Source organism: Lactuca saligna, chromosome 6, assembly GCF_052625555.1.
Source record: "Lactuca saligna cultivar CGN05327 chromosome 6, ASM5262555v1, whole genome shotgun sequence".
Lineage (NCBI taxonomy): Eukaryota > Viridiplantae > Streptophyta > Magnoliopsida > Asterales > Asteraceae > Lactuca > Lactuca saligna.
This window is the reverse complement of record NC_136422.1, coordinates 69,992,501-70,064,589: the sequence shown is the minus strand read 5'-3', so window position 1 is coordinate 70,064,589 and position 72,089 is coordinate 69,992,501. Positions and strand designations below refer to the sequence as shown.

The window sequence follows — 72,089 nt, the reverse complement described above, 5'->3', positions numbered from 1 at the left end:
TACCCTAATAATGCACACAAGCAAACATGCAATCTGCCAGATTACTTTGTTCGACTTTGAACAGTCATAACTCAGTCATTTCTTAACCAAATCATGATATTCTTTTTGTATTGGTTATTTCCACGAGTTAACTTTCAAACCCAACTGGTCTTACTGTAAAATATTAAATATCCGATTTTTGGCAGATTTTACAAAAAGGTTGCGCATACAGCTCTTTTTCTGTGATCACTATTTTTATCTTGCTTAAACAATGGTCTTAAACCCAACCATAAATCTTAGGAAAAATACCTTAGAAACTTAACATATCTAGTGAGTTATGGTTGAAATTTCGTGGCTTAAAACCTCACTGAATGGGCTACAAAAATTCATGAACCTCAGCCACATCTACACTTCATGCATTATTGCATGCAACTTTTCTTAAATTGTTTGGAATCATTACCCTCATTTCTCTTCTGAATACATTCTTAACATTTTTACTTTTGAAAGCCCTTGCATGCATGAGATAATCTGGAAAATTTCAAGAGCTTTTGTTATTTATTTGATTTATTAGAATTATTGCTAAAACCAAGGGCATAAATCATATAAAATACTTCCAGAGGTCAATAAATCCTAAATAAATTCATGGATGATACTTATGGGGAATAATGACCCCTCACCAAATTTCAGCAATTTTTGTTACTGTTTCATATGATTTCTAATTTTCTTTTATTTAGGACATGATAAATTACAAAACCACTTTTTAGGATGTGAAAATTGTATCTAACAATTTTCGCATACCTTACTTGTGATGGGTGATTCAAGAAAATAATTTCAAGATTTTTCATCATGTCTAGCTATTTTTCCCAATTTTTGGTAATTATAATGGCTTAAAAATGGGAAAAATAGTTCTGATTATCCAAAATTCATGAAAATTTGCCAGGATATCATATTATATAGTAGGAGGTTACATAAAAATTTTGAATATTTTTCTCCACTGTAAACTATTTTTCCCTTATTTTCTAAAGTTAATTGCACTAAAATTCACTTAAATATACATAAATACCCAAAACCAGTTTATACATTATGAAAACCACTTTTGATATTTTTCCCAAGATATTTATACTGTAAATGATGTTACAAAAATTTATGGTAATTTATTTTAACTGTTTAATAATATTTCTTTAATTAATGACTATTTAAAGAAATAAAACAAGGAAAAATACAAATAACCACTGAAAAATATATTTTATATTTTTCCCAGCCTATTTATGTATAATAACAATTAAATAAAAAGTTTGGGTAATTTTGGAAACTGTTTACTATTTATTTCAATTTTTATTGAAATAAATGCTCAAAAATTATAAAATATAATTAAACAGCTTGGAAATCCATTTTTATAATTTTCCCAGCTTAGTGTTGTGTATTAACAGTTAAATAAAAAGTTTGAGAATTTTTATCCCTCGAATACTATTTTTCGTGAATTTATGTTGTTATTGAGACTTAAAATTTGGAAAATTAACCTTTCAAGGTTGTAATTAATCGCACGACTTGTAAAATTTCAATACATCAGAAAAAGTGTAACAAAATGATATAAATCCAATACTAAAACATAAATTGGCATTTCCCTATATGTAGAGTTTAGTATATTAGCATTAGATATCGACATGGAAACTCACTAGTGCGTGTGTTTGGTGTCGTAGGATCCCGGTAGTAAGACGTTGGTGCATCCCGAAGTACCGCTTGTGTCTACACAAAACATCGTGAGTATTCACGCACTCCCCTATTTTCGTTTTTTTATGTTTTGGGGTGGAAAAGCATGTCCAGAAAAACTATTGTTTGCATGTTGTACTTAAATTGAATTGTATCAAACATGATTGCTATTGTATTGCTATGTTTCTTTATGTATGTCTATGCAACACGGAACATGAGAACTTATCGTACAAAGGCCCTTCCCTTATCTCTAACCATTAACTCTTTGAGCCAATGGTCGTTATGGATAGCGCTATTAGGAATTGACAACTCCTCACTCGCCCGAATCGCTGGAGTGCATGATACCATATTCATCTATGGAACGATAAGCATAGATCTCGATAGGGCTTCAGTCATAGGTTTGGTTGAGACTCATTGTTTGCTCATACACATACAAACGCGTTTCTCGTTATAGCAATAAACTTGTATTCATTAATAGCAATCAACTTGTTTATCATTGAAGCAATGTACTTGTATTTACGAAAAGCCTTATTGTACGCTCGATTTTATAAACTTGTGATACTCACCAACTATTTTCATAGTTGACGCTCGTTTTACATGCTTTTTCAGGAAATAATTAGTAAGTGGATGTAAAGATTCATCATCATAGAGCATGCTGCATCGTGTTGAAGCTATTATGAAGCTATATTTTGAACAATGTTATTTTGAAAAACTTGTATTTTGTTCTTTTGAAGCTATGGGTTGTAAACTTTTAAATACTGCTATGGTGATGTATCTTTATCTTTTGCAATGAAACCGTTATCGCTGTCATACCTTGCGTTTCCGCTTTAGCGGGGTGTGACAGAAGTGGTATCAGAGCTAAAGTTATAGAGAACATCGGTTTTTCTTTAAGAAAACACAACCTATAACTAAAACTTACAAAGAAATTCCTTTTACATCAAACATATTACAAGTATAATTAGGTTGGGAGTTGTATTATTGGACCTTGATTAAACATAGCCTGATCACCTATGTTTAATTAAGAAAAGATTTATACAAAGCTTGAGCTAATTATAATGGGAATATGTTCAACAAAAATATTTGAGAAAACCTTATTTAAAAATTTCAAAAGGTTAATTTTGGTGTGTGTAAGCATTGCATATTATAGGCATGCATTGTCATTTATTTCATATCTCATTGAAACTATGTCACAGTCCACTATGTCAAGATCGTCATCTTCCCGCGCTACCGCCTCAGCCGATGAATCCGGCTACGTCACTGTTATCCCTCGACGTAATCCCCCCGCCTCGATAGAAGAAGACCCATCAGAGGATACGGAAGATACTGGGAACTCGGTGGAGATCAGCAATGACAACGCCCCGAGTCAACGACGCGAGGCATCACCGACATCGGTGTTGCCACAGCCACCGCTCTATGGACTTCGCATTCGGAGGACAGCGAGGAAGAGTGTCCCCATTCCAGGAAGGATACCCGCCAGCACAGCAGGACATGGCACGGCAGGACCTAGCGGGGTAGGACCCAGCGATGCAGGACCAAGAGCATCCTCACCTCAGCAAGTCATAGGGATACCTGTCCGACAGCCAGGTATGACCCCGGAGGAGTCCCGGAGATTGCAGTCGATAGCAGCAGGCCTACGTCACAGTCTCGCTGCGATAGCTGGGCATCGAGAAGTTTTGGATGAAGTCTTGGCAGGAATGGAAATCCTGTATCAGCATTCGATGGAGACTGCTGACACTGCTAGTGCTGCTAGACGAGAGGCAGGTCATGCGATGACAGCATATTATATGTTTGGTTGGCTATTATTGATTGTGATGTGATAAGGATGGGAGCATCGACAATGGAAAGCTCTAGTAGCAAGAGGAAGCCAGCAGATCAGGGAGAGAAGAAGTATGGAGGCAAGTCAGGGAGGAAGCAGAAAGTCTCAAGAAACTTTATGGTAAGAGCCCAGGAGCAAGAACCAGTGAAAACTCAAGGACAAGAAGTGCAGGAGCGAAAGCAGTACTCAGGGTCGCTTCCGAAGTGCAATAAGTGTAACTTCCATCACAAGGGAGCTTGCCCGGTGTGCCAAAACTGTAAGCAAACAGGCCATTACTCGAAGTATTGTAAGGTGAATAAGGAGGGAAAAAGGACATGTTACGAGTGCGGGAGTAATGATCATCTCCGTAGAGCATGTCCTAAACTGAACAATGGACCTGGTAACAATGGACAAGGCCAAGCCAGGAAAAACTTTCAAGGAAATCAAGTTGGACAGCCAAGAGGTGTAGCCTTTGTGATTGGTGCAGAAGAAGCTCGTCAGAACCCTGAAGTGATAACAGGTACGTTCCTCCTGAACAACCATTTTGCATCAGTAATATTCGATGCGGGAGCAGATAGGAGTTTTGTTTCTTTAGCATTTAGACCGTTAATTGGCTTGAAATCGGTAAAGATGAGGATTGCATATGCTATTGAACTTGCTGATGGGTACGAAATTAGGGCTAGTGATATAATTCCTGGTTGTACTCTGAATTTAGCTGATAAACTCTTTAGCATTGACCTAATTCCTATAGAGCTAGGTAGTTTTGATGTGATAGTAGGGATGGATTGGTTATCCAAAAATAGAGCAGACATTGGTTGTTATGAGAAAGTCATCAGAGTGCCTCTCCCTAATGGAGAAACCCTTATCATACACGGTGAGAAGCCAGGAAGAAGTTTAAACATAGTATCAAGCGTGAAGGTTCACAAGTACCTGAAGAAGAATTGTATTGCATTCATGGCCCACGTGCTAGAAAGAGAACTAGAAGCTAAGCAACTCAAGGAGATTCCAGTGGTTCAAAACTATCCCGAAGTATTTCCGGAGGAATTGCCCGGTCTACCCCCTTATAGACAGGTCGAATTTCGGATAGACTTAGTTCCCGGAGCGGCACCGGTAGCAAAAGCACCATATCGCCTTGCACCATCCGAGATGCAAGAACTATCCGGACAACTTCAAGAACTTCTAGACAAAGGGTTTATTCGACCAAGTTCTTCACCTTGGGGAGCCCCAGTGTTATTCGTCAAAAAGAAAGATGGTTCGTTCCGAATGTGCATTGATTACAGAGAATTGAACAAGATGACAATCAAGAATCGATATCCCCTCCCTAGAATAGATGACTTGTTCGATCAGTTGCAGGGCGCTTCCTACTTCTCAAAAATCGACCTTCGGTCAGGGTATCATCAGCTAAGAATTCACGAAGAGGACATTCACAAGACAGCGTTTAGAACCCGTTATGGACATTATGAATTCTTAGTCATGCCTTTTGGACTAACGAACGCACCCGCTGTATTCATGGATTTGATGAATAGGGTCTGTAGACCATACCTAGACAGGTTTATAATTGTCTTTATCGATGACATACTTGTTTACTCGCGGACCAAAGAAGATCACAATAGACATCTAAAGCTAGTGTTGGAGCTGTTGAAGGAACAAAAATTGTATGCCAAGTTCACTAAGTGTGAATTTTGGATTCGGGAAGTACATTTTCTTGGTCATGTGATCGGTGAAAGAGGAATCCATGTAGATCCAGCTAAGATAGAGGCAATCAAGAAATGGGAGGCCCCCAAAACCCCGACAGAAATACGACAATTCCTAGGATTAGCTGGGTACTACAGACGCTTCATTGAGAATTTCTCTAGGATTGCTCAACCATTAACATCTTTGACCCAAAAGGATAGAAAATTTCTCTGGGAAGAGAAACACGAAGAGGCGTTTCAAATCCTGAAAAACAAGCTGTGCAATGCACCAATTCTGGCTTTACCAGAAGGATCAGAGAACTTTGTGGTGTATTGTGATGCGTCTCATCAAGGATTAGGATGTGTGCTAATGCAAAAAGATAGGGTCATTGCATATGCTTCCAGACAACTCAAACCGCACGAGAAGAATTATACCACCCATGATCTAGAACTAGGAGCAATAGTTTTCGCCCTTAAGATATGGAGGCATTATTTGTACGGAACCAAATGCACCATTTATACCGATCACAAAAGCCTTCAGCATATCCTGGATCAGAAAATGTTAAACATGCGGCAGAGAAGATGGGTAGAGTTGTTTAGTGATTATGATTGTGAGATACGATACCACCCAGGAAAGGCTAACGTAGTAGCCGACGCTCTTAGTAGGAAAGTAAGAGTGAAACCTTCCCGTGTGAGAGCTTTGGGAATGGTAATTCAGACAAGCTTGAAATCTCAAATCATTAATGCCCAGGAGAAAGCGTTATGCAAGGAAAATCTTCCAGGCGAAACTTTACATGGTTTGGAAGAAAGATTTGAAACCAAACCTGATGGAGTTCGTTATTTTAAAGACAGGGTCTGGATTCCAAGGGTTAACAACCTGAGAGACATGGTATTAGAAGAGTCTCATCGATCTAAATACTCCATCCACCCTGGAGCAGATAAGATGTACAAGGATCTTAAAGAGTACTATTGGTGGCCTGGAATGAAAAAGGATATTGCCTTGTACGTCGGGAAGTGTTTGACATGCTCAATAGTCAAAGCTGAACATCAGAAACCTTCCGGGTTGTTGCAACAACCTGAAATTCCCCAATGGAAATGGGAGCAAATATCTATGGATTTCGTTACCAAACTCCCTAGAACTGCTAGAGGTCACGACTCAATTTGGGTCATAGTGGATCGACTGACGAAATCCGCTCACTTTCTCCCTATTCGAGAAGATTTCAAGATGGAAAAATTGGCCCAAATCTACATCGACAAAATTGTTTCTCTGCATGGTGTACCCCTATCTATCATTTCTGATAGAGATAGTCGTTTTACATCTCGATTTTGGTGGATGTTACAGAGGGCACTAGGAACCAAGATAGATTTGAGCACAGCTTACCACCCTCAGACAGATGGGCAAACAGAGAGAACAATACAAACATTGGAAGACATGCTACGAGCGTGTGTCATTGAGTTCAAAGGAAATTGGGATACTCATTTGCCCCTAATTGAGTTTTCCTACAATAACAGTTACCACACGAGTATCCAATGTGCTCCATATGAAGCATTGTATGGACGCAAGTGTCGTTCGCCCTTATGCTGGACAGAAATCGGTGACAGACAGTTGACTAGAGTCGAACTTATCCAGGAAACATCTGACAAGATTACTATCATCAAAGATAAGCTTAAAGCTGCTAGAGATCGTCAGAAAAGTTATGCGGATAATCGTCGAAAACCATTAGAATTCCAAGTAGGAGACAAGGTACTTTTAAAAGTGTCGCCTTGGAAAGGGCTTGTGCGTTTTGGTAAGAAAGGAAAACTAAGCCCGAGATATGTTGGACCCTTTGAAATCCTTGAAAGGATTGGTCCGGTAGCGTATAAACTCCAATTGCCCCAAGAGTTAAGCGCCATTCACGACACATTCCACGTCTCCAACCTTAAGAAATGTCTAGCCGACGAAACATTAATAGTACCCCTGGAGGAAATTAAGATCAATGATAAGCTGAGCTTCGTTGAGGAACCGATAGAAATCCTTGACAGGGAGGTAAAACAACTTAAGCGGAGTAAGATCCCGATTGTGAAAGTTCGATGGAACTCAAAACGCGGGCCGGAGTACACCTGGGAGCGCGAGGATTACATAAAGGAAAAGTATCCGCAACTATTCCCATGCGATGACAAGCGATGATATAGAATGAATTTCGGGACGAAATTCTTTTTAAGTGGGGGATACTGTGACAACTGTCAATTCAGGTCATTCTTGGACTCATGCATATTTATAATAACCATTCATGCACAACATGCCATGACCTAGTAGTATAAATTAGGTCAAAAATCTTGCATAAACTAGGATCCAACTAAGGTCTAGGACTAATATACTTGATACTTACAATTCTAGTAAGTTGCTTAGCTACAATAGGAAATGCCAATACTATAATTAGAATAAGCTTCAAACTTTGTTATAATTGAAATAGGGTATAAAACTCTAAAAATAAATTAAAACACTCTAATTATACTTCAACATGTTGTTGAATATCAATCAATGTTCCAAAAACTCTAAACAGCCAAAAATCCAAATTTATAAATCTTAAAGCTTAAAAACTTTATAAAATTTGGCTATAAACTTTCTAATATCAAATTTTATTAATCAAATTATGGATTATACCAATGAAATAGAAATATAAATTACAAGTATTAATCATAATTTATTAGTTAAAAACAAGATTTTTAAATAAATCAAAAATTGCTTAAAGAATCACTTTTATAAAAATTAGATTTTTATAAAAATTAGATTTTTATAAAAATTAAGGAGGGATTTTTTATAAAAATTTGAATTTAGGAGAGAGGAGGCTTTAATGCCTCAAAAATCTGGCCATCTCCCCTCTCCCCATGCACTCTCTTCCCAAAACTCATGATTAAACTCAAACCCACACTCCACCTCTTCTCTCTTCACTCTTCTCACTTCACTCTCTTCACACACTTCACCCTCTTCCTCTCTCTCTCTAAACTCACGAAATTTCTCTCATTTCTCTGCCAAATTTCAAGACTTTGAAGACCTTGAAGTGTTCTTACTTCTCTCAAGATCATAACCAAGGTAAACAACATCATCTTCTTCCATAGTTTGATGATTCTACTTCTTTTCCTTCTTAGTTTTCTCTTCTTTTAGGATTCTATGCCTTTCCATGGCTAGAAATCTTTATTCTCCCCTTGTGGTTTGTAGATTCTCACCATAACACAATGCATGTGTTTGAAATGGTGAAAATCCGGGATCAAACCCATGCAAGGAGTGAAAAAGATGCACATATGATCATGTGACATCAAAACATAATATTTCATGTTCTTCTCCATTTCTTGTGTGTTCATGCATGAACGAAAGCATTAAACCATTTCTAGTACATCTTGGATGCTCATTCATTCCATGCATGTGTTAGAAATCGGGCCTTACCAAGGACATGCATGATGTTCTTATTGAAATACCCTAATAATGCACACAAGCAAACATGCAATCTGCCAGATTACTTTGTTCGACTTTGAACAGTCATAACTCAGTCATTTCTTAACCAAATCATGATATTCTTTTTGTATTGGTTATTTCCACGAGTTAACTTTCAAACCCAACTGGTCTTACTGTAAAATATTAAATATCCGATTTTTGGCAGATTTTACAAAAAGGTTGCGCATACAGCTCTTTTTCTGTGATCACTATTTTTATCTTGCTTAAACAATGGTCTTAAACCCAACCATAAATCTTAGGAAAAATACCTTAGAAACTTAACATATCTAGTGAGTTATGGTTGAAATTTCGTGGCTTAAAACCTCACTGAATGGGCTACAAAAATTCATGAACCTCAGCCACATCTACACTTCATGCATTATTGCATGCAACTTTTCTTAAATTGTTTGGAATCATTACCCTCATTTCTCTTCTGAATACATTCTTAACATTTTTACTTTTGAAAGCCCTTGCATGCATGAGATAATCTGGAAAATTTCAAGAGCTTTTGTTATTTATTTGATTTATTAGAATTATTGCTAAAACCAAGGGCATAAATCATATAAAATACTTCCAGAGGTCAATAAATCCTAAATAAATTCATGGATGATACTTATGGGGAATAATGACCCCTCACCAAATTTCAGCAATTTTTGTTACTGTTTCATATGATTTCTAATTTTCTTTTATTTAGGACATGATAAATTACAAAACCACTTTTTAGGATGTGAAAATTGTATCTAACAATTTTCGCATACCTTACTTGTGATGGGTGATTCAAGAAAATAATTTCAAGATTTTTCATCATGTCTAGCTATTTTTCCCAATTTTTGGTAATTATAATGGCTTAAAAATGGGAAAAATAGTTCTGATTATCCAAAATTCATGAAAATTTGCCAGGATATCATATTATATAGTAGGAGGTTACATAAAAATTTTGAATATTTTTCTCCACTGTAAACTATTTTTCCCTTATTTTCTAAAGTTAATTGCACTAAAATTCACTTAAATATACATAAATACCCAAAACCAGTTTATACATTATGAAAACCACTTTTGATATTTTTCCCAAGATATTTATACTGTAAATGATGTTACAAAAATTTATGGTAATTTATTTTAACTGTTTAATAATATTTCTTTAATTAATGACTATTTAAAGAAATAAAACAAGGAAAAATACAAATAACCACTGAAAAATATATTTTATATTTTTCCCAGCCTATTTATGTATAATAACAATTAAATAAAAAGTTTGGGTAATTTTGGAAACTGTTTACTATTTATTTCAATTTTTATTGAAATAAATGCTCAAAAATTATAAAATATAATTAAACAGCTTGGAAATCCATTTTTATAATTTTCCCAGCTTAGTGTTGTGTATTAACAGTTAAATAAAAAGTTTGAGAATTTTTATCCCTCGAATACTATTTTTCGTGAATTTATGTTGTTATTGAGACTTAAAATTTGGAAAATTAACCTTTCAAGGTTGTAATTAATCGCACGACTTGTAAAATTTCAATACATCAGAAAAAGTGTAACAAAATGATATAAATCCAATACTAAAACATAAATTGGCATTTCCCTATATGTAGAGTTTAGTATATTAGCATTAGATATCGACATGGAAACTCACTAGTGCGTGTGTTTGGTGTCGTAGGATCCCGGTAGTAAGACGTTGGTGCATCCCGAAGTACCGCTTGTGTCTACACAAAACATCGTGAGTATTCACGCACTCCCCTATTTTCGTTTTTTTATGTTTTGGGGTGGAAAAGCATGTCCAGAAAAACTATTGTTTGCATGTTGTACTTAAATTGAATTGTATCAAACATGATTGCTATTGTATTGCTATGTTTCTTTATGTATGTCTATGCAACACGGAACATGAGAACTTATCGTACAAAGGCCCTTCCCTTATCTCTAACCATTAACTCTTTGAGCCAATGGTCGTTATGGATAGCGCTATTAGGAATTGACAACTCCTCACTCGCCCGAATCGCTGGAGTGCATGATACCATATTCATCTATGGAACGATAAGCATAGATCTCGATAGGGCTTCAGTCATAGGTTTGGTTGAGACTCATTGTTTGCTCATACACATACAAACGCGTTTCTCGTTATAGCAATAAACTTGTATTCATTAATAGCAATCAACTTGTTTATCATTGAAGCAATGTACTTGTATTTACGAAAAGCCTTATTGTACGCTCGATTTTATAAACTTGTGATACTCACCAACTATTTTCATAGTTGACGCTCGTTTTACATGCTTTTTCAGGAAATAATTAGTAAGTGGATGTAAAGATTCATCATCATAGAGCATGCTGCATCGTGTTGAAGCTATTATGAAGCTATATTTTGAACAATGTTATTTTGAAAAACTTGTATTTTGTTCTTTTGAAGCTATGGGTTGTAAACTTTTAAATACTGCTATGGTGATGTATCTTTATCTTTTGCAATGAAACCGTTATCGCTGTCATACCTTGCGTTTCCGCTTTAGCGGGGTGTGACATATGATAAATATGGAATTGTTTCCATACTGGGAGTTGGACCTTAAGAATCTCTATGTAGATTAGAAACTTTTATGCACGAAGGATGTTCAAAGGAATGTACTTTGAATGTGAGACTTCATGTTTATGGAATTGTCTTGCAACAATATCCAATAGATGACTTTGTAATTTCATTGGCAAAGTTTTTGTGACTTTGGCGCTATGACATTACGAAAGAGTCGTTGCATAAAATGTTAAAATCTAACATATTCTATCAATGACAAGAATTTGGTATTCTTACACTTGTGGTAAGGATTGGGAATTGTGAAGTGAGTGTGATTGAAAATGCTATTCAATTATACCATTTCACAAAGTAAGGACCATAAGTAAACATAGTGTGCATACTAAGAGCATGGGACAATTGTTGTTATAGTTCAAGTAATAAGTTGATTACTTGAAACATTATACAATGAATAATGTGTATTAAATATGATGATTAAATAAAAGGAGTTTTATTTATACTCAAAAGTTTGGGGCCATATTGGGTTCGATTATTCTTGTGTTTCACTTTGCATGTTTTGACTTCTTGAATAATAAGATTATTCTAACGCTCTACAGTCGCTCATACTTTGGGACTAGGTATGAAAGAAGATTGTCATGAATTGGTTTGTAGATTGCCTAAAGTGTATTAGACATAGCAAATGTTTGCTGCAATGTTCATGAGTGCTTATGAATATGATTTGAACATTGGATTAAACGTACGCTCACTTGGATCGCTTCATGGATTTTATCATGAGTGATTGGTGAGACGATAATATCTTATATTCTTGAAACCGAGATGTTTGAGTTGTATCTTGTGATTCGGTTACACATTGATAATATGTAAACGCACTAGTAACTTGGTGTTATAAAACGTATTGTTGTGTGTGATTCGGTAGGTGAGTACAAGCGAGCATTGAGTCAAAGTTTATCCACTCCTTTTACCCAAAATGGGATAAAAGCAATATCTATGGGGCCCTCGATGATTTAGTGATGACACCTAAGCGTCTGGCCAAGCCGGGACTAAGTTGATGTGTTTAATTGTAGTTTGTTGTCAGTCTTCATAAATCGAAAATCAGGAAACAACACATGAACATAGAGTATGATTTGAATCCATGTCTCAGTTCATACGATATCTAGAATGGAGGAATATATGATCACTTATCTAAAGGACACACTTATGATAAGATCAGAGTTGACAACGACTTTTGAAAGCTATGATTACTGATCAGGTTTAAAGTCATACACATAATAGTTGTTCGACTTATCCAAGTGGGTGACTGTTGGATTAGTGTCTAAGTCCATAACTATTTCGGTATGTACTTGACCCGATTGTGAGTATGGTCCTTTTGGGTTGCCTTCACAAAAGCAACTTGATAGGATGATTTGTGGAGAAAGTGATTAATTATGATTTATTAATATATTATATGAATAATATATTAAAAAAAGAAATCATATTGTTTAATTAATATTAGTCAAGAATTAATAAGAATTAATTTTATGGCTAAAAGACATTAATCAAATAAAGGGGACTAGAACTGTGAATTGTGTGATAGTTGGATATTGGGCTAATGGACTCCATAGAGGTTGGAATGGACAAAATCTATGGGGAAACCCATGAGAATTCGTCCAAGGCCTCTAAGGAGAGAGTCCATGGGCTACTGAGGGCCTAAGCAGTCAGATTAGGGTTTCCTAGTTCAAAACCCTAATAGCCTTACTATATAAAGACCCTTGGGGCACCCAAAAACGTGGCTAAGCATTACTTGGAGTTTCTTGGACGTTTTTGGTGCCTCCTTCTAATCTCCTAAGTCATCCTCTTTCTCTTGGTGTTTGTAAGCCATTAGAGGTGTGACACTTGTGACACGAAGCTTTCCGAAGCCAAATACAAGAAGGAATAGATTGTTATTGCTACATCAAAATCAAAGGTAAGATCTAAACCCTATATTATGATAATGTTGATTATTGTATGCTATATCTAGGGTTTATGGATTTGGATTATTATTTCATGTTCATTAGACAAACTAGATCCAAAGCTTCATGGTTTACATGTACAACATAGGAATGATGTAGTGCTCAAAACCCATCATTTTGGCCTTGGAATTGTTGGGCCTCAAGCCTACCTGCGGATTAAGGCCTCTGGGCTTAGTCCTAGGATTTATGGTATTGGGCCTTATTGGAACTTAAGGCTTAGTTAGATGAACTTGGACATTTTAACTTGGAAGTTGGGACTTGGGAGGAAGAGGCCCAATAGGGCAAAAATGAGGGAACCTTTTCCTTACGTTATGAGTCAAGGTTTGGCCTTTGGGGGGGGGGGGGGGGGGGGTAGGTTTAGATCCAATGACTAATTAGGAGATTTTTTGTGCTATAAGGATAGGAGTCTCGAATCATCCGAGGAGTACATTTTGACATTCACAGTTGAGGTGAGTCTCCTTTCGCAGAATTCGTGAGTCGAAGGCACCAAGGACGACCCACTAGTTATGATATGGCATGATGATTGTCTTTGTGATAATTATCGTTTGTGCATGTGTTATTGATGATTTTGTGAATTATGTGTGATATCATGTAGTAGTGGTAGGGGTGAAATAGACACGGTATTCGGTCAGAAGAGACGGAAGGGGCAGGTCGAGCACCCATATATGCTCGACATTATTCGGTTGAAATAGACCGAAGGGTCAGGTCGAGCACCCAAATATATATGCTCGGTAGTATCCGGTTGAAATAGACCGAATGGGTAGGCCAACACTCGGATATGCTTGGCAGTATGTTTACATTGTATGTGGTATAGTGGGAAACTCACTAAGCTTTATGCTTACTGTTTTAGTTTGTGTTTCAGGTACTTGTAGCTCGAAGGGGAAGGGGCCGGATTGATCGTGTCGCATCACACTATGATTTTCCGTAGTAGGGATTTTGGGACATACGCTCTGATAGTATTTCCCACGAATTGTCTTAACTAGATACTATAACTATTTTGTGTTTCATGATTTTGAAATCAATGATGTTTTATGGTCGTGATTTTGGTAAACTTAAAAATGAAATTTTCAAGTCGTATTTTTAGGATGTTACAACGTATGTAGGAGTATGCAGAGCATACTCGACCATGGTCTAAACCCTAAATTTATGGTTTTAAGCTTTATTTCAGCATCTTAAACTTCATAAACCCTTATCGTTCTTAGCCTCCTTTTCCCCGTATGACTCCCTTAAAACCTTAACCCCATATTTGAGCATTGTGAGCTTAAGAGTGTATCTTTGGGAGCTCTTGAAAGAAAAAGAAGGTGGTGGTGGTGCTTGGAAAGCTTAAAGCCTTGTGGATATGGGATTTCTATCTCTTAGGCATTCTCCAAGAGGTATAAAGTTCAAAACTTGATGAATATCTTGATATATCTTGTTAGCTTTAGATTTATGTCCCCTTTGTCCCGTACTATTAGCATAGTTGGGTATGAGCTACTCCATACCTTATGAGTGGCCTTTTATTCAGACGTATTTGAGTGAATGGTGTCATAAAAATGCAATCTTGATCCTTTCTTTCCATCCATGTATGATTTATGGAGCCTGGGATCTTATGATAAGTTAGGGTTTTGGATTTGGACACTTTCTAGCCATACAAAGTCATAAAGTTGGAAACTTCATGATTTAGGATATTATTTAGGGTTAAATATGAGTATTGGGTGGAAGATATTAAGGGGATAAGTGCTTAATGAAGAGTTTGATTTTAGCTTGAGTACGCGGGGATAAGTGCTTAATGAAGAGTTTGATTTTAGCTTGAGTACGCAGGGCGTACCTAAGGGTACGCAGCACGTACTCCTGCATTGTCCCATAAAAGCTAAGCCACACTCTGGGTATGCGTAGAATAGGAGTACACAAGGCGTACTTGGTATGTATGGTGAGTTTTGGCTTTTGACTATTGACTGTTGACTTTGACCAACCCTGACTTTAGGTCATTTGGGGTGAATTAAATAATAGATTGAGAATGGGTCCATGCTTATTATATAGGTGACATGTAGAGATAATTTTTTGAGCAATGACAGTTCGACAATCTTTCAGACCGTGAGGTGAGTTTTCCTCACCGTACTTGTGGGTCAAAGGCACCAATGTCAACCCACTAGGTTATGTATCCTGGTATATATAGGATGATGTTATCCTGGATATATGTTAGACTGATAGATCTGTATGATTACATGTACTTGCTGGTTATTGAATGCTACTATATACGTCAACATGTTATTGTTTGGTTGGGTTAAGGTGGTCCTACTTTGTACTGAAGGCCAAGATACCCGGGACGGTTCAGATAGGTTTTGAGAGGCGGTCCAGTCTGGCCAAAGGCCCGGAGAGAGCGATCCGGATAGATTGTAGGCCGTGCGAGGCGGTCCAATAAGGATGAAAGCTCATGTATGCATGTTGTTATTTGTTTGGTTGTGTAATGTACTTTAGGGGAACTCACTAAGCTTTGGCTTACAATTTGATTTTATGGTTTCAGGTACTTTAAAGGATAGGGGCAAGACAAAGGCTTGATTGTGCACATCATCCTGGATTTTTATGTGACTTATGATATTGGGATACTCTGATTCATGATTATGGTTTTTGGGAAACCAAGTTTTTCTATATTTTATGGATTTCATAATGAATTTAAAAATGAAAACTCATTTTGCCTTGATTTTTGGGATGTTACAAATCTTATGTGTTACATTCTTTAATCACTGATTATAATCTTTAGGTATAACTTTACGATCAAAACTAATTTGTTAACTATTTATAATAAAGTCATAAAAGTATTAAAAAATTATTTTTAAAATTGAAAATCCACTTTATTTAAATTTTAATTTATTTTAGCAACATCCAAATGTTAAACAAGAAATAGTCTTCTTCTTTCAGACTGCAAACGTTTAGTTCACATCTTCTACTAAAGAGGTATGCAGATGTGGTCCGCATACTGCAAACATTTTGCCTCTGAAAAACAAACAACACCTTACTGTATTAATGGATAAAGTTTCCAATTTTATCTATTTGCATTCCCTAACATTACCAACTCTAAACCTAGGTCAAAAGAGGACCAAAATACAACCAAATCGTGCCATATAGGGTCCATAATACCTCAAACACAACTTTTGGACCTAGAGTTGTGTAAGCTCCATCAAAACACCATAAAAGGGACCAAAACAAGCATACGGGCTTGGATCTAACATGTCTCAGGCATAAAGGTTCAAACTTGAAAACTTACAGAGCTTTAAAAGAGTCATAAGAAGGTAGAAACTTCAAGGGTTGCTTCATTTGACAATAGAGATGAAATCCATTTCTTCAAATCCACTCAAAGCTCACACACTTAAGTCCAACACACAAATAATAGAGGCTAGGGTTTGAGAGGAACATTTCTAGGGTATGGAGGCTGAGAATAGAATAAACCCTAAACATAATATTCCTTACATAGGTCTCAAGGCCTGGGATATATGGTTTTGGGTTGTGACGGCTTCGTGTCGCGACCAACATAAGGTCGCACTGCTACTTAATGACGTGGCTCACAAAGCGTCCATTAATTAAGTAGTTGCGTTGTGACCCAACCAAAAACCCAAACAAACATAACCTAAGAAGATTAAGAAATAAACCACATACTTGAAAACGAGGCGTAACAAATGTGTTCTTTTACAAATGATTTTTATTATAATTAAAGTTTGATAAAAAAAATGTTTTAAATATTAAAAGTTATGGTTTTATATATATTAAAGAAAATAATAATAAATTTAAGGTGTTATAAAAAGGGTTCGAGGAAACAATCACATATTCTTACTAAACCAAATGTAGATAACTTTTGAACAATCACATATTTTTACCAAATCAAATGTGGATACCTTACCAATGATAGCATTTGATGCAATTTTTGGAAGACATTTTTTCCGGTAACAAAGAGACTATTGTAAATGCTGAATTAAATGTTGTCGATAGATTTATTTCCAAAATTATCGACGTTTCGAATGATCCACCATAATCGAGTTGAAGAGGAGTCCATAAATGTCGACGCTCTAGATGCTCTTTTTGAACTATTTATTAATTATAACAAACTCAATATCTTATATGTTTTTATGTGATTTTATATATATTCTTGATACTCTATCAGCTAATTTACCAAACGTTATTTTTTACCGACATAAAAATAGTGTTTTAACTACTCTTCTAAACATTTTTTTTATTAAGAGCTTTTTCAAACCTAAAGAGTTTATATAAAAAAATAAATACATTGTAGGAACTTAAAAAATTATTTTATGCATTTACAAGTGTATTAGATGTGCTTTATCAAATAAAAAAACATGATAGCTTTTTTTTTTTTTGTGTCTCAAACTTTTTTTTTTTTTTTTTTAAATTAAAATTTGTTTAACCAAGACTTTATTAAAAAAACATGATACCTTTTTTTGTCTCTCAATTTTTTTTTTTTTTAAATTAAAATTTGTTTAACCAAGACTTTATTAGACGTGCTTTGTTAGAAAAAAAAAAAAAAAAAACTCTAGACAATCTTGATAGTCTCATTATATTTTTGTTCATATTCTTTGGAAAAACTTTTGACAACGAAATAACGGTAACAAAGCCGCACAAGTTGCAAACTTCAAAAGCATAAGCCATACACATTTGCGAACGGCGGCTTTTCTTTATATAAATAAGCAGATAAACCCTATTTCATCACTCCAGTGCCATAAACCCTAGCCGCTTTCTCTCTCCTTGAACCCTAATTACTTCCAAGGTACAGCAACTTCCCCTTTCTTCTTGATCTTCTTCGATTTTGCAAGTGATTTATTTCTTGATCATGGACAAATTACCGTCTATATGATCGATCCTTCAAGTTTTGACAAGATCTCTCATCTTCATTAGTTCTCTTTGTTTTTATTTACTTGTTATCTCACATCTTTCTAACATAGCAGTCTTTATAAATTACACTTCTTTTTATCGTAGTCAGCTAATTCATCTATTTAACTAAAACAATTAGATTCTGTGTTTTATGTTGTTCGGTGTTATAGTTGTTCGTTTCTTGAGTCGTATGTGTTGTTCTTCCAAAGGCCGACATGATTTATGTCCATGGCTGCTTGATTTCTCCATGAAACAGAGACACCTGTCTATGGTATAAACAGGGCAAAATTAAACGTACAGATTCATTCCAAATTTTGTTGTTCGAGTTAACAAAAATCTTTACTAAAACCACGTACTTATAGTTTTACAAGTGATTGACACTTATAACTTGCAAAAACTGGAAGGTTTTCACATTGGTTTCGATAATTAGATGGTTTTTGAAAGTCAGGTGATCAAATTAAATTTTTTGATTTTGCTTATAAACGTATAATACCCGTTAATATTATGTAAACTGTATGATGTATGATATATTTTTTTCCCAATATTGTACTCTTTTCTTTATGTTTGAAACCTTTTACTCAATATACAAAATATTCATGTGCAGATTCTTTGAACTTAGAACAGTTGAAAATGGCTTTCTACAATAGAATCGGTAGTCTCATGAAGCAAACAGTTTCACAAAACTCTGTATCAAATGGACAAATAACAGGACCTTCAATGTTCAATGCTATTCGCTGCATGTCTTCAAAGCTTTTTATTGGTGGTATGTAACTCTAATAGTCATCGACTCCCTTCTATTCATGTGATTCCGAAATATAATAATCACTTAAAAATGTTGCACAGGTCTTTCTTATCAGACTGATGATCATTCCTTGAAGGAAGCATTTTCTGGATTTGGTGAAGTTGTTGAAGGTAACAATGATCCAGTAAACTATAAATGGATGTTTCTTAATAGGCTATCTGTATTAAGTCTTAATTTATTTATTTCTATATTTCATAAAATATCTTTTAAATGTCATTTTTCTTAAATATTTTTTCAGCAAGAGTTATTACTGACAGAGAGTCAGGGAGGTCAAGGGGATTTGGTTTTGTTAGCTACAACAGCGAAGATTGTGCCAAGGAGGCTATGACAGCCATGGATGGACAGGTTAGAAAATCAAACTTTGTCTTTCTGTTTCTGTCAGAACAGAACAGGTTGTACTGTGTTCGACAGAAACAGACTGAGAACATGACAAACTTGCGGTTTCTTGCACCACTAAAAAGGTGTGTTCTCATCATCGAAAATAGCCCAATCTAACTTTTAACTTATTTTGGTTGTTTAGGAACTTAATGGGCGAAGTGTTCGTGTTAGTCTTGCAACAGAGCGCGCTCCACGTACAGGTGGATTTGGAGGTGGTGGTGGTTATAACCGTGATGCTGGAAATGATCGCTACTAAAAACCATATGTTTTTAAATAACAAAGTTAAAAGTTATATCTCGTATTATGAAACACTAGATTATTGATTTTCTTCGTTTTTTGCAAGGAGTTATATGAACTGATTAGTATTTTTAGTATGTATCATGTAATCATAATCTTTTGTGTGCAACTTTACATCCGTTCAGATGTGTCTCTTATCTTATTGATAGATTGGTTGAATGCTAGGATTTTTTTTTGGCATTAGGTGTACACTTTGAGCGACAATATTCACTTGTAAGAATTTTCTTAGAAAAAGCTTTGGAAATGTCGACAATTGTTGACAATATTCTTATGAGCTTTTTGAATTGGTTGAAAACTTTACTGAAGTGGTTTAAAGGTATTTTTTAATGGTAGAAACGTTAATTACATTTTGTAATTCAATTGGGTTATCAACCCCTACACCATTTTGATCTAAACTTAAGCCACAAAACACCGTAGTTTTGACATCAAAACCATAAAATTGCCCTTGACTACAATTTAAGTCTTTCCACCAGTCGAGGAGTGAGGCTCCAAGAACAAAACCAAAAAAGGTGATCTTCATTTTCTTGAAATGTGAATATAGGGCAAAAAGCATTTGTGAACAAAACATGAATTTAGACTAACAAACATATTCTAGTGCAAATATCGCGAAGATTAACAAAGCAACATGTAATTAATTAAAGGTAGTCGATTACATGCTTAGATAAGCTTTATATATACAACCGTAAACTTGTTACAAGTATGATCACACTAATCAAGAAAGTAGGTGGGACTAGTACTGATTAAAAAATACAAGTGACTAAATTTGTATAAAATCAAAATTATCTTACCTTTATAAGTCATTATTTCAAATCAAAATTGACGATAATTTTATATGATAATCTTACAAACTAATATGATACTCAAATAACCTTTATAAATATGAAACGTTCCTAAACTCCTTAATATGTGATATTTTCATAATTCACATTAAAAAAATATACAACATCAATAAAAAAAGTTGTATAAAAGGAAAATACTACTCTAAAGGAAAATACTACTCTAATTCTAATGGAGCATAATTAAAGGCAACAATTCTATAAAAGGTTTCTTACACATTACCATGCAAGAAAAGGGTTTCTAAGACATTTTAACAAACTCTATCTCGAGACGAAACAAAAATGTTTAGCAAAATAAATTCAAAACTTCGTATATAGTTGAAATATTTGTAGTACCAAAAGTGACTAAGGACTAAATTCTTTCGAACAACATAAACAGAAAAACATGGTGATAGATTAAATCACTCAAATGCCACTAGATACAAAATTTCAAACTCAACGCAATTACCTCAAATCTACATTTAAAAGATTATAAATGCATCAAAAAAACTATACCGATGCTAAATCGTTTTTGCTAAAATGATTTTCATACCATAGCATGTAACATGCTTACATATGCATTCACAAACTAAATTAACACCTTCCTCAAGTAAGGATCTAACGACAAAAATACCTTACGTATCAACTATGACAAAATACCTTACGATATCATAAACAAGCTGGATGATCTTTACACTCTTTAACTTCAATGGATGAAAGATAGGGTATCAAGATCTCAACACTCCTCAAATCAAAAGACTCTAGAAGTTACAAAATGACAACAATCTGAAACTCTAAAATAGTTTAATCTACAATGAAATCCCATGGATTATGGGTGATTAAAAACATTTATCTCCTCCAAAATAATCGATCTGTCTCTTGGAGAAATCAATTATAACCTTGTAAAAGGTTTTAAACAAAACTAAGATGTTTGTGGGTAAAAAAAGTCGTCTTGGACAACTCCAAGGGTAACATCAATTATAAGGAATGAAATGTAGGACGAGAGAGTAAGAAAAATGAATTTACGTAGAACCCTATGAACCCTACTATGGTTGGAAAAAAATCAACCAAGAAAGAACCGTATGAAGGGTATAAGAAAATCGATTTATAAGGAATGTAATAAGAATTTTTAGAATCTTGAAACCTGATCTCTAATACCACTTGTTATAAAGATGATGATCAAACGAAACAAAATAATAATATAAAAAATATAAATATAGATGGAAACCCTTTTAAGAAAAACCACAAAGCACAACTTAGTATATTAATTAAAATATACATGGGCTAACTTCGGGTCTTCCTACTCATAACTACATGGGCCGTCATTGTGGCCGTAGACCCATTCACACAAAGGGAAACTCACTTGCACTGCTGAACTTGCTGATAACCCTCTTGCTGCTGACCGAAAATTCTTTGAACCGCTGCTCCACTAGCTCCCCGAGCTACCAATATCAATATACATATATCACTTAGTTCCAAACTGAACTCTAGAAGCCAAACTAAGTCAACTCTGGTCAAAGTCAATCTTTTTGGCTGACTCTACTCGTCGATATAGTCCTTTGACTCGTCGAGTACATATACTCAGAACTCTCATAATGCGACCCAACTCGCCGAGTCACCCCAAGACTCTTTGATTTCAACGATCTCTGAGTCCCATCCTGTCTAACTCACTGGGTCACCATTCAACTCACTGATCTGAGCCTTAACCAGAAGGGGTTAGTGTTTCGCGACCTGACAATCTTCAACAGACTCGCCGAGTTGTTCTTCCAACTCGTCGAGTCCATGCCCATCTTTATCCAACTCGCCAAGTCCACCCATGTGACTCGTCGAGTCGCTTAAGTTCTTAATCCATACAGTGGCTTTTCGAGTCATGTAGGGGCTCCAACTCATAGATCCGCCCTTCCCAAGTCTATTCCTCACGTAAAGTTGCAAACTTTACGTGAAACCAAAGAGATATGGGCTTAAAACACTCTAGGGCTAGGGTTTGTGACCAAGGGGCTTCACCAACAACTTATTGGCATAAACTGTATGGCTTTCTGGATCCTTAATAGCCTATATATAAGGTAGCAACCTCAGATCTACTCCAAACTCGGAATAAACCTCCTCCATACTCAAAATGCCCAAATCTCAACCATAAGATAGATCTAAATGCAATAAGGTCAACTTATTACCTTAAGGGATCTGAAAAGTCACACCAACTCTGTATCCAAGGCTTCCTCTTGCACCACTATGAACCTTCTTCTCTTCCAAGCTTCAAATCACTTCACCAAGGCTAGATCTTGCTCAAAATGGATATGGTGGCTAGGGTTTGGTATTCTGGGTGAGAGAGACTGTAAAGGAACCCTAGGGAAGAGAATGAGACGTTTAAATAGGGAACCAAGTCCCGAACTTAGGGTTTCCCAATCCAGACCGGACTCGCCGATTCCACTTTCCGACTCGTCGAGTCAGTCACTTACTCTTCGACCCGGATCCCGCTCGGACTCGTCGAGTTCCACACTGGATTCGACGAGTTGACCCTTTTGACCTAGGGTTTTCCTTTCCTTTCTTGGTCTTTCTGATTATGGGTGTTACATGATTACTCTATGTTTCTTACTCTTATCAAATTGGTATCAGAGTAATCGTTCATGAGCAATGTTGAAACCTGATACAAGATCAAAGACCGTTGCCCGTAATCTCAACAAGGGCCCAATGTTCGAGGAGGGTGGGTATTCATCATGGGACCGAGTTGAGAATATGGAAGAGGAGTTGGAAGGAATCAAGGCCATGGCTAAACGGAAAGCGGTTTTGGCCATAAGAAAGACTTCTTCTGGTGTTGGTATTGCCAATATTAGCCGACGCGTTCAACAGAGGTGGGGTCTCGCCCGTCTGCTGGATTCGATCTCCTCCAATCTGGAGGGGGTTGTGGTGATCCCCGATGATGACATGCAGTAGTCCAATGGGAATGAAGGGGCGTTTAAGCAGCCCGTTGTTCAAGTGAAAAGTTGTTCAAAGCCTACCACAACCTTTCTTATTTGGGCGGTTTTGCAAGGGTTTTGCACCATCAAACTCCTCCACGAGAGGTTTCTTAGGGTCCCATGGGCCCTGGCGCAGGTCTTTTTGTGCCAAAGTCAAATCTTTGAAATGACTCCAAGCTATCTGTTCGAGCTAACGCGGTGGAGTTTTCCCGCCACGCTTTTCCTTCAGATGTTGTTGCCGATATGGATGTCATGGCGAACATTACCCTTTCTCATAACATGCCTTATGTTGCTACCCATATCATGTTTTATCTGGTGGCTAGTTCTTGGTGCATTCAACGACTTGATGAGCTGGACAATGATGATTTTGCTGGATTTGAATCAAAATACTAACTACAAATCGTAGAGCTTGAGAAGAAAATTTGCGGCTTCAAGCAGAGGCATGATCTATTGGCTTGGGCAAAGGCATCTGTGGAAGAGGTTCAAGCGTCGTTAGAAGCTAAAGTGGATTCTTTGGTGCAGGCCAAGGAAGGATTGATGATCCAAAATAGGAACCTTGAATGAGACGTTATTGATCGCGACATGCTAGTTCAAGAGGCTCGGGCTGAGGTAGATCCCCTGCGCTAGGATTGTGATTGGCTTCTGCAAGTGGGGGTTGTGTGCATCATGGACAAGTTGACTAAGCATCCAGAGTTCACTGGTGGGGTTAGCCGAATTCACCATGTTGCTTTCGTTGTCGGGGAAGAGTTTGGCCATACTGGGATAAAGTTGGAAATAGATTCTGGAACCTATGATCCTGAAGCCAACAATTCTCAGTTCAGACATACCACACATACCACGAAATTGGATGATGCACTGCTTAGCATTGCCACACTTGATTAACTCACTAAACATAGGTAATCATGTAGATCGACAACCTAACACATACTCAATATAAAAGTAATCCAATATACCAGGATACACAATCAAGTGGGCCGGACTTGGTGCCTTTGAACCACAAGTACAGTGAGGAAAACTCACCTCACAATCTGAGAAGATAGCTAAACAGATCAAAGCTCCAACTACTGACTCTATGGGTTACCTATACAACAAACAATAACCTAGTCTCAAACTACAACTCGAAATACTTAATACCCCTAGGTCAAATTTGGTCAAAATCCTGGTCAAGGTCAAAGTTAAAAAGTCAAAGGTTCTTTCCAGGCTACATACGCCCAATGTACTCCCCTCTACGCCCAGCATAGAGGGTGACTCACAAGATTACGGGCTCGAAACTTGGTACGTGCAGCATACCTTTAGGTATGCCGAATGTACCAGAACTGAACCCCAACTTTTCCATTAAGCTCTTATTTAATTAAGCCAAGGCACCAAACTTCAGATCCCAGTAAAAAGGGACGTCTTAGTGGATAAAGTCTCTGACTTTATCCATTTACATGCATTCGGGAGGGTAAAAACTCAAACCCTTGTTCCAAAAGTCATCCAAACCTCCCAAACTCGTGCATGGCTTAATGAGAGTGTCCAAGCTTTTATTTTTATGAATCTAGAAGCTCAAAACTACAGGAAACCACATTTCAAGAACATAGAGTAGCTCCTACTCCATTGGACTAAACTATGGGACCAAAATGCATACAACTTATAGACTAACAAGATCTAAGAAAATAAAACATCAAGGTCCAAGCTTTATATCTACAAATGAAGCTTGAGGGCAAGATACTTCTGGAACCAAGATGCCTTGAGATTCCAAGTTGATTCCAGTCCTTTCTTCTTCCTTCAAGATCACCAAAAGCACACTTTCAAGCTCAAAATGAACACACAAAGGATTAGGGTTTGCTAGGGATGATTTGGGAGATGGAGGTTGATAATGATGCTTAAATAGGGACCAAAACCTAAAAATTAGGGTTTGACCCTCAGCCACTTATGCCCAACATAAGTTGAAGTACGCCCAACGTACTAGGCATAAACATATTTTCCACTTAAACAGCCAAGGGACCAATTTTGCAACTAAAATTCATACTAAGGGTATAAATGGAAAATACCCGGATCAAGTTGTTACATGCTAATTTTTGTTATGTGTTATTGAGCTACTGATAGCTCCATGGCGTGATATTAGCTCATTAGGACTGCTGATAGTCCCTAGGGTTACTGATAACCCACATGGCGTGTTGTTAGCTCACATATGTACTGTTAGCCCATTGGGACTCTGATAGTCCCTATGGTTGCTGATAACCCATAACTAGGGATGGCAACGGGGCGGGTTTGGGATGGGTTTTGGTAATCCCGTCCCCGTCCCCGAATATGAAAATCGATCCCATCACCGGCTTGATTCCCAACGGGTATCCGTTTACCAAACACTATCGGGTCTGCGGGTATCCCAACGGGGTAACGGGGATCCCCGTTTAACATTCAAATTAAAAATAATTTTGATGAAATGAGAATACAAACCATTAGACTTAGTGATGCAAACATAAATTCATATCCAAAATAATTTTGATAATTTACAAAACTACTAAGAGAATACATATTTGTTCTGATACATAAGTGGTTACTAGTGGCAATAAAAACAATAAAGACACTAGCATTTATAAACCATAATATCACTATTACTATAAGTAATATGAATAAAAAAATATCAAAACACTAGCATTACAAATAAACACAAAGCTATCTCAAGAAATTATCTTTATATCGTTAACAACAAAGAAGATAACTCAAAGAAATTAATATATATATATATATATATATATATATATATATATATATATATATATATATATATATATATATATATAATCATATTAACGGTTTCAGGTAACGAGTTTCGGTTTTGGTTTTGGTTTCGGGTAATCGGGACGGGTATTTTGTTTACCATCCCCGTAACCAAACCCGCGAAATTTTTCTAAAAGCATACCAAACCCGATCCCGATCCCAATTAACCGACCGCAAACCCGACCCTAATATGTCGGTTTTCGGTTTTCACCATCAGGTTCGGTTTCTTTTGCCATCCCTACCCATAACTATCTATTTATGTTGTGTTGTAAGTGATATTTTAAGGGACTCACTAAGCTTTGTGTTTATAATTGTGGATTCAAATGTATTTCAGATACTTCAGATGATTGAGGGAAGGCGAATGCTTGACTCCACACTCTCATCGACAGTTTTCATGATTCCGCATTTTGTGATACGTTGATTTCGGGATGATTGTATTTTTATACTTATGATTTTCTTGACTTGGCTTTCCTTGAAACCATTATATTATATAATTTAAAAATGCAAATTTTGGTTGTGATTTTCTGGATGTTACGTACCGCTACACGTACGGCTGGCAAAATCCTAGCTTTGATAAATTGGTACATGTAATTCCCATATTTACCTATGTTTTGATCCATTTGATTCTATAATAAATAATGTACCATTTGACGAATTTTCCGAAGTCGGTTGAGAAGTCGTTGGTCGATTTGTAGCCAAAAGTCTCTAAATGTCATGCTCCCCCGACATCTAAAGGTCGTTGACTGAAGTAACATTATTGTAAATGGTCCATAGTTTCTCCTAGTTTACCAACATTTGCTTTGACATTCAACTACCCATTAAATAGTACGTATGTATGCCACATTAACAAATAAAATAATATGTTAAAAATAAATAACAACAACGAAAACCTTCAAATTTTATATTGAAATACATGCGAAAACAACATTTTTGCATGAACGTATGAGATTTTTGTTGATAACATATGTTGAAATGTCCAATTTATTTGCAGAAATGTTGTTTTCGTACGTATAATACATCCAAAACTAATATAAACTACAAAATGCATATAAAACACGGATAAATAATGTTTTCACACGTGAAATCTCAAAATACATTTCTGAAAACAAGATTTCCGTCTACCTACGAAAATCTTGTTTTGGAAGGTATAATGGAACAAAAAACGTGAAGAAAAAACAACATAAAACGTATAAACGACGAAAAAACATATTTTATATGGTAGATTGTTATCGTATTGTTTCATTGCCTTTATAATGAAACCTCTAGCGTAAAAAAATATAATAATTAAGAAAATGAAAGTATAAGAGAAATTAAATATCCTTATTTTTTTTTTCATATATATTTAAGATTATGATATTTATTATATTTAATAAAATTAATAAAATTTTATTATATTTGTTATTGGATGAATAAGAAAAAAAAACATAAATATATTTAATTTCTCTCTCTCTCTCTTTTTTTTTTTTTTTTTTTTTTTTTTTTTTTTTTTTTTTTTTTTTTTTTTTAAACGTTATACAAGGACATAGATAGACCCATTTCACAACCCACTATATTTCTTGATGGTATTGATGATTTCACGGCCAATATAAAAACATTGGGATAATGATTTGAAAGGGTAACGAACTTTCGATTTTTTTCACATTTAGTCACTAAATTTTTTTTTCGTTATCTATTTGCCATTGAACTATTAAAACTGTTCACATTTTCCCCTTATGACCGGCTTTTACCGGTCATAAGGGTAAAATGTGAACAGTTTCAATAGTTTAGTGGCAAATAGATAACTAAAAAAAGTTTAGTGACTAAATATGAACAAAATCGAAAGTTCGTTTCCCTCTAAAAAGTTTAATGACTAAATGCGAACAAACTTCCTCTTGTATTATGTTTTAGTAAATTATTTATTTTTGTTAAATTGTAGCAACATTTATTGATGAAGAAATCTATGAAATTAAAAAAAAAAAACAAAAACAAAAACAAAACCCTGAAAATATATTTAAAAAAAAAAACACAAAAAACCGAACCCGAAATAAAAAGCCAATGGTTTGACATTTTCCAAAATAAAAAATCAAATTTTCCAATCTGATTTTGGTTTTACAAAAAAATGAACCATTCTCACTGATGTGAATTATGACCATTGGTTCGACATGCGAAATTTGTGACATCCCATGAATACGTAGTTACAACATCGTCTGAACTCGTAATTCATAGTAACGGGTTAGAGTATCATTGCATGAATATGTAGTTACAACATCGCCTGAACTCGTAATTCATCACCTACATATTATGAGCCTGCTGGTGTTTCCACTGGGTTGTCTAGAATAATCCGTAGTCGCCATCTATACTCTGGTAGATGACTACATCGCCACGTTGTCGGTTAAGGTTATGGTATCTCCTTTCATCCTACATCACCTATTCATCATCATCTATTTACCTAATTATCATCACCTATCTCTCATCATTTTATTTCATCACAAACCAACTATTTCATCTACCCATCTTTCACCCGCAACATATTTGTAGATATAAAATAAATATACCGTTTAAATCTTTTAAAACATGTATAAAATCGTTCATCCAGCATAGATAACAAGTATTCAAATAATATGCACACATAGCACGTAATTTATATAAAATACTTCATATCTATATGTAAGATGAAAGTAAATATATATATACCATAAAAATCCAATAAATGCTTCCTAACTTCAAACCCCAAGGTTTACTCTACTAAAGCTTCATATTCTTGGCTCTTTGGACTTAGAAGGGTCCAAATTCCTAACTTCAAACCCCAAGGTTTACTCTACTAAAGCTTCAAATTCTCGGCTCTTTGGACCTAGAAGGATCCAGATCTATAACACAAACTTGCAAGAGGGGTTTGAGGCATTCAAAACCCCAAAGATGAAGTGATTCAAGCCCTAACCCCAAAATGGAATCTACACAATAGGGAAGGAAAGGGCTTCATTTTTGTACCTCAGAATGAAGCTCCTTGCTTGAATAACTCAGAACAATAACCTTCCTTGGTCCCTCTTGCTGGAACTCTTGTCCTTTCTTGCAAAATTACACCAAAAAGCTCAAGATAGCTCTTCCTCTCACTCTACACACTCAAGCTCGCTAGGGTTCTCACTTATGGGAAAGGTAGTCGCAATTGAAGGCCATAAGTGCCTTTAAATATGGCTCGGGCCCAAAGATTTAGGGTTTCTGCCAACAGTGCGGACTCGTCGAGTAGCCTCACCGACTCGTCGAGTCCAATCATTAATCCGAGTCATCAGTCGCGACCTTACTCGACGAGTTGAGGCGTCAACTCGTCGAATTTCTCTTCTTAACTCAAAAGAAAAATACTTAAATTATGATACCTGGAAATCTGGATGTTACGTTTTATTTTTTTTATTTCATAGATTTGTTCATCAACAAATGTTGCTACAGTTAAACAAAAATAAATAATTTGCTAAAACATAATACAATAGGAAGTTTGTTCATATTTAGCCATTGAACTTTTTAGAGGGAAACGAACTTTCGATTTTGTTCACACTTAGTCACTAAACTTTATTTCGTTATCTATTTGCCACTAAACTATTGAAACCGTTCACATTTTACCCTTATGACCGGTTACAACCGATCATAAGGGTAAAATGTGAACAATTTCAATAGTTCAATGGCAAATAGATAACGAAAAAAAATTTAGTGACTAAATGTGAACAAAATCGAAAGTTCGTTACCCTTTCAAGTTATTATCCCAAAAACATTGTGTTGATAATATTTGTGAAATAGTGACTATTTTTTATATTTCACTAACCTTTTACTTTTCTTTATCAAATAATAAATAGGATTGATCTGATATTTTCTTTTTTCAAATATCAATACGTCATTAGATATTATGAGACGGAAATGAGATAAGTTTGCACGATAAGAGAAATCTATTTAATCGGGTGAATTAACTTGAGCAATATTATACAAATTAATAGTATACTTTTTTCTTGATTAATATTTCATTATGAATATAACAATAGTTAGCAGGGTTTCTTTCAAGTCTTCTAAAGAATTAAATAAAAATAAATAAAATATACAAATCCAATGTTTACCCCAAATAATGAATCTTGATGCAATGCCGTAGTCATAATTTTCTTGAAATTTTTAAATGCACACTTGAAATTTACCCTTGCTTTTGGGCACAAAATCAATTTATCTTCAAATTTACATTTAGCACAACATTATTACAAATCTAATCCCTCCATTCTTGAGATCTACACTTCTTCCTCTTTCTTATCCTTATGATCTTTTTCATGTATACATACATTATATGAAATACTATATACCAATATCGAAAAATCCTTATTATTATTTTCGAATGTTGATCCTTCGTTAATATAAACTTGTAATTATCACTTGGAGAGCTGCTTTCCAGTTGATTCTTCAACGATGTAAACTTCGTAGTCATAGTCCATAGAGCCGACCTCAATATTGCTTCTTAAGTCTCCCCTCAATGTCGAAACATTAACGGATTGGATTTGAATGGAAAACTATAAATTAAGGGTAATTTTGAAAAAAAGAAGAACTTTGGAAGGGAAAATGAAAGTTTAATAATATGATCAATTGGCACTTGTAATTCCCATTTTTACCCTTGGTGTGATCCCGTAATAACCAACGTACCATTTGACGAATTTTCTCAAGCCAGTCGACAAGTCGGTGGTCGGCTTGTAACCGAAGTCTCTGAACGCCAGGCTCACGTTAGCATGAGTATACGGAACGTCACCGTTTCGAGGCATCTTGATCACGTGCTTCTTAGCCTTCACGTTCAATAAACTCTCTAATATCGACACCAGTTTTCCCACCGACACTGGCGACGTATTCCCCAGGTTATATATCCTTAACTGCGCCGGCCCTCTCTTCTTCCCACCTTTTCCGGTACTCTTCTCCGCCGTGTCCAACGCTCCCAAGCACCCTTTCACGATGTCATCAATATACGTGAAGTCACGCGCCACCTCCTTCTCGTCGTGCGTCTGGTAAACGTTGATCGGTTTCCCTTGAAGGATGTCTTTCGTGAAGAAGAAATAAGCCATATCCGGCCGCCCCCACGGGCCGTAGACGGTGAAGAAACGGAGTCCGGTGATGGAAAGCCCGTAGATATGGTTGTAAGTATGTGCAATCTCCTCGCCGGCTTTTTTCGTGGCGGCGTAAAGACTCGCCGGTTGGTCAGTCCGGTGAGATTCCGAGAATGGGTTTTCGGTGTTGAGTCCGTACACCGAGCTCGACGACGCCCAAACGATCGACGGCTGTGGATCGGCGTTTTTCGCGATTTCGAGGAGATTCACGAATCCAGCAATGTTGGATTTAACGTATGACTGAGGATTTTGCATAGCGTAACGAACACCCGCCTGCGCCGCCAGATGAAGAATATGACTAAACGGCGCAATGTCGAAAAGCTTCGCTAACAACTCGCCGTCGTTCAAATCACCTTCGACGATAAAAATATCATGTTGCTTCAAAACCTCCTGTCTTGCTCGTTTCAACGACGGATCATAATAAGAATTAAAGTTATCAAGACCCACAACACCGTCTCCACGTTTCTTCAACGCCAGGGAGCAGTGAGTTCCGACGAATCCTCCGGCGCCGGTGACGAGCACAGAGAATCCATTTGGCCTACGTGAGGTGGATGAGCGGCGAACTTGCTTTTCCCAGGACGCACCGCTACCGTAGAAAGCCGAGGAGAGGAGGTGGGAGGTGGTGAGTACGCGGTGGTTGGAGGCGGCGGCGGTGGTGGAATCGGAGAGTGGAGGGTAGTTGAGGGTGAAGAAGAAGATGAGAACGAGAGCGACTAAAAGTGTGAGACGAAAGAGAAGCTTAGAGGAGGCAGCTAAGAGCTTGGAGGTGTTGACTTTGCGTATGTAGGTGTTGTATCGCTCGAGCTTGGTGGTTTTGCTGGTGTCCGGCGGGGACGCCATCAATGATGAAGCAATCAATGGAAGAAAGTAAGAGTCTTTTTGCAGCTTTTGGAAGAAGATGATGGATGATAAATTGAATGGATTGGAGGGTCGTTTGTTTCTGCTTGGCCTTGAGAGTGATCAAGGGTTCTCGTTGAAAGATTTAAAGAAAAGAAGGAAATACCCTTTTAAAAACTATACATTCAAAAGAAACAAATACAAACATTTTTATTATTATAAAATATCTCAAAGATAATTGTTTCTTTTGCGTCGACATCTTTTATTCTATTATTTAATTTTATTTTATTTAATTATAGATAATTATGCATTTTTTCTATTAAAGTATATGAGAAATCAAATTTGGTATTTTATTAAATGATATCAATGAATATTACTTGTGCGTGATGTTACACGTTATTGGGAACTATATATTATTTCCACCTAAAACAATGTATTATTATTAAAGTTAACTCCAATGGAACATCAAATTTTATAATAAATTTGGTATTGATTAATAAACATAATGTTATACCGTTTATTAATATTATATATGTTAATGTTTTAATAATACAAATTACTTTTTGAACTTTAAACTTAATCTTTACTTTATTATTAAATAATAGGAATAATTTATATTTAATATTGCTACATGTGATATTTTTGAAAAAATAAATAGATAACCAAAAAAACAAAGGAACCAAAATTTATAATCTTTTGTTCTTAATAAACAGACACTTATAATGATATATGGAAAATATTTTTTTTAAAATTTTTTTTAATTTTTTTTTAGTTTCATTTAAGATTCCCATGTAAATATAAATTATATTAATTTTTTGTTGAAGAAATTTAGAAAATAACATTGTAACACAATTAACTATATGATTTGTTCTGATTTAAGAGAAATTTACAAAAATAGCCATTTACACTAATGACATTACAAAAATAGCCAAAAAAAATCGAAATTACAAAAATAGCCTACGATTTCGCAGATGAGAAGGCCCCATCTGCGAAATGGGCTTCTCATCTGCGAAGGTACAAGTGCCTAAAGCACAGCTGTGCTTTAGGTGCTTGTACTTTCGCAGGTGGTTTATTTTTATTTTTATTTTTTTTTAATTTTTTTTGCTGTATATATAGGGGTAATTTCGCAGATGGAATAGGTCCATCTGCGAAATCCTCTGACTGTATCTGCGAAATCGTTGTTATTTTTGTATTTTTTTTTTTAGGTTGACTATGAAATGGTTTGTTTTGACTACGAAATCAGGTTGTTATATAAATAGTTTTGTAGAAAAAATATCATTTTTGTTGTTATTTGTTTAGGAACTCTCTCTACAATTTGCTCAAAAAATGATTGAATATATGGTTTGTCTTGTAACCGGTAGGAGATGACAAGTTAATGGAACTAATCTGGAATACATATGTCCACAGGGAGGTATTTCTGAACTTGCTTTGATATTTTCTGAGTATATTAGTTATAGTGATTTTGTATCTTTGGTAAGAAGCAAAATTGGTTTGTTAGACAAATATAGAATTAGTTTTCGTTTCCACCATCCTGAATTAAATTATTATATAGCTATAGTTGAAGACATGGATGTTAGAATGTTGATAAACATAATCAAATGTAGTGGAGGAAGGGCTGTGAAAGTGTTTGTGGTGGTTGATGAAGTTGAGGAGGTTAATGGGGGTGGTGAAATTGGAAACCAGGTTGTTGGTAATTTATGCAGTTATAAAGGGAGCAACGATCCGATAGGTACTTTCAATACTCCTAGTGTACCTCAGTTTCACAGTGTTGCTGAAAATGTTAATGTTAGTTATTCACCTATTCACTATGTGGAACCTGAGAATTACAAGTCTGTTGGTGATGATGATGTTGGTGCATATCTTAATCATGTGGGTGGTCGTTGTGATGATGTTGTCGAACAAGAAGTTAAACTTATGAATAGGCGTGTGGTAGATAAAACTAAAAAGAAAAAAAATTCAAGTCAAAAAAATGAAAAAAATCATGTTTACGGGCATTATGTTGATGTTGGTGATGTATGTTTAGATATAAGCGAGCTACAAAGCAATTCCGATAGAGATGAGTTGGGTGATGAAGTTAAAGTTAAGTTTCCCGATAACCTTTTTCACGGTATGCCCCCTGTACCAGCATGGCCAGTTGATATTAATGAAGATATCCCAACACAGATGGTGGACATGAATCTTCAAAAGATTCAATGTGAGAGTATATTTAAGAACAAAGAACTTTTAAAGCGGTGTATTGGTAAAAAATGTCTTCGAGAAGGTTTCCAGACGAGGACAAGTAGATCCACCAAATCAAGGTATGAAGCTGTGTGTGTTTCGAAAAATTGTTCTTGGTTACTAAGAGCAAAAGCAATTAAAAATTTTGATGGTCTTTTCCAAGTGAATAAATTTGTTGATGTACACACATGTTCTTCAACATTGTTGCAACCTAATCATCGACAAGCGAACAAATATGTTTTGGGTGAATATGTTGCTGATGTTTTGGCTGAAGACTATAGTAGAGTTTATCGGGGAAAAGAAATTGTTAATGATATGAATGCTCAATTGAATATCAATATCTCATACCATCAGGCATGGCGTGCGAAGCAATATGCATTGTTGTCGTTAAGGGGTTCGAAAGAGGATTCTTTTACCAAACTTCCGGCGTATTGTCACAACTTGGCCAAACATAATCCGGGTACTGTCACACATATTAAAACAAATGTTGATGATCGCTTTGAGTTTTTGTACGTCGCACTCGGTTGCTCAGTTAGTATTATCATATTATATTAATTTTTTAATTTTTATTTTGGTGTATTTGAATAGATATACAATGTATTGTAGGTACGCGCTTTTGTCAATTTTTGTAAACCGACCCTAGTAGTAGATGGAGCTCACCTAAAGGGCGAGTTCAAAGGTACCATGTTACTTGCAGTTACTAAGGATGGACAAAACCAAATATTACCGGTTGCATATGGTATATGCAAAAATGAGTGTACCGATTCTTGGACATGGTTTTTTCAAAAACTACGTGATTGCATAGGAAATATGCAGGAGCTTACAATTATATCTGATAGGTCTCCATCTATAGCAACATCCGTTGCCAACATTTTTCCTCACGCTCATCATGGAATATGCGGTGTCCATTTGTATTTCAACATAGTCTCTAGATTCGGCAAGAGTAAGACGGTTAAAGGAATTTTTTGGGAGGCGTGTAGGGCGTACACAGTTGATGCTTTTGATGCCGCCATGGATGTTATGAAAAAGACAAAAGAACCAGTATGGGAGTATTTGAAAAGTATAAATCCAGAAACTTGGTCCAGAGCACATTTTAAAGGGAACCGATACAATCTTATGTCGTCCAACAGTGCGGAGTCTATAAATGCATTATCTAGACACGCACGTAAGGTGCCAATACTTATGTTGATCGATTTTTTTCGTGCTACAATGCAACAATGGTGGTTTCAAAGACGTAACTTTGCAGGTATTAAGTAAATTTTTAATATTAATGTTTTATTAATTTTGATGTTATTGATCTTAACTTCTTCATTTTGGCTCTTTTTTTAGCGGAAGCAACAACAATTCTTACCCCTTGGGCGGATGAAATTGTAAAAGAGAACAAGAAAAGTTTTAGCAAATGGGATGTTCGCATGATCTCAAATACGATATGCGAGGTAAAAAAGGGGGCACAAAATGTGATTGTTGATTTCAAACATATGACATGTACATGTAGGCATTGGCAACTTGATGGGATACCTTGTGGTCATGTCATAAGATGTTTAACAGTGAACAATTACGAAGACTGCTCGAGGTATGCATTAAATGCTTACTTTACCGAAACACTGAGGAAAACATATGAGGAATCAATAAACCCTCTGCCAAAGCCATCCGAATGGGAGATCCCCGATGATTTGATGATTGTTAAGCCACCAATAATGGATAAACGTTAGCCAGGCAGGCCAAGAAACACAGACCGCATTCCATCCCAAGGCGAGGGTCCAATTATAAAAGAGTGTTCTACATGTGGTCAAATTGGACACACGAGAAATAATTGTACTGGAAGGGTGTCCGGTAGCGGAGCACGTCACATAATTTCTACTGCAGAAATGGCATTTAATATTGGTGGTTCAGCGAGTTGCTCACAAACCTATAACGCTGATTTTGATATAAAACATCCTTGAAATGAAGAGTAATGACGAGTTGTTAACTTATTATGTATTGTAATATTTTTATTAAATCTTACAAGACGTTGCTATGCTTTCATATTTTTGTTTAGTTTGTTGATTATATCAATTAGTGAAGACTTTATATTAAAAAATATAGTTTGCGGATTTTTTTTAACAGTTACAACATGTTATTTAAAAAAACAACAAACGATCCTTTTGCAACCTAATTTGTAAGTAATTTTTAAACTCAGGGAACTGCAACGGGTACTTATCTTTCTCCATTGTTATATAGTCATCCCTAATTCTCATTTTGTCTTTGAAACGATCCTTTTTTACCATAATGTGTATCAACTGTTCATCCTTCTCAGCAAGCCGTTTTTCAGTGGTGTAAAAAAAGGGTCTACTGAATCACAATAATAACAATCTACTTCGTTGCATGAGCAAATTTCGATTTTGTGTGAGGAAGTCATAATAAAGTCGATATTGTATTAAACTAGACAGTAATGACAAGTCCAACTTTGAAAGGACTAGACAGTAATGACAAGTCACTGTAGTAACCTGCACATAACAGTGGGACCCTTAAGGGACAAGAGATAAATTACAGTTTGACATGACAAAACACTGCATAAAGCTGAAAATCATAGTCCAAATATAACCATTTCGTAGTCATAGTATTAATTCATAGTCTATTTACTTATATAAATAGATGTTTAAGATCTAAAAACCAAACACCCGAATCACCTAAACGAAACGAATTCCCATTATTAGAAATGTCGTCGAATGCAGCAAGTTCTTCGAATGAAGTACCTGGTTCCAATTCTGAAAGGCCATGGACGACAAACGAGGTGTTAGTTCTAACACGATGCTGGCTAAGTGTTAAGGATGGTGTATCGTTACTTGCTCCCCCGCATTGCCTAATTGGTGATGAATGGAGTCGCATCACATCTTTGTTTAACCATGAGATGGGAGAAGGGCAAAAAAGAGAAAAATCAGATGTTGTTACTAAGTGGACGGATGTAAAGGAAGAAGTGACATGGTTCAATCGAGCATGTGGTTATGCGAAACGTAACAATGTTCGTTATCGTGACGAAGAAGAGTTCTTGGAAGTTGTTACAGAGTTTTACATCTGTCAGCATGACGGCAGAGACTTCGAATATGAGGAAGTTTGGAAGGTTGTTAGAGATAAACAATATTTCAAGTAGACGGCTCTATTTTGTGTTAAGAATAACCCATGGACTTGTGTTTTACGTTAATGCTTTGTTCGTATTATGTCGTTGTTTTTCATGTAATTGTTGTGATGTTTTTAATGGTTCATGGAATCCTTGTTACTAATGTATTCTAATATATTGTGATAACTAATGCAATGACCATTTATTAACTCAAGTTAATCGTACGAGTTGCTCACATAATAAACTAAAATACATTTTAAACAAACGAAATACATACGAAATACATAAAAAATACATGAAAATAACCTAGTACATGAAAACAACCTAGTACTCAAATAATAAACTAAAATAGATTTTAAACAAACGGGATATATTTCAAAATATTCCAAGGGGCTTCAAACTGGAATTCCAACCCGTTACTTAATGACTTGTATTCCTCCTTAGCAGCTTCCAAGATAACCTCCTCAGTAGCATTTAAACGGGTGTCGTCAATTTTGGTATAAAGATCGTTGAATAATAGAACTTCGGTTTTTCATTTCATACCATCTTTCTAAGATGTCTAGTTCGTCACAATCGTTTCTTGTAGCCCTTTGGTTTTCAGCATTGAAAATATTGGTTAAACGGGTCCAAAACATTGGATCGTTAAACTTGCTTGTCTCGTACACATGAATATAAGCATGTGTAAGAACCAAGAACTCTTCATTGCTCCATGATATAGAACTCATTTTGATTGAAACTAAGAGAGTGGAATATAAAAAACAATATTTGAACAGCTGTATTGGTTTATTTAATAAAGTATTTATGTAACATAAGGTCAATTTATAGTAGTTTCTACACAAAATCGCAGTCCAATCTTCTAATATGTCTGCATTTCATAGTCAAAATTAACTGACGAATGCAATGTACTATACTAATAACATAACAGAGCACTGTTCGAGTTGACAAGTCATCCCCGGTCGAATGACAACACAATATATTGCTGCTTGAATTGACAAGCCATTGCAGCAGGAAATGAAAGAGTCGTTATAAATAGATTTTAATATGCGTTCTAGTTGTTTCGTATTACTTCCCTCCCTGCAATTATGGACTCACCACATACATGGAGGAACGCAGAGGAGGTCGCTTTGGTTCAAGCTTGGATTATAACTGTAGAGGAGGATTTTCCACCGGGTCCCCCACAAGTTCGTGCTGGATCATTTTGGTTTCGTGTCTGTCATTTGTTTCACCATTTAATGGGGCGTAGTCAATATCGAAGAAGAAAAGATGTCAAAGCCAAGTTTCTGGATTTGAAAATGAAGGTGAAAGAATTTCAACGTATTTACAACGAGTTGGATAATGAACATGCAAATACGGATGAAGACATTCTACGATAGGTGGCTTTGGAACTATACCGTTTTGAATATGATGGTAGCGAGTTTACCCACTTAGATGCATGGAATGTTTTAAAGAATGTCCCTTATTTTTAATATGCATGTTGGTTATGGTAATGGATTTTCGTTATTTAAGTTGCTTGTTGTTGTATGCCTGTAGGCATCACTATTTAATAAAAGTCCATTTCTTTTAATGTGTGTTGTTTCCCCAATAGCCAATACATAATACGACATAAATTAAATAACTAATACATAATAAGTCATAAAATATGAATGAGGTACATAAATAACTAATACATAATACGACATAAAATGTAAACAGGTTTCACGGATAACTAATACATAACACGACACTAATACATAATACTACATAAAATATAAAGGTGCTACATGAATAACTACTGCATTGAGGGAGGTAATAGGACCACCGTTTCATTTGGTATTTCCCAATGCACATGTGATGGTATAGTATTCACCAACTCAGATCCATATGCAAGTCGATACACATAACTAGTGAACTTATAATCAACCAATCTGTTTATGGATTCAGATGTACGGGTTCTTAGACATGCTATAGCGTGGGCACATGGTATACCGCTTTTTTGTCATTTACCACAACTACATACCCTTCGTTCAAGTTGTACGTTGGTGGTGGCAAAATTGTCATCGACTTGATATGTATCCCCATACAAACGTCTTGCATTCCAATTGTAAGACTTGTTGACACATTTTTGAACTTTACTCTCAACGTAAGGGGTCAACCCACCAGAAAACCTCCCTGTAAAATTTGATATTTTAATAAAAATAATAACACTTTAAAAAAAGTAAATAAAACAATCTCCCTTACCCGCCACGTCGGCCCGTTCAGCATACTTTGATTGTATCGACGTGGTGATTAACTCAATTATCGTTGTTATAGGAAACTCACGTCTGGATATAATTTGCAAAATTTCAGGGACGTCAATCGATTTAACATTGTAGCGTATTTTTGGGAAAAATGCTCGTGTCCATTTTGAAATCGGAATATCATCAAGCCAGTAAATTGGACTCCTAAGCAAGGAAAACAAAGGTGATTTCCTACATGCAGTTTGCAACCTTTCCAAACACAAGTAAAAATCATCAACGCTATATGCATTGCATGACTTCCAAAACAACAATTCAACTTCCGTACTGTTATGTCCCACACAGTCACGTATCTTTCGAGCTATATCTTTAGGACAATATCCATGATAGGAATCCGGGTAGGCACTATAAACACCAAATTCTATTTTATCACACAGGTTGCTTATGAAACCAACCTCTATGTCGTCACCTAAACAATCTTTTAACCTCATCATGAACCATCTCCATGATTCTTCACACTCTAAGGCTCCCAAACCAATTGCTAAGAGTAGTGGTTCATGATTTCCATCTAAAGCCACTGCGAAGTACATTGTTGTCAGATAGCTCCCAATAAGGGGTAAATAACCCACATATATCAGCGGTATCATGCACCTAAGGAAGGTATGAATCTACATAAAAACAAACACATATTAGTGATGAGTAAAAACTAATTGAGATACATTACCATGAAATATTATATAACTCAATAAAATTAGTATGTTATACCACGCAACCTAAAGCCACAAAACAGAATTGAAAGCCGTTGGTATCGGTTTTCTTGATGGCTGTGAAGGTATTAGGATTTGTTCGTTGAAGGTTATGCAAGAAAATTGGTAGTTGAGAAAAGCTTCTTCCGATGTTAGTACTCATTTTCAAGACCGATGAAAGTGCTCTACAATCATCACACAAATGCAATATCAATAAAATGAGATTATAAATAGAAAATATTGTATCTCTAATGTTCACAATTCATAGTTTAACCTTTTAAATTCGTAGTCAAACCAGTTCATTTCATAGTCAAATTTCACTGACCGACATGACAATACTACAGAACGTACTTGTCTGGATTTCGTAGTTCAACTTTTTGAATTCATACTCAAACCAGTTCATTTCATAGTAAAATTTCACTGACCGACAAGACAATACTACAGAATGTACTTGTCTGGATTTCGTAGTTCAACTTTTTGAATTCATAGTCAAACCAGTTTATTTCATAGTCAAATTTCACTGACCGACAAGACAATACTACAGAATGTACTTGTTTGGATTTCGTAGTTCAACTTTTTGAATTCATAATCAAACCAGTTCATTTCATAGTTAAAAAGATTTGTCTGTAACATGATTTCTTCTATAAAAGGGTGTCACTCAGTATGAAAACTGTATCAGTCAAAACAACTCCTATTTATAAGAAAAACAAGGCTAATGGCATACTGCAATTGCGGAGGAGAACGTATCGTTAGGATTTCGGGAACATCTAAAAACCCAGGAAGATTGTTTTACGCTTGCCCATATTTGGTATCATGTTGTTAACGTCATTCAAATTTAAACCCTCGTGTTTACATCACAAAAATTTATTTTCTTACTGTGAATATTAAATTTAACAGGGACCAAAATGCGGGTTTATCAGTTGGGTTGATGAAGAGAAGGACCAATCTTCTATGGTAATAGCTAAAGTAGCTAACTCTAATAAGCTCTTTCAATCAGAAAATAAGAAGTTAAAGATAACGTTGGTTTGTAGTTGGGTGTTGTTCTTGGCAGTTCTTGTTTACAAGTTGTAAGCTTTTCAATATTGTTTTTATGGTTTTGAAGTTGTTAGGTCAATAAATTGTTGTATATGTAACGTTAAAACAAATGTTGTAGTCGTTCTTATGTTGTATGTAATGTTAAGTAATTAGTAGGTCATTAATTTGTTGTAATCGTCGTAACGTTATATTTTTTGCTGTCCGTTGAGTAAACTGTAAAAATAAACTAATAATGAAATCCAACATTAATTTGTATATACATTTATATAATCCAACTACATAGGACCAAGACAAGACCCCCAAATAATTTTTGCCATCCGGAGATGGAACTCTAAAGCTGCGTTCTTTGGGTCAATAAGAACACGTATAGGTTGATCTGAAACCAATTGCTCCATAAACATACAAAGAAAAACACCGCAATCTCCCAAATGACTACTTTGTTGGGGAACGTTTTCTTCATAAATGAATTGCATATTCAATGGAATCCTTGGGATGTTCCTCCGGGCCCAATACTTAATCTTGTCCAAATAATTTGCCACCCGACGTTCAAATTTGGAAAAAATTCCTTCAGATTGGAATTTTTCATAAGCACCTCTACCAAGACTGTTATAAATATGCACTTCCATTGACGACAATCGTAGTTCCCCAAATAGCCAATGATTAGGGGATGAATGAATCGGCAATAAGACCTGTATAAGGATCAGAAAATAAAATTATGTTTATTTACATCACAATACAAAAACATCACAATACAAAAACATAACAAAAAAACGATATTATTTTCAATATAAACTATTAAGTTTACCGTATCAACATCCCACCAAGCAACCATGAAGTTGGGGTACGTAGCAATACCAGCCATAAACGCCCTCCAGTCCTGTCCTTCTTCCAAAGCATGAGAAAAAAAAATTTGGAGGCATTATTGTATGTCGGTCGCTCTCAAACCGTCTCTCCATCAAAAGTCGGTACCAAATGGTTATATGCTGCACACATGATACTTTTGTTATTGACTAAAAAACAATTAACTTTTAAAAGAATTAATTAACAATTAATTTACCGCTGACTCCAACCATCCGTCGTGTGTATGCCCAAACAATGAGCTCCAAAAATCTCTATCTAACACGAAATTAAACAAACGATGCTGGACATCATATGAATGCAATACATAATTTTGGATGACATCCTCACCGCCTGCTACGTAAGGTTGCAAGCGCAACATGGAGAAGTCATGAGCAACACCAAAAACTGGAGGAGGAACGTGGCTTGTTGATTTCATATCAACCTTCTTTTTTGTTCTTCTTTTTTGCTTCGGTGTCGTGTGCAACTAAAAACAATGTTGAAATGTTTAAATCTATATCTTTCATATAATTCACATAAACATAAAATCATCGGTTTATAAATAAAACAAATACCTCGGTGTAAGGAGGGCACAAATATTGTGATGGTTTTCGACTCCTCGGTTTATCGGGTGTAACTTCTTTGTCATCATCATCATCATGAAAATAATCTACATTTCCCGTTATTATTAGTTCGTCTTCGTCCAGCACATCATCATCAAATTTGTTCCCCGCATTGTCATTCCTCTCCTCCCACTCCTACATTAAAAATAATACTTTATACTTAATAACGAAATACACATAATTTAATAAGTAATAATATCTAAATAAACAAAATATTTATATTAATGTAACTATAATAACTTCTTTAACTCCACTATAATCATTTACATCAAACACATCATCATCAAATTTGTTTCCCGCATACTCATTCCTCTCCTCCAACACCTACATTAAAAATATAACTTTTTACTCAATAAAAAAAAACAGTTTATTAAAAAGTAATTATTAAAATCGTAAAGGTAACATCTATAACAACCTTGTCGTCTTGAGTATCACCAAAAACATTTTCAGTTGTATTGTTTTTATTCATCACTTCATCTTGTACAACCTATATTTTCAAATATAAAATATGAACACAGGTATTCATATATGTTAATAAAATTTAATAAATAGTGTAGCATGTAACTAACCTGTTCATCATAAAAAATGTCGCTCCAAAATTGGTCATTATTCACTTCTTTAACAAAAACCTCTGAAGGTTGTCGGTTCATAAACACATGCTGCTCCAGTGCATGTAGCCGTTTCAACATCTCGTCTAGCTTGTGTTTCCCACTGCCCCGACCTCTACCATGAGAGCGACCACTGGACGACATACTAGACGAAGATTCGTCTTGTCTCCTAAAATGGTCCCGTACTGGGGATGGAACTACTTTCCCTTCACCATATACATACTCTTGAAATGACATATAATAAAAAGATGTCATCTCACCATCACCCGGTAACATGTTTTGTCTTGGTGGTAGCCCCGCCTAAAAAATTAAACATATTAAAAATGCATATAAAAGTATAATAATCAACTTTATTAATAAAAAACGAATTATTTTTAAACCTGCATCTTTGACCAAATCTTGTTCACGTCAACCCATTTCAATTTTTTTGTTCCGCTCCATCGTTTCATCCTAGGCAAGTCTTTATTTTTTTCTCGATGCAAATCCACATGCACGAACAGCCGGAATCATCTCATATATCCATATCTACAATTTTTTACAATTACAGTAATAAAAGTTCAAATTAAAATAAAAAACATAACAATAAAACAATTTAAATATAAGAAAATTTTTATACCCTTATTGGAGCCGTAAATCCTAAGACGGAGTACTTTAAAGTTTTACCACCCTCAGAAACTGATAAATTATTATGTATTTTATTCCATGTATCCTCAAGGTCAACATAGGTAAAATCCCAGAGATAGCTACCCCAAGCGAAGCTAACAAAACAAAAAAACAAAATTGATTATTATATAAATTATAACTTTAATAAAATAGAATTTTTAACGTAAACAAAATATACCTATTCCAGAGATCCAAATTCTCAACCAAATAAAACCAATCTTGTGGCACCCGATCGTTAACTTCTTTACCCAAAAAACCTTCACACAAAATGTATATCAAACATACTCTAACTGCATCAACGTCGTCAAGTGCTAGGAATGTTCGATTTAAAATTAAACTTTTCAGGTCGCCGATTTTCACCGAACTATTAGTATGATCCGGAAATAGCCGTTCACGCAGTAAACATCTTTTTTTACTGCTTATTAATTTTTCTGACCCTTTTCTCCCAATGTTTTTTGGATACTCCCCAAAATTGAAGCCGGTAATCAAACAAAACTCTTCCGGCCCATAAACCATTTTCGTATTGCTTACTCGAAAATATAAACGTTTTATTCCATCTGGATATAAAACAGGGTCCGGCCGGATCTGATGAATGAACATTTTATGAAACAATAATGCGTCCCCTTGTAAACGAGGGACATCAATAAAATAACCAAAGACGGTATCTCTGAAAATAGCACGTCGGGCATCATCTAAAACTTCAAATACTTCTCATATGTTACCGCCACAGCCTTTTAAGTTCGCAAAGGCTTTCGTATTCATTAAACTAAAATCATGCTGCAGAAAAAACACAAAAACAAATTAGATAACTAAAAAATATTTTTTTTTTAAATATATGATTACGAACTGCAAATACAATTTCTTAATTACTAATATATATATATATTTCCGATAAAAAACAATAACATACACATATATAAACAATTTTCCAAGTTATACAACTAATATATTAACGATAGAAAACAATATCATACATAATTATATAAACATTTTATTAAACATATTTTCAACTTAAACGACAAATATATCAACGACAAATATTCAACTTAAACAAATTTTCAACTTAAACAACAAATATATAAACAATTTTTATCTTTCTAATTAAAACTAACATTTTATAACCATATAAACAAAAAAAAAATTTAAAAATAAAACGACAAACAAACTAACAGTTTTGCAAGTTATACGACAACTTTATACAAATTTTCAACTTATACGACAAATACAAACAATTTCTAACAATATATATACAACAAATTTTCAACTTATACAAATGTTTTACTTATACGACAAACACAAACAATTTCTAACAATATATATACAACAAATTTTCAACTTATACAAATGTTTTACTTATACGACAAACACAAACAATTTCTAACAATATATATACAACAAATTTTCAACTTATACAAATGTTTTACTTATACGACAAACACAAACAATTTCTAACAATATATATACAACAAATTTTCAACTTATACAAATGTTTTACTTATACGACAAACACAAACAATTTCTAACAATATATATACCACAAATTTTCAACTTATACAAATGTTATACTTATACGACAAATAGATATACAAACGACTATTTTGCACTTTATATAAACAACTATACGATTAGAATATACAAGATTTCAGGTTATACAACAACTAAAAAAACAACAAAAATAACAAATTGTAAACATTATCTACGCAGTCTCTGCTTGTCTCTACTTGCATTTAAACTTCAAGTATACTAAAAAAATATTAAAACTATCAAACACAACAAAATTACCCTTTTTTAACACTAAATAATACAACAAATGATAAAATAAAGAGATTGTTGACATTAAAAGAGTTAAAATCTAACCATATTTGCGGGATTGTTGACATAATCCTCAATTTTCTTCAAAAACTAGCCAAAATTCCGAGATAAGCCCAAAGTTAGAGAGAGTTTTTGTTTAGAGAAGGGTGAAAAATGAAGGAAAAAAAACGTTTTTATAGTCAAATAAGAGGGTATTTCGCAGATGAGAGCCCATTTCGCAGATGGGCCTTCTCATCTGCGAAAGTACAAGTACCTAAAGCACAGTTGTGCTTTAGGCACTTGTACTTTCGCAGATGAGAAGCCCATTTCGCAGATGGGACCTTCTCATCTGCGAAATGGGTGGCTATTTTTGTAATTTCGATTTTTTTTGGTTATTTTTGTAATATCATTAGTGTAAATGGCTATTTTTGTAAATTTCTCCTGATTTAATCATTAATTATTAGTATTATTTTTTTGCACAATAGATCTTTAAAGATGTATTCTACATGTTAATTAGATGATCCACACAAAAATCGGTTGGTTTCCATGTTAACCATGCTTAGTTGGCACGGTGATGTGGCGACAAATGAGCCATGTCATACGCACATAGATATTATGATTATTTTTAATTAAAAAAAAGAAGATGAATTAACCCTATTTAGTCGGTGCACATACCCTCGTCTCTTTTTCTTCAAACCTCCACATTTTTTTCTGAAACCTTGAAAACCATGTCTTCCATCGAAGGTCATGATATGATTTGTTTCATCGATGATACACTCGTACCACCACCTAAGGTTCTCATCTTGTAAAATTGAAAGTAACCCAATGATTGAATGTATCAACTTTCTTAAACAAGTGTTCATGAATAATTGAAACAAACTTCTAGTTTGGCTTGATTTCATGGCAGTATGTGTAACATCCCAAAATTCAAGCCCGAAAATTTTATTTTTGAATTAATAATTTTTAAAACATTTTACCATAACATTGTCAATAAAGCAACACATTACAAAATCATAATATTTTGTCACAAACCACGACATCAAAAATAATCAAAATCATAGTGCAATCCCAGAAAGTCCGATACGGAATCATGTGTGTGTGTGTGATGCGATGCTACACCGCCGACTCCTTCCCCTTAGACGAAGAGGTACATGAAACCAAAATAGAAACTGTAAGCACAAAGCTTAGTGAGTTCCCCCATCATACCACATACCATACAATATCATTGGTATCTTTCAATCGGTAATCATCATCGGTATCTTTCAACCGGTAATCATCGTCGGTAACTTTCAACCGGTAATTTCCATCGGTATCATTCAACCGGTAATCATCATCGGTATCTTTCAACCGATAACCATCATCAATATCTTTCAACCGGTAACTGGGGACTATTCCATCCTCTACCACTAGCATACAACATCAAGATATAAACATACAATCAGGCATATCCGGGTACTAACCTACCCTTCGGTCCTAAGGACCACTGTCAGGGAAACTCATCCCTATTATACACATAACATATCATACAGATAAATCTCATAACCAAGGCACATAACCAGACCAAGATAATTATCACAAAGACAATCATCTCCTAAATACTCCTCTTTGGTGGGTCGGCATTGTGGCCTTAGACCCACCCCTCCTGGAAGGTAACTCACCTCATACGAGTAGCTGCTAATAATCTGCGTGGGGAAACCTCTGTCTACTGTTGCTCCGGAAATCCTCTGGCTATAATCCCCACAAAACACTCAGTCAGAATCTGATATCTACTCTTAGGGTAAAATGACTATTTTACCCCCTACCAAGTCCAAGTCAAAGTCAACTTCCAGTTGATCCGACTCGTCGAGTTTGGCTGTCAACTCGTCGAGTCCCTACCCTTTACTCGTCTTTGTACATGACTCGACTCGTCGAGTTTGGCAACGACTCGACGAGTTCTCCTTCTTTACGAACATCAATGAACCTTCACCGACTCGCCGAGTTGTATGAACAACTCGTCGAGTTCATCTTCATCTGATGAACAAGTTCTGACCTTGACCCGCCGAGTTGTATGAACAACTCGTCGAGTTCATCTTCAAACATAAGAAGATTGTCTTGGACTCACCGAGTCTGTTCTAGCACTCGTCAAGTCCCATGAACTCCTGGTCTAAAACTAAGTCCAATGCGTTGGGTCACTACTTTTGACCTGCTACAACCCTTCTAACACCCAACTGAGTTCTTTTGATCCTCAATAGATATGGGACTCAAAGCCTTGGACTCGTCGGGTCCTAAGAAAGGACTCGCTGAGTCGATAACGTCCACACCCTAAATCCTCGATTTCTGATGTACAACACTTGTCCAAATGATAGATCCAAGCCCCTAAGCTCGATATAGCACATAAAGTTACGAACTTTACGTACATGCATGGGACTTTTGAGCCAAAAAGGCTCTAAAATGGCTCTTTTGTTGCATGGGGCCTTCCTTGGGTGCAAAATCAACCTAAATCTACCTTGTGACTCTTCCCAAGTGCTAGATCCGAAGTCTTGACCCCCAACCATGTTTGCAAATCATGGTTGGTCACCTCATATGGCTTAAAAGCCCTAAATCTTCCCCAAAAGGGATCTAACAAACAAGCAAGTAAGGTAGACACTTTATACCTTTCAAAGGCTGCAAATGATGAACCAAACTCGAATCCTTCAGTCTCTTCTTGATCCTTCTATGCTCTTCCTTCTTCCTTGAGGTCAAAACCCTCAAAAATCACTCAAAAGCCTTAGTTCTTGCACCAAAACACTTAGGGTTTGCTATGGAGGGTCTTTGGGAGCAATAGGGACGAGTGGTGGCTGAAAGAGATGATTAAATAGGGTGCAAATCCTCAAATTAGGGTTTTGTCCAGTCAAAGCCTACTCGTCGAGTCTGGCCGCCGACTCGCCGAGTCCGCACTTAAGTCTCGTGTCCAAACCCACTCCTACTCGACAAGTTGGGCCTTCAACTTGCTGAGTCCCAGGCCAAAAATGCAAAATACAACAAAAATTAATTACATACCAGGAAGTAGGTGCTACAATATGTTTAGATTGTAGTGAAGTTTGATTATGAACGACTAATTTGTAACGTTTTAAATTTTCAACAAAATTTTCATTTTTTTAAAATATAATCAAAAATCCCCAAAACAATATTTTAAAAAGTACAAAAAAAATATATAATTTGTTAAAACGTCGTAAAAAACAAGTATCAAATCAAAGTCATATCAGAATATCAACAGAAGTCTCAAAAGAAACTCAAACATCGATGTGAGTACAGTCACACTATGCCCTAACCTTTCTCACCATAACAACTTTAAAAAAATTTAAATATATCGAGCGATATCATATATATTTCATCACACATACAATGCATACCACCTTGCGAGCTCACGACCTAACCCTAATTCGCCAAACACCTCAAGACTCACAACCTCACACTGTTCCACCATAACACCTATAAGATCTCAAACTCACACTCTTCCTTCTTACCAACTATTAGGCTTGAGGGGTCACAGACTCACACTATTTCACCAACGTCCTATAAAAACTTCTGATCAACACACAAAAGACTATTATCGTCTAATCACATATTCGTATATTAATAACCCACAAACATTTTACAATACAAAGGACATGTAATGTCACACATAGTATAGTGAGAAAAGCCACATGAAGCTAGCAACCCAAGTCTAAAGTCTCAACAAATGAAGTAACTAGCACAAACCACCTAACACATATTAGAAACCAATCTCCAATCCAATACTCATATCCACCAAACTTTGAACAAAAGTAAAACTCTTCAAAACTCAATGGTCAATGGTCAACACCAAATGCTCAGTGACCAATAAATGGTCGCATCGCGAAAACTACAGTCTAAAACAATTGTGATATTCCTCTATGTACTGCCTCTATTTGCAAACCAACCTCTTTTAATAAGTCATTAATACTTTAATCCAGAGGCAATAACTTTTCAGAAACCTTCTAGTGAGGTTCTTAACGAATAAAGTTTCCAACTTTATCCACATGTAGGCCTCTATATTACAAACACTAACCCTAGATCCAAAATGAATCTAAAAAAATAAAACTTCATGCATGATTCAAAGAGAGCCCATACATGCTCTCTTTTCACATCAAAGTTTCCAGAAATGATCTTCAAACAAGTTCATTAAGTTGGACTCAAACTCAAAGAAAATATTTGTAGCATCAGGTTCTGAGGTACGTATTAATTTGATTTGACTTTAGGGAGTCACCACGGTGTGGGAAGGATGGCCACGACATGGAAAAACATTTTTAGTCGCGAGTCTTTTTGACTCGCCATGACGTGGCAAGGAAGGCCACGACATGGCCGCCATTGATGTCTTAAACCCTAAATTTTTGGGTTTGCATCCTATTTAAAGGAATGAGGAGGCTAGGGTTTGCTCACCCTTTGCCTCCACCACCCTCTTTTATCAAGAAGAAAACCCTAAATCTTTTCCTCCATTGTTGAAGCTTTCTTGAGTGCTTTTGAGAGGTATTGAAGGAAGAAGCAAGAAAGAGTAATCCAAGGATCAGTAAGAGAGTCCTCATCTCCCTTCCTAGCTGAATTTCGGACCCTTATAAGTGTTCAAGGTTCCACCTTTTTTGTTATATAGTGTTAGATCTTGTATTTTGTCTCATATTCTTCTTGATCTTGTTAGGTGGGATGGTGAGATTTCATAAAGGTTGTAACTTTATGAATCTCTAGATCATTTGGAGTAGTTCATGATTTGGATATGAAGTTTGGTGGATTGTTTGAGCCATGCATGAGATTTTGGCAATAAACCCCCATTTTGACCTAAGTAGAGTCCAAGACATGCATTGGACATGCATGTATAAAAAGCACCAATCTTTAGGATGGTTTTAATGGCATAAGATCTTTTGGAGAAAATGGGCTTCAGACTTAAGGGCTTAAGTGCTTCTTGATTAAGTCTATGCCATAGTTCTGCTTTATAGGCTATAGACTTGAGATCTAGACCTCATGGTGGGTCTTAAGGGATAAAGTTGGAAACTTTATCCATTTCGACCATAATAATGATCAGATTTGGACCTTAGAACCTATTGGATTAAAGGATCCGGCTTAACCGATTAAGACACTTTGAATCCAGTTCCCACGGTGTGGCCTAGGTTGCCACGACGTGGTGACTGGGGAAAACGCGTCTATTTTGTCATTTGAAGGCCAGAACATGGCCAAGGATGGACACAACGTGGAGGGTCAACCTTGACCGTTGACTTTGACTTTTGACTTGCATTGACTTTAGTCAAACCCTTAGTTATGGAAGGGAAGCTAAGGTTGTACTTTTTATCACATCCTTTTTCAGGCTCATCCTTTTTCATGATAGGGTTGTTATGGATCATGAACTTGGTTGGTAAATCGACTACAAAAATCATGTGGTCCCCAAACCAAATTACACATGAGTTATCATGAGTATCACATCACCTCAACTATAATCCAATATACTTGTTGGCTACAAGCACTTCCCCATGCCAATAGATTATAAAGAAGTGTGTGTTTTTCATGGGTAACATGATATTTATATTTTATAAAATAGGTTTTTGTTTTCATTTGTTTAGTAAAAAGAATTTTAATATTTCCTTTTTGGTAAGATGATCCTTTTAACCTTTTAAGATTTCCTTTTTGGTAAGATGATCCTTTTAACCCTTTTCTTTATTAACTTGTAATAGTTTTTTATTCCAATTATATACTATCAATCATGAAAAATAGAACAATCACAACAATCACATAAACACTGTAACATCCCCCTCTGGCACGTATCACAATATTGTCCGCTTTGGGCTACTCGGCACGAGGACTTCCCAAGGGGTCACCCATCCTGGTACTACTCCCGCCCGAGCACGCTTAACTGCAGAGTTCTTATGGGATTTGCTGCCCTCACGGCTTTAAAACACGTTGTAATAGGGAAGGTATCCACACCCCTTATAAGGAATGCTTAGTTCTCCTTCCCAGCCGATGTGGGATCAGATCTAACCCACTTTCACCCCCTATTATAGGGTTCGACGTCCCTGTCGAGCACATCGACCCGTGCCCTAGCTTTGATACCATTTGTAACATCCCCCTCTGGCACGTATCACAATATTGTCCGCTTTGGGCTACTCGGCACGAGGACTTCCCAGGGGGTCACCCATCCTGGTACTACTCCCGCCCGAGCACGCTTAACTGCAGAGTTCTTATGGGATCTGCTGCCCTCACGGCTTTAAAACGCGTTGTGATAGGGAAGGTATCCCCAGGTATCTTCATTTCATATATTTTTGACATTCGCGAGTTGGAGGTCGAACTCGCCGAGTCGGGTCGCGGTTTTGGGCTGGGGTTCGCGTCCGGACTCGGCGAGTCCAAGGGATGGACTCGGCGAGTCCGCGCTGTTTAATGAAACCCTAATTTCCCGGCCCTAAGCCCTATTTAAAGGACCTTATGGCCCTCATATGCGGCCACCTTGAACCCTAAGAGCCCCCATACGTCTGTGAGCCCTTGTGAGATTGTTTGGAGGCTTTTTGTTCATTATTTGTGGGATATTGCAAGGAAAGGAGGGAGAGGATCAAGCTTGAAGAGTTGGGGAGCTTGGATCTGTTGCTACTTCACCAAGGGAGTCTTCTTGAGGTAATTTTCAGAGCCAAACTTCGTGTTTTGTGTTGATGTGCCAAATCTAGGGTTTCTTCTTGCATTTCTTGGCTTGAATTAGAAGTATGAGAGGTCCCATGGAGATATGGAACCTAGATCTGGACTTTAGCAGGTCCAGGAGACCCCTTATGACAAGCTTTATGTCCATTCTTTTGAGTTAGAAGCTAAACTTGCCATATTAGAGGTTGTTTCTTCAAAATAAGCCTTGTATGCATTGCATGGCAACCAAGACCGAGACTTTACGTGACAAATAAGCTTGGAAAGGCCAGATCTATGTATGTATGGAACGGATCTGACCGCAAAAGCCAGTTTTAGCTGGTGCATGGCATGGACTCGCCGAGTCTGAAGAACAGACTCGACGAGTCGCTTGAAGATTGTCCTTGAGACCATCCTGTGTGTAGTCCGGACCGAGTTGAGGGCGGCTCAGTGAGTCGCAGAGAGTTGGAAAGGTTTTGACAGGTGGACCGAGTCAGGTTGGGACTCGCCGAGTTGACCTTCGACTCGGCGAGTTGAGTCGCGGTGGCCCTGTGATTCAGGCCCAGGGGGAACTCGTCGAGTCGGGGGAGTACTCGACGAGTCAAAAGGGAAAAACCTTGATAGTTAATTAAAATGCGTAGACTCGCCGAGTCACTAGTGTGCACTCGCCGAGTCTGGTCCAAATTGATTAAAGACGATTGACCTAGTCAACATGTGTTGACTTGATAAGGATGGCTCACCTTTGTGGTACAAGTAATAATTATAGATTTATAATATCATAGGAGGATTGCAGCTCGAGGGTTCGAGCTCGAGTGATTTCAGGATTCACGATTAGCGACTTAGCGAGGCATACGAGGTGAGTCTTCTCACTATACTGTACCCGGAAGGGTTTTGACTGTGTGACCGGAAGGTCGAATATGATATGAGATATATGCCTTATGTGTGTTAAGTTATTTGTTATATGTGCCATGTATGATATGTTTGATTTGGGCCGGAAGGCAACATGATGTGGGCCGGAAGGCGTAGTCATATGGACTGTAAGGTTGACGTGGGTAGGACCGGAAGGTTTACCCAGTCGGGACGGAAGTCCCCTGAGACACAAGAACTGGAAGGTCAAGGCCTGGAAAGGCGTATGTGCGTATGTTGTATTTTGGGGAACTCACTAAGCTTTATGCTTACAGTTGTGTATTATGTGTTTCAGGTACTAGTGAGGACCGTGGGAAGGCGCCAACGTGACCGTACACACACTCGGGGAAACTATTTTGTTATCTTTTGTTATGTAATCGGTTGTGACTACATTGTTACTTTGGAATCTAAACTTATTACTCATGTTTTGATGGTTGTAAAAATGAAAATTTTTGGTTGGAAATTTTATGACGTTACAAACACATATACAAACAATAATGGTAACACATGCCCATTCATATGCATCTTACCATGAGCCAACATAGGAAACACTAGGTCAAATAAGGATAAAATGGGACACTTAAAGTGCCCACTTGATCTACTACCAATTCTTGATGTTGAGTCCAAGTCCAACTCCATGGGACATCTTTAACCCTACATTATCCTTAGCTTGAAATCTTCGGTCTTCAAATTATAACAAAGTTTTGATGATCTAATACATTTTTCCTAACTAAACTATTATATGTATTCAAAGAAAAAATATATTACATGATCCTAAAATTTAAAGTGACATGCAGATCATGAAAATTACAAACTTAAAACCCAAACACAATCAACATAACATATGCCTAGGAAAAGCAAGGTGTACTGTACCCATACGATTCAAAATAACAATTAAATTGAACTTGAATTACAATCTTTAGATCATTGACCAAGTCCAACAACCATAAGATGAAGGGTCTAATTAATGGTTTGGTCTAGACTTTCGTTGTAATAGGTTCTTTTTGGTATAAATGCAATTTTGGTAGCTTGTTTAGTAGTTTACAGCCAGAGCATGAGTTTACGGTCGTAAACCCAAGTCGGCCCAGGCCACTATATATAGAGGTCTTGTAAGTCTTTTAATGATTGTTGATGCCATAGAGTTCACGGTTGTTGTAGACGAGTTGTACCAGACGTTTTTCATTAATAGAAGCGTATGCAAGCTTGTTCTTATTTCTGTTTCTACTTCATTTTCATTATTATTGATTGTTTTGTTTGTTTGATCACTGGTAAGATCCGTTTCAGGACTTTACAATTGGTATCAAACCAAAACCAGTTTCAAGGCATCTTACAATCGAGTTTTTGGCGATATTCCTCACTGTTTGAGATTGGAGTTGGTGTTTACTGCGAAAGGGAATTAAAGTTTAATCCAAAAATCGTAGTTTCTTGAATTTCTCGGACGGCCAAGAGATTACAGCCGTAAAAATAGCTTACGACCGCAAAGTCAAGATCTTTCTTGAACCGTAAACTGTGCTCGTAGACCGTACATCAAGAATCTTCAATAACCACAAACCTACATTCAAAGACCGTAATTCAACTCGACCGTAAACAGAGTTTATGACCGCAAACTAACTTTAATCGTAAACCTGTGTGTTGACCGGAAACTCAAAATTTTTTTTTTTAAAAAAAATTAATACTAATAAATAAATCTATGTTTTTTTTAATTAATAATCAATGGATTCACAAAGTCAAACACATCACCATGAGCTAGAATCTGTCATGAGCACAACCACTCGCATTCCAAGACTGCTATCTGCTGAAGGTTTTTCAGAATGGAAGTACAAGATAGAGAAGTACATTAAAATGAAGGACTTCAAGATTTCGAGAAGCATAATTAAGAATCCTGTTAGAATAACCACCACTGTTGCTGGACAAGTCACCGACAAAGCTATTGAGAACTACACTGATGAGGATTTTGAGAAGGTTGAGGAGCAAGAACGAGCTTTGGCCACTATCATCATGGCCCTATCTCCAGATATTGCTCAAGGTTTTAGGGAGTACACTTCAGCAAAGGCTTTGTGGGAAGCCCTAATTGAGGTATATGAAGGTAACGAAGACATGAAGGAGAGTCGGCAGGATATGGTGCGACAAAGGTTTAACTTGTTCAACTACATTCCTGGAGAAACCCTGGAGGCACAGCTGCAACGATTCACAACTCTTACCACTGAGATGACTGTAGCCGGGATCTTTTTCACAAAGTCTGAAATAAATAAAAATCTACTGAATGCTCTCACAAAGTCATGGGACATGAATGTGACTGTTATCAAGAAGACCAAGGATCTAAGTCGCCTTACTCTTGCTGAAATGATGGCAGTCATCAAGGCCTATGACATTTATGACAAACAACAGGAGATAAATCATGTGAATTCATACTCACCTGCAAACCTTGGGATCTCATCTAGCAATGGTCTTTCATCTCTCACCTTTTCCTTTACAGGTCACCCCTTTACTGCTCAACAAGCTCAGATTCAATCCTTTTTCCACTCCGTTAGTTACTTCACTTCCCGCTGCATCAGTCATGCCTTTCTCTCAGAACCAATCATTTGTTGCTACTCAAGCTTCTTTTCCTTCTAATGTGGCTTCTTCCTCAAACGCCAAGGAGTGCGATGAAAATCTTGCTCTTGCTACAGGACTTGTTAACTGCTACAATGCTCTTGTAGCTGGAGATCTTCCGCTGTAACAACCGTCAAATTATAGTCAAGTCAAAGTCAAACAAAGTCAATAAGTCAAACCGTTCAACTCATTTAACCCTTGTATACTAGGGTCTACGTTACGTAACTACTGTACAGCTCGTTATTCTAATGAGAAATCATCAATTGAAAAGTTAGTGTATCTAGACTTCCTTAACCTAAGACTATGGCAAGTAATGAACCAAACCGATAAAACAATGTTGCATACTCATCGGGAGTGTCTAAGATCCTTAAACATGGCTTAACGGGGTTTATGGACCTTGCATTGCGAAGCCGGACACTCAAAACTGTCACAAACGAAACCTCTCCCAATCTCTTTCACTCTATCTCTCCCTATTATAAATCTCTCCCAAATCTCTCTCAAAAGTTCCTATAACTTTTTGGAATCATTCGGGTCATCCCGACCCTTAACCGGGTCAAAAACAGCTTGAAACAGGGTAAAAATGGGTAAAACATTCCTAAGGAGCCGAACCCCATTAAGGAACCGAGACCTCCTGAGAGCCGAGACCTCCTGAGAGCCGAAACCTCCTGAGAGCCGAAACCTCCTGAGAGCCGAGACCTCCTGAGAACCGAGACCGCCTGAACCGAACCTCGCCTGAAGACCGAGCCTCGCCTTCACTCCCTTTCTCGCCTGCGAAAGCCTCCCAGCCAAGCCCCTCTCTCGGTTCCCCTCCTCCGACCAAGCCCTCCATTCGGCTCCTTCCTACTTTCGGTTCCAATCATAAAGGACCGAACCTCCGACCCTGATCTTGGATTTTCGCATATTTTCCCGGTTTTTGACCATTTTCACGTTTTGTGCCCGTTTTTTGTTTGATTTTAACGCATGATTTTCACCCAAACTCGTAGTTTAACATAATAAACCCTAAATATTCATATTTTAATTATTTTTGGGGGAAAATCCTCGCCTAAGAATAAAATCTATTAAGTTAGATTTTGGGGTAGAGTGTTGACTTTGCCTTAGTGTAAGACACAAGCAACCCTCCCATACCCACTTTATGTCACTATTCACCATCAGCTCTCAACTATTCATTGTACTTTTATACTTCCTCAACAAGATTTCTTACTTACACACACAAAGGATCATTACCATTCACATCCAAGGCCACATTCACTTTTCACCAAAAAGCAAAAACTCATTCTCTCTCACTTCCTCCCTTCGAGAACTCGAAATTCCCTGGATGTTTTGAGCTTCCCACACATCTTTGGTAAGTAAACTTCATCCTAAACTTGGTTATTTTACACTTCTACACCCAAATCAAGGGTTCCTTACACAAATATCATCATATTTGTTGTTAGATCTTCGAATCTTCAAGCATCATCTAAGTGTTCTTGAGTTGAACACTTCTTTTATCCATCATCCATCTACTGAAATAACTCAAGGTGAGTTCATACCCCTATCTTTTCATGTTTTTCTTAAGTTTTAAGGGGGGGGGGGGGGGGGGGGAATACAAGTCAAAACACCAAGAACATAACTAAACTCATCCAACAACTTTCATCAAAAAAGTTTAACTCCATTCACGGACTGTTTTGGTCAACTTAATCATTTTAGTTTTCAAAACTGCATAAGGTGAAAGTAGTTCAAGTTCTTATCTTTAAAATGGCTACTTTCACATCTCCATACGATTTTTCTACAATTTATGGTGGTTTTTACAAAACTGCCTATCATTTCAAGAACCAATCCGGACCAGTCTGTGATTATGGACGTTTTCACCTAAGTTGGAGGTCACTAAAAAGCATGAGAAAAATTATGAACAAACTAGACTCATTTTCCAAACTCTCGGAATTTATGGATTCTGATTTAGACCTTTGATGATTTTTCTATAAATTTTCTAAGAACAGTAATAGAAATGTTAACATTAGAAAAATATTATCAACTTCATTTGCACCTTGTAACTTGTTGATCAAGGTGTGTATCATTATGTGAATATATGTTTTTACAATTACATGTCATTTCGTCTTGGTGTATTGGCATACATCAGAAAACAAATGGATTTTTACCTTCATAAGTATGAAAATTAATTAGTTGCTATATTACATGTTATTTCACCTTAGTAAAAGGTGTATATGTATATCGGTAAACAAAAGGGTTTTTTACCTTCACAAATATAGCAGTTAACCATAATAAACAAAGTTATAACTATTACATTTAAACATTTCGATAAACTATAATAGGTATAGTTTATGTTACATTACATTTTGAGCTCATTACAAGAGGTTTTCATTATATATAAATGGGCTACGAACATAAAGTACCAGGTTATACATTAAGCGAGGTATGGCCATACAGTACTAGGTTATACATTAAGCGAGGTACGGCCATACAGTACCAGGTTTTCATAAAATGGTTTTTATGATATTAAAACTACGTTATTAGGTTGCAAATTTACTTTTCAAACTCATTACAAAAAGGTCTATTCCTTAAGTGGGGCACAACTATAAAGTGTCAGTTTACTCATATAAAGGGGTACGAATACAAAGTACCGGGTTTATACAAAAAGGGTACATTACAAAGTACCGGGTTTTTCTTCCAACTAAACGAGTTTATGTCATTTTGAACTTGCATAATTTATTTTAAGCATGAAAAATACATTTTATAAGGAAAATATTGGATTTTTCTTGGTAACACACAACTCATTATAAAGATTGGTCTTCAAACTCTTCGTCTAAAAAGCTTATGAACTCATAAACTTAATTGTTGACACTCTTTTCAAAACTACTTGTATTCTCAGGGAATCAATGAAATCAAGAAATCACAAGCTTTTTAGGATGGTACGCTACGGCGTTGAACAACTATTTTCATATCATGTTGTAATCAATCATTGAAATATGTAGTAATTGAAACCATGTAATTCTTTTCTGATTATATTTATGATTGGTTATATTTACTTTGAGCACTATTATACTCATTGTTGTGATACTATACATGAAGTCTGCCACCCCCAGACGTTTCCACCATCCTTGGTTTCGGGGTGTGAAAACCACCACAATTGTCATTTGCTGATCTTGATCAGATTCATCCTGAAGACGTAGAAGAAATGGATATTACATGGAAAATTGCCATGACAGTTTTCAGGGCAAAGTAGTTTGCAAAGAAGACAGGGAAGAATAAATGGGGGATGAGTGCTGATAAAAAGGTAGGGTTCAGCAAGGGAAATTTGCGTTGTTTCAACTGCCACGAGCCAGGTCATTTTGCTTGTGAGTGCCCGAAGCCGGATAGAAGATTAAACACTGACCGAAAAATGGTTGTAGTAGGAAACAGTCGGGGTGGTGCTCAGGTCAACAGTGAGAAGGCTATGGTTGCTTAGTCATTTGACTGGGAGGATCAGATGCAGGCCCTGAATATATCAAGACCTAAAAATGCTCATTTGGCTCAAGTTGGTGGTGAAGCTTCCGCAGAGAGTGTTGCAACTGAAGATCAAATGATGGAGTTGTAGTTTGCGTTGATGGTCTCTTCTACTTCTGAACCAAAGAAAAATGAGGTAAGTCTGCCTTCCTGCTCTCAAGCTTGTATTGATTATGTTAAAATTCTTCATGAAGAAATAGAAACTCTACGTAGAGAAGTAATTACTGAACTTGAAACATTAAAGGTCAAATTTGAAACTGCTGATTTTGATTTTAGAAAATTTGATGTATCAAGTGTGGTAGTTGCCAACATGATAGACCACTGCATGCAATTTATACATAATTAGTTAAAGGGTCTAGGGTATGATAAAGTGCCTCCACCTTTCAACCATTCATATCAGTTTCAATCTTTCTCTAAGGAGGAGATTGCTAATGAACTATCCATGGTTTATGGCAAGCCATCTGGTTTTGTTTCGGGAGGATTTATTAATGTTGAAAGTACTAACATTTCTACTTTTCCTGCAGATCAATCCTTAAATCAGTCAAAGCACGAAGTTGGAGGATCTATTTCTGAAAATAAAACTGAGTCTGAACCTGAAGTTTTAGTTTTAAATAGAGACTTTAATTTTTCTGATGTTGAAAGTGACAATGTTTTTTGTGATTTTTCTACACCTTCTGATACTTGTTTGAATGTTTTTAAAGTGTTTGATGAGATGGTTGGTAATTCTAATGCTTGTAATGCTACTAATGAAAATACACCATTTCCACAAGTTTCTCCATCCAGTACACCTTCACTTATCTCACAACCTACTTCTTGTTCTTGTTCAAGTGAGAAAAGCAAGGGTGTCGGTATGGAAAGCAAATCTGAAAAGAGTAGTACAGGTTTTAACAATAACAAACATATTTGTTTCAATTGTGGTATTGGTGGTCATATAGCTAGGAATTGTCCTAATAGAATGTTGTTGGGTTTTGAGCAATCTAACACTTCCTAAGTGTGCATGCAACCCTAATAAACCTTGGATCTATGTTTGTCTAAATACATGCAAAATAATAGTTTTTCCAAGGTTTATAACCTATCTAACATGGCATGGGGAACATTTCAACATAAAGAGTTAGAAGAGATTACATACCTTTTTTATGAGTTTGGTTCTTGAGGAGTTTGAGGGCCAAGCACCAATAGTGTGAATGCCTCAAATGGAATCACAAAACACCACAAACTCTTGGAAAAATTTGAGAGAGTATATACACTTGTATATTTCGGCCACACACAAGCTCACACACACTAGTTCACTAGTTACACTAGGCACATTTTTTAGGCACCATTTCATGCTCCATAAGCATGCTTATATAGTGTGCATGGTTAGGGTGAAACCCTAATAACCCATGACCCTTCCTTTCCAAGGATCCATGGGTTAAAAGCTCCATGGATCATCCATGGACTTCCATACAAGCCTAGCCCATTAACAAATTAGTGCTAGCCCACACTATATAAAACCAATAGCCCACAATCTAATTAGTCTTCTTTTTAATCTCTAAATTAATTCATAATTAATTTAAGACTAAAATTAATTAAATAACATAACCTCATATTAATATATTATAACTTATAATATATTAATAAACATATGTGTATAACTCTCATAAAATTATCCATAAATAGTTTGGATGAGATGCAACCCAAATGGACCATGCCGGGTCGGGTCAAGTATATACCAAATAAGTTATGGACTTAGACACCTTATCCAACAGACTCCCACTTGGATAAGTCTAATAACTATATTTGCGTATGTTACTTCAGGAACCAACCAGCAATCGTAGCTCTCGAAAACGCCGTTGAACTATGAAGACTCTGTTGAACTATGAAGCGCCATTTTAGATAAGTGATCATATAATCCTCTGTTCTCATGATATCAGCTGGACAAATACATGGAACAACGTCGTACTTATTGTCCAGCAGTTTGTTTCCCGATTTCCGATTTGTTTGACAAAGAACTTAATCGAACACATCAATTTAGTTCTGACCGGCCGGTACATAGGTCACAACAAAATCATCAAGGGGCCCAGATATCGCTTCTATTTCTAGAAGGAACAGATAAACTTCGACTCATATGCTTGTTCTACTACTTGTTGAATTGTACACAAAGGCACGTTTTATAACATCAAGTTACTGATGCGTTTACGTGCAATCAATGCACAACCAACTCATAGGTAACAACTCATATCTCTAGGTTTGAAGATTTATATGATATTACCGTCTCACGATCACTCGAGATAAATTCCATGAAGTGATACAAGTGAGTGTGGGTTTATTCCAATACTCATAACTTATGAGTACTCATGAATGTTGTAGCAACCATTGCTATGACTAAACCCATTTAGCCATCTACAAACCCGATTCATGACAGTCTTGATTCATACCTACTTCCAACATATGAACGACTGTGGAGTGTTTAAATAACTTAGTCATTCGAAAAGAATAACCTAGCTATTTTGGAAGTCAAAACATGCAAAGTGAAACACAATAATAATCGAATCCAATATGGTCTTAGAACCCTTTTGAATATATATAAAACCACTTTTTATTCATCACCATATTGATTACACATTATTCAATGTTTCAAATAATCAACTTAAGACTTGAATAAAAACAACAGTCGTCCCATGCTCCTAGCATGTACACTTCGTTTTTCTAAACAATAGTTATGCCATACTCCAAGTATGCACACTATGTTTGTCTATGAACCTTACACTGTGATGTAGATCAATTGAACATGATTCCAATGATGCTCATTTCACAATCCCAAATCCTTATTGTAAATGTGAGAATCCCCGATTCCTATCATTTACCAAAATCTGTTAGATTTTAACTTTTATGCAATGTTCCTCTTGTAATGATTATTCACAAAGTCACCAAAACCTTGTCACCAGTCATTACAGAGTATTCCAAAGAAGGTCAACTTCTATGGAACGGAAGTCTCATATTCAAAGTACATTGCTTTGAACATCCTTCTTGCATTAAGGTTTTCTAATCTTACATAGATTGAATAACTTCCACCTATGGAGACATTTCCATAGTCCCATTTTGACTATCACTTCCGAGTAAGAGTTACATGTCAATATGGTCCTTTCCGACAATTTACATCATACTTCCAACTTTCCCTGAGCAACCAATCTTTGGCGAACCTCAGATTGTCCTCGAAAATTGCTTAATCACTTTAGTCATATCCAGTTCTAGACTTTTCCCTTCTAAATGCCCTGAGCATTTGGAAAATTTAGATAGGATGAATATTATAGCACATGCAATCGATCCTATATCCGAAGCATATGGGACATGATTCATGATGTCTCACATAAAGAGATGATACTAGACCAGTCTTTTGCTACAATATTTTTTTATTTGCCATGTTTTCAAAATTTAACTATGAAGAGGGATGCCGTAGTCATAATTGAATTTTGAGAACGCAATATATATAGAATTTCCTTAAGTCGAACCATTCAGACATAAAATTCATACATATATCCTTGACTAAAGATGATTAAAATCTTAATCTAAGCTTCTAGAATTGAAATGAAGTATTTTCTTTCCCTTAATTATAGCAAAACAACTTTTCAACCCCTGCACCTTCACGAATTGAAACTTTGTTTTCTATAACTAACATTGCTAACTTGCAACACTAATCATAATTATCATGCTCCCACTAACATGATGATTATTAGCATAACGCTTATGCTCCCACTAGCTCTGACATATGTCCAGAAATCTGCTGGACTTCTGAAATTTAGATTCATACACCTTTCCGTAGATAGCTCACCTGTGTGTCTAAACAATTTCCAGAACTATGAAAATGGATGTCGTAATCATAGTCTCAATCACTTAGGCATTTGCCAGTTCTCACAAGTCCATGTTAGTGTGCCGGTTAACCACACGCGCTCCACTAACGACTTTTGAAAATGCAAATAACACAATTGATATCTACGTAAAATCTACTTAGTGAAAGCGTTTCCTCCCCATCATTTTCATGAATCGGAGAGAAACCTTATGACACTTAGATTTTATAGTGTATGAGTTCCTATCCATGTGAATTTGTCAAAACCATAATCACAAGATAAGGTTAGTGACAAATTCAGCCTTACATGGATTAAACTTGTTCAATCTTAGTTTCTTGTCACCTTGGTAGCACAAGGCCCACCAATGCTTCCAAGTTGAACTCTGATAACTCACATGCAAATTCAACTTATTTGAAGTAGGTACAGAAATAAGAATTATGTCAACACGATAGGTTGCAAACCTTAAGTCGTGTGCTAGTGATAAATTACAGGTTTTACTCTTGATTAAATCTTGAAACTCTTTTAGGATCTTTAAGGCTCCCACTGTCCCTTTGACATATAAGTTTCCCCAGTCAAGAACCATTCCTTGACAAAACAAATATTCAAGGGATAGTGCGGATTCTTATCAAGACTAATGCTTCACACAATTGGTCTTAGTTGGTCTTTGTCTCATCCAAGACATCACAACTTACCAATCTCATATGTACAAGAGTAGAAAACATTTTACTCTTACATTTGACTAGTGTTAATAAATCTTCCTTTATGTCACTCAAGGTTACAATCTTGGAGTATGACTCTAAGAATTGTTTTGGAACGAAGTATGACTCATCTTAATGATTTTAACCAATCCAACAATTCATGACCTCACTTCTTAGCCATAACAATGCACTAAGACGTCCTTAGAGTATGAATTTGTGATATGGTTTCATAATCATTAAGATGATCATGAAATATGATACTAAAGTACTCTCCCATCCTTTCAGATTTGAGAAACTTTTATCTTTCTGGCTAATTTGATTCTTCTCATTTGTTTTGTCATACATTGTAACCTTTCCAATGTTACAGAATTATACTTCACCTTATAAGTATAATCATATTTACTAATCTTTAGTAAATCATGACAAATCAATCTCTGTGGTGGACCTTGACCAGCGCACACCCAGTATACCTAATTCCTTAGTCCTTCAATTGACTCACATATACATGTGATCAAAGAATTAGTCTTAATTTTCAAAGATGAAAATTATCATTCATCATACCATAGAACTTGTATGATTCCAAGTTTTTTTCCAAATGAAACTTGGGTGATGAAAAACTTTCTTCATTTGGTAAATTCAGACACTACCACAAATGAAAGAATCAAATCCACTTTCCAATATTGCTCTTACTGGAAACATATAAGCAACAATTTTCCACAGATGCCATTGTAAGGATATTTCTAAAATAAATAAAATTAAAACCCTTTTTTTTATTTTAAAACTTTGCGGAAAAACTTATCCTTACAATCCACATGAAAACCTTGTTGTTATCTATTCCTAAGCAATATATTATAACTCTTAAGCAACAGCTCAAAATTCTGATTACCGAACCATGTGATCGAAACCCACCTTCGCAATCAGAATCAACATATACTTACTTTAAGCTTCCTATCTTTTCTTTGATTCTTAAAAAACATCAACATGTGACCCATTCACATTATGTAATAAGAATCTCCAAATAGGAACTTAATAGAGTTAGACAGTGGACTTTACCCGAAGTAGAGTCAAACCTCTTGACTTGATCAACCTTATGACCTTTCAGGTGAATATGGAAGCTTCGCAACCAATGCCCCTTCCTTTGGCAACAAAACACATGGACCCTTTGGTAATGGCACATGAGACTATCTCAGACTTAGCCTTTCTCTTTACCATTTGGTCAACCGAGTTGACCATGGCCGATCCCCTTCCATTGGGAAGAGAAATGCTTTTCTAGATATCCAATGATACCATTGCCAATTTCCATTTAAGGTTTGGGAAGTTGTTCTTTTAATCAAATTTGCTTTACTGGTGTTCCAAATCACTGCTGATTCCACCACGCCAAGCAAATTGATAAGACCATTAAGGGTCATGTCATAGTCTGTCTCATAGTAGTCCCAAAGAGACTCACTATGTTACTAAGAAAGTGATTGAACATCCAACTTTCACGAGACTTTGACACCCAACTCTCCCGGCTTGTCAATATGTGACTTTATCTCCAAGATGTGAGCACACATAGACTATGCTTGCCAATAGGGATTGAGTGACTTTAAACTTTTCAAGAACTTGTGGGTGAGGGAGAATAATTGGAGGAGGTGGAGGAAGTGAAGCATGATGTTGAGTGACACCATCTTCAAGAGATTTGGGAAGATCATAGTTGTCTGAACCAGACATCTATAATGGGAGAAAATCAAGTTAGTTGATTCAAAGTCCTTAATATAACACCCAATATGAAATATTAAGGCTAGGACCCAACACAACATTTTATAATTTGGAAGAGGGATGCCGTAATCCAAGCTATAAAATATTTGAAGGTAGGCGAATGACGATTCACCAATTTCCACCATGAAAAACGAAATAATTTATTAGGTTTTAATTGGATTTGAAATTCCTAGATCTTTTGAGATTCATTGAACTTTTCAATGGCATGTGTCAATCTCGAGGGTGCCCTCTCAAATTTTGTGACTGGGATGCCGAGGATCACAAAACAAGGTGTGAATAACCATACCAATTCACTTGGTACCATTAATATTATCACCTAATCAATGTGCCGATTAACCACACATGCTCCATTGATCTATGACAAACATTAAGTCACCCTTCGTGGTCCTTACTAGTCCAAGTTAGTGTGCCGGTTACCCACACATGCTCCACCAACGACTTGGTAAGGTACAAAGTGTGAATTCCATGGGCTAGTACCTAATTCACATTTTTCCTAAAGTAACTAAGATTGGGAATTAAATAAAAAATATTTAGTTACTTTATAATATTCATTATACTTTTAATGAGAATTTAAAGTCATTGTCCTACCCGTTCGGCTAACGACCCTCCACCGATCAAGCAAGCGGTGGGTGAGAGTGGACACCCATTAAGTCGCCATTTTATAGGCAACAACCTTATACCCACCTTATAGACCGGCTTCATGAATGAGGCCTACTAACGGTAAAACGACTTGGTCTTATACATATATATATATATATATATATATATATATATATATATATATATATAATTAACCATTAATGTTATAAATAGTATAAGTGTTGAATTTTAACTTTTAAAATTCTAAGTGTTGGAATTAAAGTTTATTAAAGTGTGTGAAACTTTTCCAAATTCCAAAACTTGAGGGCAAGTTTTGAACAATTCATAAACTTTTGGATGTTCATAACTTATGAGTTTTAATTAAGTGTTTAAAGCTTTTAATGAAGAGTCTCTTGGAAATCCATAACTTGAGGACAAGTTATGGAGTCCATAAAACATTTATGGGAAAAACTCTTCAAGAAAATGTAACCTACAACTTCTTAAAAAAAACATTTAAAAGAAAACCTCTTGGAATTCCATAACTTGAGGACAAATTAAGAATTCCATTAAAACACATTAAGATCAAGAATTAACTAACAAACAATTTGCAAATAATTCCTATGATCTAACAAAACACATATGAACATGAACATCCACATCAACAATTTCAAGAATCATATGAACACGTATAAAATTGAAATTTTGATTATAACTTTGAAATTGGTCCACCATCATCATTACCACATCAAAAACAGGTTTTATGAGTCCAAAACAGTTTAAGGTAATTATTCTAGACCAATTCCAGCACCAAAACTCGAAGATATGCTGTTTGGGGGTCCAACTCGTCGAGTGCATGAACCAACTGGCCGAGTTGGATGAGTTTTGCCTTGGACTCGTCGAGTCCCTTCATGGACTCGGCGAGTCAGCTGTGCAGACAGCATAAAATCTTCGATTTTCAACAATTTGCATCAAGTATTCAAACAAGCAAGCCTAGGCTCTGATACCACTGTTGGGTTTTGAGCAATCTAACACTTCCTAAGTGTGCATGCAACCCTAATAAACCTTGGATCTACGTTTGTCTAAATACATGCAAAATAATAGTTTTTCCAAGGTTTATAACCTATCTAACATGGCATGGGGAACATTTCAACATAAAGAGTTAGAAGAGATTACATACCTTTTTTATGAGTTTGGTTCTTGAGGAGTTTGAGGGCCAAGCACAAATAGTGTGAATGCCTCAAATGGAATCAAAAAACACCACAAACTCTTGGAAAACTTTGAGAGAGTATATACACTTGTATATTTCGGCCACACACAAGCTCACACACACTAGTTCACTAGTTACACTAGGCACATTTTTAGGCACCATTTCATGCTCCATAAGCATGCTTATATAGTGTGCATGGTTAGGGTGAAACCCTAATAACCCATGACCTTTCCTTTCCAAGGATCCATGGGTTAAAAGCTCCATGGATCATCCATGGACTTCCATACAAGCCTATCCCATTAACAAATGAGTGTTAGCCCACACTATATAAAACCAATAGCCCACAATCTAATTAGTCTTCTTTTTAATCTCTAAATTAATTCATAATTAATTTAAGACTAAAACTAATTAAATAACATAACCTCATATTAATATATTATAACTTATAATATATTAATAAACATATGTGTATAACTCTCATAAAATTATCCATAAATAGTTTGGATGATATGCAACCCAAATGGACCATGCCGGGTCGAGTCAAGTATATACCAAATAAGTTATGGACTTAGACACCTTATCCAAAAAATGTTTGTACATTATATGTCACCAAGAGGAGAGAACGAATTTAGAGGAAGGTCTTTAACTAGAAAGTCCTCTAGAACTCGTTCTTGAAATGATGATTGGAAGGACGATCATAGTAGAAAACGGGCAGTTTTTCAAAAGCATAAAAAGGTCTTTCATAACAAAGTCCCAAACAGTTTGCCAAAACCGAACATGGCTAAGCCAAGGTCGGTTTCGTCAAGGATCAGCTATGGGTCTTCAACCAATTCTGGTAGAAAGCCCAATTGCTCAAGGAAAACTGATAAAAATCATATTTCAAAACCATCGGGGACTGTTAGAAAACCTAATTACCAATGGTTGCCCAAAATAACCTCCAATTCATCATCAATATCCTCTGGAAAATTAGTTAATAATGATAAATTTGAAAAGGTAATGGGTCCACCTAGGAAAGTGATGACCTGGGTCCCCAAATCTGAATGATCCCACACATTTTGCAGGGACAGTTACGGGGGAATGTCGTCAGACCATGGTTCGTCGACAGCAGCTTCTCCCAGCATATGAGAGGAGATATCTCCCAACTGAACAACATTCAATCTTTTAATGGGGGATATGTTTCCTTTACGGGTGTAAAAGGTGGCAAGATCACTCAGAGAGGAACCATCACAAATGGAGTGTTAAGTTTCGATAATGTCAACTTTGCTTCCGAATTAAAGCATAGTTTGTTGAGTGTCTCAAATATGTGACAAAGGCTATTCTACACATTTCACTTACAAGGAATGTATGATTCTCAAGTCAGGCATTGTCATCCCAGAAGAATAGATTCTTGTCAAATCTAAGAGGGATGGAAATGCTTACATCATTGATATGAATAGCAACCTTCCAGAAAAAGTTACGTGCCTCTTTTCAAAGGTCTCAGAACAAAATGCAATGTTGTGGCACCGAAGACTCGGTCATGCTAACGCCAAAAACTTGAATCATCTTGCGAAGAATGAGATGGTGCATGGTTTGCCTGTCAAAGACTTTATAACATTTAAAAAGTGTGTGTCATGTGCACAAGGAAAACATCATTGAAAACCACACCTGCCGAAGCAGGTTAGCTCAATCAGTCAGGTGCTTCAATTGTTGCATATGGATCTCTTTAGACCAGTCAACATTCTCAGCATTAAAAAAAATCCATACTGTTTGGTTGTGATTAATGACTTCTCTCGTTTTACGTGGGTTTTCTTTCTATCCAACAAAGATGGAGTTGTTGATCTAATTAAGAAATTCATTGTGTTGATTAAGAACCAAACTAATAAGCGAGTGAAGGCGCTTCATACCGACAACGGAACAAAGTTCAAGAATTCTATTCTAGATCATTTTTGCGCAGAAAAGGGTATTATGCGTCAATACAGCTCCGTCCACACCCCTCAACAAAATGGTGTTGCTGAAAGGAGAAATAGAACTTTAAAAGGCGCTACAAGGACGATGTTGTGTGACTCCACGTTACCAATTTTCTTTTGGGCTGAGTCGATTAATACTGCTTGCTACGTTCAGAATCGTGTGTCTATCAACAAAGCTCGGATGAAGACCCCGTATGAGATTCTATATGGTCACAAGTCTTCAGTCAGTCATTTCTGTGTATTTCGTTGCCCTTGCACCCTTATTCACCTAGAGACCAACCCGAAGTTTAATGCCAAAGCTGATGATTATTACTTCGTAGGGTGTGACATCCCCAAAATCTCGGCCAGAAAAGACCGATTTCATTTATGCTTCTTAAAATAATTTCAGAGTAAATCCTTTTGATTTAAAAGAGTTGCGGAATTTGTTTCCAAAAACTAAATACGATAAGATAATATTTATCAAAGCATTTCATCAAGAGATGCATTTTCATTATATAATCAAAACTTGGGATGTCATGTTCCGATACAGACCATAAAGCATAAACGATAACATTACAAGTCATTCAACAAATATATACATATGCAAACTTGTAAATAAAACAACTTGATGATTCATCCATCTTATGCCCTTGCGTCACTTCCTGTAATACAAATAAACTGAGTGGGTCAGGCTTGGGAGCCTGGTGAGCATATAGGGTTTTCAACCCACAAGAAATAATTATATTTAATTGCACCAACCAACAATAACCCGATTACCCATTTCTGTTATCCTCACTTTATGTCCCTAAAACAACATCTATCTCAAGGGACCAAATCTAGGATTTTCATCGGGACGGACATTATTGCTAAGGGGTTTCCTCAACAATAGATATCTTAAAGGCAACCATGAGGGGGATAGAGTACATTGGTGAACACATCGTTCACAACACCTACAGGTTATGAACCTGCTAGCGTTCCACAAGACTGTCTAGAAAGAGTCTGTGGTCGTCATCCATACTCCGCTAGATGACTAGGTCAACAACAACAACATCGAGGCCTCTCATCTGTTTATCACACATCAACTATCTACCCATGTTCTACCCAACATATTAGTAGATAAAAATATATATTTTTATACATAGTTTAAAACTTGTATAACATGTTCAATCAATACATATTCCACATAACAGATGAGGCACACACACATAACACATATTTCATAGAGAATAAATCGAATCTATGAGATAGAAAAAAGTGAATATACATTCAAGCATTTAACAACCAAATATACACATAACACGTATTTCGTATAAAATACTTCGTAATTATGCGTTAGAAGAAGGTAACTACACACTCACTTGATCAGAAGATAATTGGACAACATTACGACTTGTAGAAGTAGTATTCTTCGGTAGATCTAGAAGATCTTCACAAAAACCGGGCTCCTTGCGGGCAGAGCTTCAACTCGGGAATCACACTTCTCGGGATCTTCGGGGCTTCGAGACTTGCTTCAGGATCGGGGTTAATACCGGGGCTTTGGGATATTTCTTGCACGTAAATCGATGCAAAACGGGAGAGAGAGAAGAGAAAATGAGCAAATGAATTGGCTGCACTTGACTCCCTTTTATAGGGTCTAGATCCTCGATTTACGTTGGGTGTAAATCTAGGTACGCTGGGCGTAACCTGGATAGGATCGCTGACTCCCCCCCTTTGGATAATATCCGAAATTTATATTTAAATTTAATATTTTATTTATTTAATAAACTTCAAATTTTCATATCTTCTTCATACGGACTCCGTTTTCGACGTTCTTTAAAAACCGCTCGATCTCAAATCGAATATTCGGGCTGCATACTGCTAAGTCGAAACTTCGAAAAATCATAACTTCCTCATACGAAGTCCGATTTGGGCGTTCTTTTTATGTACGCTCTCGGTTTAACGAACTATACGACTTTCGTTTAGATTACTAAGGCTAAATATCGCTCTAACGTAAATTTCACTTTTTACGTCGTTCAGTGTTGTCGGTTCTGTCGCGAAACTTCGACAGGTCATAACTTCTTCGTTATAACTCGGATTTTGGCATTCTTTATATATTCAGAAACCTCATTTCAACTACTACAACATTATTCATAGATATCGATCTTATATAACATTTCATTTTGATGCTTATTTTTATTCTTAATTCAATTAAGTCACATAGTTAAGCACAAGACACATAATACTCAAATAATACACTTCTATTATTTCAAAACGGGTTACAAAGGTTAACCTAGACTATTATATCAACATTAATGACAAGCCCAGAATCACAGGTGTTACATAGGGTATGTTGCACGCACCGCATATGGGGTCTACAATAAGAAGACAAAGCAGGTTGTGGAATCTTATGACGTGTGCTGGTTGGAGGTGAATGAGACGGATGCTCGAGTGGGTCCGAATTGGTTGTTTGATTACACATCACTTTTCAAGTCCATAAATGTATCTTCGGATAGCTCATCTGGATCTTTATTTGGTTCTAATAATGTTTCTGAAGACGAAGACGAAGAAGTTGTCTACAGACCCCCAATGGTATCCTCTTCACCATCTGAGGGGGAGTCCTCTGCCTCGCATGAGGGGGAGTCATATGTACCACCTGATAGTCCAAAATCTCCAGTTCAGAATGATACTCCTGATGCTGAGACTACACCACTTACTCCTGTAGAAAGAGAGTTCATGTCTAAAGATGCTTCCGCTGT

The 72,089-nt window shown here is 36.2% G+C and overlaps 3 protein-coding genes, 1 long non-coding RNA gene and 1 pseudogene across 4 annotated transcripts; 2 read left to right on the top strand and 3 right to left on the bottom strand.

The window, feature by feature from the left end:
- Nucleotides 1–17,743: 17,743 nt before the first annotated feature.
- Nucleotides 17,744–19,593, top strand: GRP4 (glycine-rich RNA-binding protein 4). The gene is made up of 5 exons (XM_078962382.1): nucleotides 17,744–17,882; nucleotides 18,591–18,749; nucleotides 18,830–18,898; nucleotides 19,027–19,133; nucleotides 19,309–19,593. Exons 2-5 carry the CDS (start codon nucleotides 18,617–18,619, stop codon nucleotides 19,420–19,422), a joined length of 423 nt encoding a protein of 140 aa, XP_078818508.1. The 5' UTR covers nucleotides 17,744–17,882; nucleotides 18,591–18,616; the 3' UTR covers nucleotides 19,423–19,593.
- Nucleotides 19,594–30,135: 10,542 nt separating this feature from the next.
- On the bottom strand, nucleotides 30,136–32,095 carry LOC145000223 (UDP-glucuronate 4-epimerase 6 pseudogene; annotated as a pseudogene).
- A 2,659-nt stretch (nucleotides 32,096–34,754) lies between these two features.
- Nucleotides 34,755–35,966, top strand: LOC145001718 (uncharacterized). Its single transcript, XM_078961065.1, has 2 exons — nucleotides 34,755–35,391; nucleotides 35,475–35,966. Exons 1-2 carry the CDS (start codon nucleotides 34,830–34,832, stop codon nucleotides 35,855–35,857), a joined length of 945 nt encoding a protein of 314 aa, XP_078817191.1. The 5' UTR covers nucleotides 34,755–34,829; the 3' UTR covers nucleotides 35,858–35,966.
- A 3,251-nt stretch (nucleotides 35,967–39,217) lies between these two features.
- LOC145002702 (uncharacterized) lies at nucleotides 39,218–40,045 on the bottom strand. The gene is made up of 2 exons (XM_078961918.1): nucleotides 39,460–40,045; nucleotides 39,218–39,390 (listed from the first exon to the last, which is right to left on the bottom strand). The coding sequence occupies exons 1-2, from the start codon at nucleotides 40,043–40,045 to the stop codon at nucleotides 39,218–39,220; spliced, it is 759 nt and encodes a 252-aa protein (XP_078818044.1).
- Nucleotides 40,046–42,518: 2,473 nt separating this feature from the next.
- Nucleotides 42,519–42,772, bottom strand: LOC145000170 (uncharacterized). The gene is made up of 2 exons (XR_013661146.1): nucleotides 42,649–42,772; nucleotides 42,519–42,560 (listed from the first exon to the last, which is right to left on the bottom strand). It is a non-coding gene; the product is annotated as an uncharacterized LOC145000170 (long non-coding RNA).
- Nucleotides 42,773–72,089: the final 29,317 nt, after the last annotated feature.

Bases quoted from the DNA above. Each gene is read 5' to 3' on its own strand.
- LOC145001718 (XM_078961065.1), top strand. From the start codon at position 34,830: ATGTTACTTGCAGTTACTAAGGATGGACAAAACCAAATATTACCGGTT. The intron at 35,392-35,474 runs GTATTAAGTAAA...CTCTTTTTTTAG, and splicing joins TCAAAGACGTAACTTTGCAG to CGGAAGCAACAACAATTCTT.
- GRP4 (XM_078962382.1), top strand. From the start codon at position 18,617: ATGGCTTTCTACAATAGAATCGGTAGTCTCATGAAGCAAACAGTTTCA. The intron at 18,750-18,829 runs GTATGTAACTCT...AATGTTGCACAG, and splicing joins TTCAAAGCTTTTTATTGGTG to GTCTTTCTTATCAGACTGAT. The intron at 19,134-19,308 runs GTTAGAAAATCA...TTGGTTGTTTAG, and splicing joins TGACAGCCATGGATGGACAG to GAACTTAATGGGCGAAGTGT.
- LOC145002702 (XM_078961918.1), bottom strand. From the start codon at position 40,045: ATGTACTTCGCAGTGGCTTTAGATGGAAATCATGAACCACTACTCTTA. The intron at 39,391-39,459 runs GTAAGGGAGATT...CAAATTTTACAG, and splicing joins TGAACGGGCCGACGTGGCGG to GGAGGTTTTCTGGTGGGTTG.